The sequence below is a fragment of the Brachionichthys hirsutus genome, chromosome 2, assembly GCF_040956055.1.
Source record: "Brachionichthys hirsutus isolate HB-005 chromosome 2, CSIRO-AGI_Bhir_v1, whole genome shotgun sequence".
Lineage (NCBI taxonomy): Eukaryota > Metazoa > Chordata > Actinopteri > Lophiiformes > Brachionichthyidae > Brachionichthys > Brachionichthys hirsutus.
The window spans coordinates 16,802,121-16,866,504 of record NC_090898.1 but is presented as its reverse complement, the minus strand read 5'-3'; the positions used below and the strand labels follow the sequence as shown (position 1 = coordinate 16,866,504).

Here is a 64,384-nt window from a genome sequence, read left to right as displayed (position 1 = left end):
TGGTTCGTCTCCGTCTTCCAGGATCGTCCATCGAGCGCCGGCGCCGGCGCCGCCCGTTGTAAATCATTCTGAAAGCCTGTCACTCATTTCCATTAAGCGCCCCCCCCCCCCTGTCTCCTCCCCCAGCCACGCTGGGTATCGGTTCCGTTCCGCTGCTTGCCCCCCCCGCCCCCCCCTTGTTTTTTATAAATTAACCACTCCCTCCGATGCACTGAATAAACGGCCCGGCGCCGCCCGGCTGAAGGAGGACTCCTGTGGAACCGGGTTCTGAGCAGCGTGGCGTTTGGGTCTTAGGATCTGAACAGAACCCCGTCTGAAGCAGGACGCGTGGCGTGGATCCGACAGCGCCGGTCGTCTTTAACCACGGCTCAACAGAAATAATCCGGTCCGGTTCTGAGGAGCCCGATCCGCCCAAATCAACTTTCAACACATTGTTCTCGGGACGGGCTGCCAGAACGGCACCAGCCGGATCCACGACTCTGGATTCTCAGTAAACAGCGGAACCGGATCGCTTTGGGGACGAGGGAGGGAGCGGCGCCGGGTTTGGCTCCGCCCCCTTTATGAAGCGGCTTTTAGTCCCACTAGAACCCGACAGCACCGGGCGTCGGATCCGTCAACTATTAATGGAGGAAAGAAAAGACTGGATCTCATCCAGAACCGAATGAAAGATCCACACGGCTGGCCTGTCGGAACCCTCGGGCCTGGACCTCGATCGGGCCTGGACCCCGATCGGGCCTGGACCTCGATCGGGCCTGGACCTCGATCGGGCCTGGACCTCGATCGGGCCTGGACCTCGATCGGGCCCGGTGTTCGGAGGTCATGCAGAGTTAATAATGCGCCTCCTGGTCTCAGGACGGGCCCGGACTCTGCCGGGACCGCCTCGGGACCGCCTCCGTCCTCATCGGATCGGGAGCCGTGCGTTAAAAGTTTCCGTGTTTGTAACAGAATGTTGGTTGTGAAAACATCTTTGATTAATTGCCGTAATTATTGTGATCATTTTTGCCCCAGTGAGCGGCCAGATGGCGAGATGTGGCGCCGTGTTGGCGATCCGGTCCTATTAGTCTGGCTGCGGGTCCATCCGGACACGGCGTGCTGCTCCGGGTCCGAACTGGCTGGAGGCGGATTGTTCTCTTTGCTTGCCGCTGACCTTGGGCTGGAGGCGGATTGTTCTCTTTGCTCGCCGCTGACCTTTGGCTGGAGGCGGATTGTTCTCTTTGCTCGCCGCTGACCTTGGGCTGGAGGCGGATTGTTCTCTTTGCTTGCCGCTGACCTTGGGCTGGAGGCGGATTGTTCTCTTTGCTCGCCGCTGACCTTTGGCTGGAGGCGGATTGTTCTCTTTGCTCGCCGCTGACCTTGGGCTGGAGGCGGATTGTTCTCTTTGCTCGCCGCTGACCTTTGGCTGGAGGCGGATTGTTCTCTTTGCTCGCCGCTGACCTTGGGCTGGAGGCGGATTGTTCTCTTTGCTCGCCGCTGACCTTTGGCTGGAGGCGGATTGTTCTCTTTGCTCGCCGCTGACCTTGGGCTGGAGGCGGATTGTTCTCTTTGGTTGCCGCTGACCTTGGGCTGGAGGCGGATTGTTCTCTTTGCTCGCCGCTGACCTTGGGCTGGAGGCGTTTACTGACCTCTGACCTCAGGATGTCGTCCTCTGATCTCACCGTTCGTCAGAGATCAAAGTCGAGTTCTATTGACGACTAACGACTTTTACTGACGGCCGCTGAACAATTTACAAGGATGAATAATCAAAATGTTACAGGTGGAGGAGGCGGAGCTTACAGGAGCCCCCTCTCTGCCCAGCAGGCCTCCCTCCCTCCTTTCCTCCTCCTCCCTCCCTCCCCTTTCTCCTCCCTCCTTTCTTCTCCCTCCCTTTCCTCCCTCCTTTCTCCTCCCTCCCTCTCCTCCCTCCCTCCTTTCTCCTCCCTCCTTTCCTCCTCCCTCCCTCCTCCCTCCTTTCCTCCTCCCTCCTTTCCTCCTCCCTCCTTTCCTCCTCCCTCCCTTTCCTCCTCCCCCCTTTCCTCCTCCCTCCCTCCTCTCCTCCTCCCTCCCTCCCCTTTCTCCTCCCTCCTTTCTCCTCCCTCCCTCTCCTCCCTCCCTCCTTTCTTCTCCCTCCTTTCCTCCTCCCTCCTTTCCTCCTCCCTCCCTCCTTTCTCCTCTCTCCTTTCCTCCTCCCTCTCCTCCCCCCTTTCCTCCTCCCTCCTTTCCTCCTCCCTTTCCTCCTCCCTCTCCTCCTCCCTCCCTCCCCTTTCTCCTCCCTCCTTTCTTCTCCCTCCTTTCCTCCTCCCTCCTTTCCTCCTCCCTCCCTCCTTTCTCCTCCCCCCTTTCCTCCTCCCTCCCTCCTTTCTCCTCCCTCCTTTCCTCCTCCCTCCCTCCTTTCTCCTCCACATGGCATAAATCTGGGAGATGAAAATGTCATGACGCAGGTTCATTTTGCAAAGAGGTTTTGATTGCCATGCTCGTGTAATTGATTGTTCCGGGGGGGGGGAGGGGGGGGCTAGAAATGTCACAACATTCCTGCTTGGGTTGGTCCCGCCCCTCCCGCCAATCAATGACAAGTAAAAACAGATATTGATTTGCGAGCAGGAAAAACTGTAGCTTGAGACGAGAAGAGAGGGAAAACGACCCAAGCTCCTGCTGTTACCACGGCGACGATGGAGCCCCTATTGCCCCGCCCATCAGCTAACGGCGTCAGCAGCTGACCTTCCAACGTAGGAACGACGAGGAGGAGGCGGCTCGGTACCGACGCTAATTCCTTCAGCAGCAGCGACCCGACTCGTGGACCCGGCAGTGGTTCTGTCCCGTTACCCGACCCGTGGACGCATCAGTGGTTCTGTCCCCCGACCCGTGGACCCGGCAGTGGTTCTGTCCCGTTACCCGACCCATGGACGCAGCATTGGTTCTGTCCCCCGACCCGTGGACCCGGCAGTGGTTCTGTCACGTTACCCGACCCGTGGACCCGGCAGTGGTTCTGTCCCGTTACCCGACCCGTGGACGCAGCAGTGGTTCTGTCCCCCGACCCGTGGACCCGGCAGTGGTTCTGTCCCGTTACCCGACCCGTGGACGCAGCAGTGGTTCTGTCCCGTTACCCGACCCGTGGACGCAGCAGTGGTTCTGTCCCCCGACCCGTGGACCCGGCAGTGGTTCTGTCCCGTTACCCGACCCGTGGACGCAGCAGTGGTTCTGTCCCCCGACCCGTGGACCCGGCAGTGGTTCTGTCCCGTTACCCGACCCGTGGACGCAGCATTGGTTCTGTCCCGTTACCCGACCCATGGACGCAGCATTGGTTCTGTCCCGTTACCCGACCCGTGGACGCAGCAGTGGTTCTGTGTCTGCTGTAATGGATGAAGGTTCTGAACCCTTCAGCTCCTGATTTAAGACGGGCCCTTCAGGTTTTTGGACCTTTGCATGTCTCTGTCTGAAGACATAAATTCGTGCGGACGCAGATCGGACGCTTTACGACGTTTACGATGTTTACGGCGTTTACGGCGTTTATGGCGTGCTAACTCTCCGACTCGTCTCGCTCGGCCTCAGACATTGGAGGAACGTGTTGATCTTTCGGTTTGGACCAGGATGGATCAGCGCCGATGATTCGCTGCTGCTTCCACCTTCTCGTCGACTGCATGCTTACCTGGCTGGTTTACGTCGGATGTTCTTCCTGGTTTACGTCGGATGTCCTTTCTGGTTTACGTCGGATGTCCTTTCTGGTTTACGTCGGATGTCCTTTCTGGTTTACGTCGGATGCCCTTCCTGCCCCCTCCCCCCCCTGCTTTTATCCGGATGGAGGGAGACGCTGCCCGATGCTTCGCTTATTCTCTCGTCCCGACCGGCGCCGGGGAATAGAGCTGGAATCATGTTTGATCCAGTTCATATCAGTAAACATCAATAATTCACACCTTCATCGATCCATTCAGCCAATCACTGGGGGTTGTCTCCTCAGGCCTGTTTGTGTTGCAACGATTATCAAACGACTACCGGAACCTGTTTCAGCAAAGAAACATCTCGACGTTCTCTTATTTAGAGTTTCAATAATTACGGAAATCACTGAATTGATTTTCTAGAGGGGGCGGGACGAGGATTGGTTGTTGTTGATGTTGTTGTTTGTGTTCAGAGCTAGTTTAGAGGTAGTTAAGCTAGTTCAGAGCTAGTTTAGAGGTAGTTCAGAGCTAGTTTAGAGGTAGTTAAGCTAGTTCAGAGCTAGTTCAGAGCTAGTTCAGAGCTAGTTTAGAGGTAGTTAAGCTAGTTCAGAGCTAGTTTAGAGGTAGTTAAGCTAGTTCAGAGCTAGTTCAGAGATAGTTCAGAGCTAGTTTAGAGGTAGTTAAGCTAGTTCAGAGCTAGTTTAGAGGTAGTTAAGCTAGTTCAGAGCTAGTTCAGAGATAGTTCAGAGCTAGTTTAGAGGTAGTTAAGCTAGTTCAGAGCTAGTTTAGAGGTAGTTAAGCTAGTTCAGAGCTAGTTAAGCTAGTTCAGAGCTAGTTCAGAGCTAGTTTAGAGATAGTTCAGAGCTAGTTTAGCGGTAGTTAAGCTAGTTCAGAGCTAGTTTAGAGGTAGTTAAGAGCCTTCCTCTCCAGTCCGGCTCTTCTACTCAGAGACACGATAATCTCACAAATCCTGTCGGTGAAATTTAAGATGCATAAATTATGCAAGAAATAGCTTTTACACGATGCCGCATGCGAGAGATGTCTATTAAAATATGAGCGGACTGGAAAAGGCCGCGTGCCCTCTCTGGTGTGCGTCCTTTGAAGAGAGGACAGCCAGGAGCCGTCATGGCCGCCGGTGTTCTCCTTCACTGTGAATGCTACATACCGTAAAGGACTATAAATAAAACATACCTCTATGCTCTTGACAACTCTCTCCCCCGGCATCAAGGGTGTTTCGGAGCCCATCACACATCTCGGTCGGCCAATCACAGCGGGCCTCCTGCGCTGGATCAAGGCTCCCGAGTGCGAGTGTCTGCGTCGGCCATTCTTGGTCCCATTCTCCGTGTTTGTGTTGAAAGTCCGAATCCCATCTCCATCCATTAGCTGGCTGGAAGTTCACCTCCAGGCTTTCTCTTGAGGCACTTGTGAAATATTGATTAAAAAAAAAAGCGTTTTATTTTCAGACGGTAGAGAAGTGAAGAGGCTCTACGGGCGGCCCGGTGCGGGACTCCTGAGTGCTCGTCTTCAGCCGTACCCACACGGAGTGCCCTCTATTCCGAGAAGATATGAACCATGCGAGCAGCATAAGTGCCTGGACCGGGCTGTTATGTCCCATTCATATTTAACTCGCTCCCAAAATGCACATTTTCCAGCAAGACTGAGGCGGAAAATGTCTCCGATATGTGACGGGAGTGCCGAACGGCGTTTACTGCAGGACGCTTCGGCTGCGATCTCGTGGCCGGGCTGTTGGATGGTTGGTTTTAAATGTTCAGGACGAGTTATTGTCAGAAAGGACGCTTTCGGTGCGGAGTCGTAGCTTCAGCCAGCGGCATGATGGGAAATGCGTCAATTAGAAATACTGTTGTTTAATTATCTGTTAATGGAAGCGATGATGCGAGCTGGCAGGATGAACAGGTGAATAATGAACGAATAAATTACTGTTTACGAGACTGTCAGGGAAAATATCGTCATGTGACAGATTGTCGGGTTTTTTCTCCAGCATTCCTGATTTATCACCGATAATTGAACCAGATTTACCACCAGCCGGATCAACCGTCATCAGTGTTCATATTTACAACATCTTTTTTAATTTAGCTCGTAATTTGATGTTTTCTTCAGTATTTATCGGAGCCTTTTAATTGATCTGAAACAGAAGGCATCGCTCACTTACCCAAAGAATCCGTTTCCTTTTGTCACTCGGCGATCGTTGTAAACGTGTCCGGCCTTCGCGCGGGTCCGAGTCGATGGCGTGAGTCACACGGCGCCGTTACACCAGCAGCGGTTTGTTAGTGAGGACGTTACGTCCGGCTGTCCTCGCCGGCCTCCCAAGGCGCAAACAGCCAATCATGTCGCCTTAAACGGCTCGGCCGAGTTTGTGCTCGGCGCCGCGGGTCGGCAGAGTCCGTCTTTAAGTTCATTCATGACGTTTGTCTTTCTTCTCCAGTGTACTTGCCTGACGAAGACGGCGCTCTTCGGGGTCCCCTCGCTGAGGAAGACGGAGAGAATGAGGCTCAAACCGAGGAAGAGCGCTCAGAGAAGACCAGCCCCGGAGTCTCCGAGGACCGGGAGCTCGACAACAAGAGCACCAACACCGACAGCAACCAGAACTCTCCCGGCAGCGTCCTGTCCAACCAGGAGGCGGAGCTGGAGTCACGCCTTAGCGACGGCAGCGACAGACTCTCGGACTTCAAGAACGCCTCGCCGCCAGAGAGCCGGAGAGAAGACGAGAGGCGCGGCTCCAGGCAGGGAGAGGAGGCGGCCGGCAGCTTGGAGAAGATGAGGGCGGCCTACGCAAACTTCCTGTCCGACTCCTACTGGACGGGCTTAGGCACGGACCTGAAAGTGGGCAAGACCACCAGCAGGGCAAACTGTGACAGCACCAACGGGAGCGCCAGGAATGAGTTCGACTGGCACCAGGACGCCCTCTCCAAGACCCTGCAGCAGACCGCCCCCCCGAAGCCCGCGCCCAAGCCCAACCTCTTTAGCTCTGTCCATCTGTACCGGCAAACCCCCAGGCCCTGCGGCTCGGTGTTCACCGGGGCCAGCCGCTTCCGCTGTAAGGACTGCAGCGCCGCCTACGACACCCTGGTGGCGCTCACGGTCCACATGAACAAGAGCGGACACTACCGGGACAACAACCACGGCAAGCAGAGTCACTCCGCGGCGTCCTCCTCCAAATCCAGGAAACGAACTTTGCAAGACGCGGACGGCAAGGAGGACGTGCAGAAAGTCCTGAAGTGCATGTTCTGTGGCCACGCCTTCGACTCGCTGCAGGACCTGAGCGTGCACATGATCAAAACCAAGCATTACCAGAAAGTGCCTTTGAAGGAGCCAATTATCACTCACAATCTGCCGCCGCCCGCAAAGAAGCGGACCTTTGAGACGGCGAGACCCTGCTCCCCGGACTCCACCACGGGCGTGGCCGGCTACGCCGACGCGCAGCGGGCGGCGACCGCGCACAATAACCGCTACGGCTATCAGAACGGGGCGAGCTACACGTGGCAGTTTGAAACGTGCAAGTCTCAGATTCTGAAGTGCATGGAGTGTGGAAGCTCCCACGACACCCTCCAGCAGCTGACCACGCACATGATGGTCACCGGTCATTTCATCAAGGTCACGACCTCGGCCTCCAAAAAGGGGAAACAGTTGGCGCTCGATCCGCTGGCCATGGAGAAGATCCAGGTGTTAGCCGAGCCTGCCGAAGGGGACAAGGTATCCCAGAAAAGCGCTCCTCCCGGGAGCAGCGACAAGGAACGCCAGGAAGGGCCGCCGGACAAAATGGACGACGCTGAGGCTGAAGACGAGCAGAAGGCCGGCGCCGGCCCGCCGGAGTACCCCTATCTCCGCGAGGAGGATCTAGAACAGGACTCGGGGGGAGGAGGGGACATTCTGAAGTCTTTGGCCAACACGGTGGCCTCGGCCATCACTAAAGCTCAAACGGGGACTCCCACCTGGAGCGCCTATCCCAGCATTCACGCCGCCTATCAGCTCTCCGGCATCATCGACAACACGCCCCCCCCCTCTCAGGTAAAGCCGACGTTCAACCACAAGCTGAGACCCATCGCCCCGAAGGGGAGGTTCTACCCCGGCGCCGCGGGAGCCGGGTCTCCTCAGGGGCGGAGTCGGAATGTGGACATCAAAAAAGAAATGGTTGCCATTAGCGATGGCAAAGAAAGTCAGAACGCAAAGTTTGATCTGGTGGAGAATGATGATGAGGATTCCTCTTCCTCTTCAAAGCTTGATGGCGACTGTCTGACTGAAGGGAATGAAGCCATCAAAGGGAAGTCCAGCCCGGATTTCTCCGACCGAGGAAAGACGGCGAGCCCCTCCACGGCCGACGGCCCAGCGGCGCTGGGCTTAAACCCGCTTAGCGCTCTGCAGTCCGTCCTGAACAATCACCTGGGCAAAGCAAATAGGCCCAATAGTTCAGGTGTGGCTAAACCGTCTATTTATGCTAGCGTGAGACGAAGCGGCGAGAAGCCGGCGTTGCTGCTCGGAGGCGCTTTGAGGAGTCGGCCCGGTAAGACCTTCGTGTTCATGAGCAACGGCCAACCGATGGACCTGACCAAATCTAACCACAAGCAGCGCTCCGGCCGCGCCCCCCCGGCCAGCCCGAGACCTCAGAAGCACGCCCTGTCTGACATCGCAGACATGGTCAAAGTTCTCCCCAAAGCCGCAACGCCAAACGGGGTCCCGCCGACGAGCCTGCAGCCGGACGCGTCCGCCGAGGTCTACGCCGTCCACAAGCGCAAAGGCCGCCAGTCGAACTGGAACCCTCGCCACCTCCTCGTCCTGCAGGCGCAGTTCGCCTCCAGCCTCTTCCAGACCTCCGAGGGGAAGTACCTGCTCGCCGACCTCGGCCCTCAGGAGCGGACGCACATCTCCAAGTTCACTGGGTTGTCCATGACCACCATCAGCCACTGGTTGGCCAACGTCAAATACCAACTGAGGAAGACCGGGGGGACCAAATTCCTGAAGAACATGGACGCGGGCCGCCCGGTCTTCTACTGCAACGACTGCGCCTCCCAGTTCCGGTCGCCGGCCGCTTTCATATCCCACCTGGAATCCCACCTGGGCTTCCAGATCAAAGACATGTGCAGAATGCCAGTGGAGCACCAGAAGCTGGACGAGCCGGAGCCGTCCCAGGCGGCCGCGGACGAGGACGCCGACGCCGACGCCGACGCCAGGTTCAAATGTAAGCTCTGCTGCCGGACATTCGCCAGTAACCACGCGGTGAAACTCCATTTGAGTAAAACGCACAGCAAATCCCCCGACAGCCATTCCCAGTACGTGGAGATGGACGAGTAGCCCCCCCCCCCCCCCGTTTCTCCATCGCCATGGCGTTTAAAACATTTCACACACGGGTTAGCAGATTGGTTTGCCCCGCCCCCGCCCCCGCCCCCCCGCCATCTTCCTGCTTGAAGAAACGCTGATGTCTGCATGCGACTGACTATTTATTTGTATATGTCAAGTTTCAATTGTATTTCAAAAAGCAAAATAATGAAGTCATTGTAAAATAGAACCACCTGCAAAAACGTGCAGCTCCGCCCCCTAACACACCTGCGCACCTGTACAGTGTACGGCTCTGTAAAGATGTTTCGTGTTGCAACAGTAGAAGAGAGGAAAAGAAGCACTTTAATAAATGTTTCATCGGATCAGGATATTTCACATGTAAATATGTTTTAGAAGCAAAAGCGTTTCATGTTACCTGGAGAACCACGAGACAGACGCACCTGTGATACCTGCACCTTTTTTACTTATTCAAATAAAGAGTTAACATTTGATAGCAGCCTGAACATCGTTTCTATCCGCCTGTTTGTTTGTGAAGGAAGCGGCGTCTTTAAAGCCGGTCTAAAGATGAAACGTTATTCTTTAAAAACTGACGTCATGTGACCTTTCAGCGGCGATCGGATTTCCAAACCTTTAAAAATTCAACATTTCAAATCTCAATTAAATCTAAATGAAGTGTAAAATCAGAGCCAGTGGACAAGTCTCCCACTAATGTCCTCGCTGTCCTCCTGAAGTGTCCCACTAATGTCCTCGCTGTCCTCCTGAAGTGTCCCACTAATGTCCTCACTGTCCTCCTGAAGTGTCCCACTAATGTCCTCGCTGTCCTGAAGTCTCCCACTAATGTCCTCGCTGTCCTCCTGGAGTCTCCCACTAATGTCCTCGCTGTCCTCCTGAAGTCTCCCACTAATGTCCTCGCTGTCCTCCTGAAGTGTCCCACTAATGTCCTCGCTGTCCTCCTGGAGTCTCCCACTAATGTCCTCGCTGTCCTCCTGAAGTCTCCCACTAATGTCCTCGCTGTCCTCCTGAAGTGTCCCACTAATGTCCTCGCTGTCCTCCTGAAGTCTCCCACTAATGTCCTCGCTGTCCTCCTGAAGTCTCCCACTAATGTCCTCGCTGTCCTCCTGAAGTCTCCCACTAATGTCCTCGCTGTCCTCCTGAAGTCTCCCACTAATGTCCTCGCTGTCCTCCTGAAGTCTCCCACTAATGTCCTCGCTGTCCTCCTGAAGTGTCCCACTAATGTCCTCGCTGTCCTCCTGAAGTCTCCCACTAATGTCCTCGCTGTCCTTATGTCCTCCTGGTGAACTGTTCCGTGTCTGAGGTTCTTCTTTAGAGAACCTGTCCAGCAGCAGATCCTGTCCGTTCCACGTTTTCCGATCGACTCACGGATTCAGCATCGCGGCTCTAAAGTGCGTCGACGTTTCCAGCAAACATCCGAGCTAATTATCGGGGAAATATTCCCCAGTTATAAAGTCCGAGTGTCTCGTTTAACGTCGGCTGTAAATGCAACGGAAGGGGCGTCGCTCTGGGGGCTCTCAGCGGGTGAGGAGGGGGACAGTGTCCTCTCGACTCGCCTCCTCCTCAGACGCCGTTTCCTGTTGCTCCAAGATGCTATCGTAACAATTAAACAGATTTCCTCCAGCTCTATTATTTCAGGGCTATTAAAAATAATTGCCTTCTAAATTCATAAACATTTTATGCAATTCATCTTTTTCTTTTCCCCCCCAAGCAATCAAGTCTTCAATTACCTCCCCCCCATCAAAAGCCTGTTTTATGCCGGCCGGCTGACATTTGATGGTAAATGGGATTTGAACGCGGCGACACCGACCTGCCCCCTATTGTTGGGAACGAGCAGCCAATCACGTCGTCCATCAGACGCCTTAACGCCGTTAAACTATTCAGCCATAATTCCTGCCTGCATTTATAATTGCTGTCAAAGAGCGCACACCTCAGCGAGCAGATTAAAGCTGTAAATTATTTAGCGCCGTTACGACTTCGTCTCAGACGCGGCGCCACGCTTCGACCACGGAATTACCGGCTGGGGATTTTTCTTTTTTGAAAGAGGGGACGTAATACGCGTAAGACTCAACGTAAGCGATGGGAGTTCGGCTCGCTTCGATAGGTAGCGCCTCCGTGAGGGATTTACCGTTAGTGCGCCAAAGCACGTGATCTCACGGGAATCCTTTTTTCACCTGAAAGATGAGCCGCGTGACGATTCATCAAAACATTCAAGATGGCGACGGCGAGAAACACCGGGAGCGGAAAAGACGTATATTTGCGTGAAGCTGTACAAAAACAAGGATAAACCATCGAGTTGTCGTGGGCCCGTCAGTCTAAACAGAACCGTCACGGTATTTCCTGTATTTATTGATTCACAGCGATCGATATCCGACTTTCAGGACAAGGAGTCGACATGAAAAACTAAAATATTAAACCTCATTATCGAGGCATCTGGAATTGTTTTTCATGAATACTCAAATTTTGAAATGTGTTCTAATATATTGTTGTTAACTTATTCCGTCAGAATACGCGAAGTGGATAAAAGAATCGACTTTTATTGATTAGGTAAATGGCATGGTTCCGAGTAGGAATCCCTGAGGAACTAACTAGTGACGCTGGTTTAGCAGGTAATTAGGTGAAGTAAACCCATGAGCTGCTTTGATGGTTTATATGTTTGCATATTGAGACGGTTAATCAGCGTATCTATAACGTGTCACGGCTAATTACAGAACACGGCTTTCTGTAATTACGCAAACTGATCACGACGGAATGAGACGGAGTAAATGTAGAATCTGCTGGACAGCATCGAAGCTAATTTCACTCGTCTCAATACAGATAAATATCAAAAAGACCAAATCGATATATTTAATTTAAAAAAAATTATTTTCAGAATCTTAAAAAAAGACAATTCCGAAGTCGTAACGTCTCGCCGCCTGACCGGACCCTCCGATCGTTCTAATCGGCTCGCTGAGGAATCTGATTATGCACATAAGTACGCTGGCATCGCAGGCGCACTGAAATCCGACCTTGGTGAAATTGACGCCGGCTAGCATTTGCAAATCCTTCGTGAATCTGTCATTAAACATGCTATCAAACGCTGATGAGTGTTGGCGCGCTGCTCGCGGTGGCGTGGCCGCCCTGATGCTGATGCGCCGTAATGGGGACGATGTGCATCAGGATTCTCCTGCTTGGATTCACACAAAACATTTCCACTGACTTTGCTTCGCCGGACGAGCTCGGATTCTGTGCATCATCCGTTCGGTAAACCGACGAGGGGGAGGCCGGGCTCAAAATGTTCATCACACAGCGGCGGGGAAATGGCGGGCTCGTGTGTTTAATGAAGGGCTTTAGAACTTATAGCTGTAATGACCCACATCTGAACCCCCCCTTCTCCCATCGGTCCCTCCCTGAAGTCCTCAGGTTGTTACGTCTCTTTGAGAAATGTCCCAGCCAGAGAATCACGACGGCGTCCTTGTACCTGCAGAAGATCGAGGATATGAAAGGACAAATATTTGGAACATAAAGGCGGTGAAAAACGATGCACCTCTTCTTTTTGATAAATAATAAGCTATAAAACATTCTATCTAATGAGTCCTGTCCCCTGAGAGCGTTACGAGACAGAGGAATGCGTGTCTGTCCACTGTCCTGCATACCTCATGTCTCCAGATAGCCCACAGTCCTCCACCTTAATGGCGTTGCTTCAAATATGCTAATTAGGCCAAAATAAGTGATGAATGGAATACATTTGATCAATCAATAGGCCTACGCCCCTGGTGCTGCGTATTCATTGTACATCATTAATATGATGCTGACGTCATTTATCAAATATCAGTTGCTCATTTCTATCTTATTAATCACCCAAAAGCTGCAGGCTGATGAAACGCGTCTAGATTCAGGCGCTCTAAACTTCTACCACACGTTTGGCTGTTTCTTTCTTTCTCTCTCATTGTTTTTGTCCTTTAGATAATCAATAATAATTGCTTCTTAATAGTCACAAATAATCACGACTTTCTGTCTTGGTAAAGGATTATTGATTATCTTCACTACTTCTGCTGTTGAGGTTTTATCTGCTCATTGCGTTCAAATTAACCCATATTGGATCAATAAAACACCAATAATAGGCAAATGTCATGCAGGCTTTGTAAACTTTAACATCATTTGAGTGAATGCTAAAAAACTGCATGAATTAAGGGCTACTAGTGTTAGCGATCTGTAGCAGCAGTAAAGGGCTACTAGTGTTAGCGATCTGTAGCAGCAGTAAAGGGCTACTAGTGTTAGCCATCTGTAGCAGCAGTAAAGGGCTACTAGTGTTAGCGATCTGTAGCAGCAGTAAAGGGCTACTAGTGTTAGCCATCTGTAGCAGCAGTAAAGGGCTACTAGTGTTAGCCATCTGTAGCAGCAGTAAAGGGCTACTAGTGTTAGCCATCTGTAGCAGCAGTAAAGGGCTACTAGTGTTAGCAATCTGTAGCAGCATTAAAGGGCTACTAGTGTTAGCAATCTGTAGCAGCATTAAAGGGCTACTAGTGTTAGCAATCTGTAGCAGCAGTAAAGGGCTACTAGTGTTAGCAATCTGTAGCAGCATTAAAGGGCTACTAGTGTTGTCTGTAGCAGCAGTAAAGGGCTACTAGTGTTAGCAATCTGTAGCAGCAGTAAAGGGCTACTAGTGTTAGCCATCTGTAGCAGCAGTAAAGGGCTACTAGTGTTAGCAATCTGTAGCAGCAGTAAAGGGCTACTAGTGTTAGCAATCTGTAGCAGCAGTAAAGGGCTACTAGCATTAGCGATCTCTGCTGAGTAATAAGATTGACTTCCACGCAGCTGATGTCACAAAGTGTACGCTTGTAGACCCGCCTCTTTGAATCACAGGCAAAATAAATATAAATTTTTAGGAACATTAAGACAAACAATCACATTTTAGACTTAAATTTATGAATGCAATTAAAACGTTTCAAAAATAACCAGCTTGGTGTGGTCATGTGACCAGCGTGTTGGTGTCATGGGTTGAATTAGCGTAGCGTAGCCTCCTAGTCTCCAGGTCGTGTTCCTTCGATGGTATCCGACCTCATCCAACCTCCGTGCTTCGTGAAGCATCATAGGACGAAACGTTAATTAATAATTGATTCTACACGTGAACAAAAGATCAATGAATGAACCGGGTCTCCGTCTGTAAGGAACGGCGCCGTCGGCCGAGGCCGGTCCTCCCGGTGTCCGGTGTGGAGGCTTTGGGAGAGAGAAGCCGGCGGTTCATCGGCGCATCCTTCATGTTTGTCACGCCGCCCGCCTGAAGGCAGCGCGCTAGCTCAAACCGAAGCTGACAGCTACCAAATATGAAAGCAACAAATCACGCGTTTTTATTGGACTTAATCTCCGGCCTCGCCTCTTGCAGACGTCAGCACAATCACGGACGCCGCCGTCTCTCAGAGCCGGACGGCAGAGACGGGGACGCCCCTCGGCCTATTAGGAGGATTTAACACGGCGGGGAAAACATGCGCAAGAGATGAGATCCGGAAACATGCGTCCGGATCCCCGACAGGAGAGGCAGGCGGCGGTTTGCCTCGCTGGATTCTTCAGGGGGGAGACGCTTTTATTATTTAGCATCTGATCTTGTAGCAGGAAGTAGCATAGCTGGAATGGAGAGAAGAGTAGCACCGCCACAGAAAGGAAAAGAAAAGGAAACGCAGAGAGGATGAATTCAGCAAAGATCCAAATAAAATGTCCAAAAACCCTGATGCTATGATTCACTAGCGTGCTAACAACGGACGCTAGATTAGCTGTTGCTAACACACCTGGATTTGTGTCTAAGGTGTGAGTTGTTAGGATGCATTGTGGGTAATGCAGTCCCCAGACTTTCACATATGAAACATAATTTCTGGTTTGAGCTCTGCTGTGGGAGCATGATGCTACGCTAGAGAGCATTTAGCGCTCATGCTAAGGAACCGTTGTATCTGTAGGTGTGTGTGTGGAAGATTAAAATTATGAACCTGGACTTCACAGCTGTGGAGTTTTCCCCAAATAGGCATGGCAAGATGGCGAGTCTTGAATATTCAATGAGGCAAACGATTGTTGTCCAATTTTAAAGCAAACAAACTTTATTGATGTCGGGTCCGTTATCGGTCGCACGAGGAAGAGTTTGAGTTCACTACGGTGTCTAGCAGCGAGGAAGAGCGCTGGCAGCGGCGTCCCCGAACGCAACGAAAGACATGAGTATTATTAGTAGTATTAGTAGTATTATTAGTAGGAAGACTAGCTGGTGCTGGTATTAGCTAATGGGATCCTTCAAAGGATCCCATTAGCTAATACCAGCACCAGCAAATAGCGGTAATAAATAAACGTGTTTATTTATTACCGCTATTTGCACAGAAGCAGACACAAACTAGCATTAGCGTTAGCATTTATCAGGAGTCGTGTTTCTGTCTTTGGTCTTTTGACTCCCTCTATGTTCACCAGCTAGTCGCTAGCGTCGTTTGCTATGCGGAACGCCGCGGGTGAAATTTGTCACGGACATTTGCACGACAACGGAATCTGTTGTTAATATAAATATATTGATCGCAGCAGCTTTAATCAACGGATGAGACGCCACGCTTTTCACCGATGTGTTGCTTTGCCAGGAAACTCGGGAAAACGATGACTCGCAGCTGCGTTTTCAGATCTGCAGAACGGCTCCGCGGCGCCACGGAGGAGCGGCGCAACATCTGTTTGCTCATTTGTGTGTCAAACGCACAACATCAGCGATGACGGATCTCAGGATGATGCATCTCGCCGCGGCTGGCGTCGAGCATCGCGCTGATTGGTCCAAGGGGAAATTACAGTTCCAGATAAAGCGACACGTTTGTCGCTGATTGGCCCAGATGGGGACATTTTGGGGACATTTTGGGGACAGCGTGATTTCCATTTGTCTTAGGACGAATCTTTTTAAGGTCATTGAATCATTTTAAAACGCTTTGTTAACAGACGACCGGCGCCGGGACGGCTGAGGGTCCGTCGGTTCTGCCGCGGCGGCGAGACGAGAGTTTTCCTCTCGACTGTTCGCACCTGGCTGTTATGACATCACTTCCTGCCCTGCAGCCAGAAGCGGCCCGTCTGATGGTTTCTGCAGCCTGATGTAACAAAGGCTGGACCCTGATCCGGACCCAGACCCAGACCCAGACCTGGACACGGACCTCGGACACGGACCCAGACCCGGACACGGACCTCAGACCCGGACCCAGACCCGGCCCCAGACCCGGCCCCAGACCCGGACCCGGACACGGACACGGACCTCAGACCCAGACCCAGACCCGGACCCAGACCCGGACCCGGACACGGACACGGACCTCAGACCCAGACCCAGACCCGGACCCAGACCCGGACCCAGACCCGGACCCGGACCCGGACCCAGACCCGGACCCGGACTCAGACCCGGACCCCGACCCGGACACGGACCCGGACCTCAGACCGCATTAGCAGGAAACTTGAGCGAAGCACAGCAAAGACTTATTTATGTTCCCTCGTCTGTCAGTCAGCCTGAGTGGGCGTGGCCAGGAGGGGGTTGGTTGGTTGATGGATGGGGGGGGGGGCACGGAGCTCGCCAGCTCTCGCCCTCTGCTGCTGTCATCCGTTGCCCCGCAGCAGGCCAGCGCTGGTTGGCGTTTTGCTCACTTGTAATCCGTCTGTGTCTGGCCGCCTCCTCCCGGGTCACCTGTCACTCACTTTGACGCCAATCGGCATCGACGGCGGCAGATTCCAAGCGGCTGTCAGCCGGTAAACACAGGGGGGGCCCACGGCCCCCCAGCCATGAGACAACCGAAGCCTCGCCGCCCAAAATACACCCAATGTCGTCTAGTGGCGGGATGTGGCGGGATGCGAGACGACGTCGTCCTGCGAGTCGCTTCCCGGCCGCCGCCGGGGAGACGCCGTTTTGGTATCTGTCTCCAGTTAAAGGAGACGGATTAGCCGTCACGGCGGGACCAGGCGGCGCCGGGCCGGGATCCATCATGGCGGACCGTCGGAGGCCGCGAGTTCATTCTCCGGCCATGGAATGCGTCCATTCGTCACCTGTGATGGAGCGATTCGGGAACATGACGCCTTCATCGGCGGTCCAGATCAGACGCAGGATTGATGCCGTTTAGCTCCTCCTCTTCTCGTAGGAGAAGGGTTAGGGTTAGGCCCGGGACAGATCCCGCCTCCGGCCTCACCTCCAGAACCGTCCGGCTATTGGGACAAGTCAGGTGGCGTCGCCGGAAAAGGGGGCGGGCTCTCCTCCAGGTGCATCTGGGAGATGGATGCAGACAATCGTTCCGACATTCACACTCCCACCAGCTCCTCCCACCAGCTCCTCCCACCAGCTCCTCCCACCAGCTCCTCCCACAGCGTTCCCGTCTCATTGAAGAAGGATTTCACTTCCTTTGATGAAGATATCTTTCCATCCGTCCATCCGTCATCCGTCCATCCATCCGTCCATCCATCCGTCCATCCGTCCGCATCAGGATGGGGCGAAGAGGCGGAGCTTGTGACACATAAAGGCTTAAACTAGTCTAATCAGACTAGCAATCCCTGAATTAATGAAGGCGTCATGTTGCCTAGCAACCCTCCATTTTTCGGATGCCGACACCGGTGACATTTCATCTCATATTCAAAGAGCGGCGAGGCCCTCAATGAGATGCGTAATTAACATATTCTAATTGTGCTGAGCCCGGTGACGGTTGTGACAGAGCTCACTTTCCGTTTCTAATTCATGCTAATTTAATCTGTTCCTTTCCGCCGACTCGACCTTTCCTGATTGAGTTTCACCGCAAAGAATTTCGTGATGGATTGATTTATCAACCTCGCCGAAAAGTCCCGCCCTTCAGCCCCCCCCCCCCCGGAGACAAAACCAAGCAGGCTTTAACATGGACGGAAGCCCGGTGACGCATCGAGGCCGGGATCCGGAGGAGCAGAAGATGGCAGCCTTCCATCCTGACTCCGCCCACTCCGCTGCTGAACGCCGCGTTAATCGTGAAGATTCAACAGCAGCTTTAGCGAGCGTTCACCGGCCTGATCCGGTCTCGGTCCTGATCCGGTCTCTGTCCTGATCCGGTCTCTGTCCTGATCCGGTCTCGGCCCTGATCCGGTCTCTGTCCTGATCCGGTTTCGGTCCTGATCCGGTCTCTGTCCTGATCCGGTTTCGGTCTTGATCCGGTCTCGGCCCTGATCCGGTCTCGGCCCTGATCCGGTCTCGGCCCTGATCCGGTCTCGGCCCTGATCCAGCCCTGATCTGGTCTCGGTCCTGATCCGGTCTTGGTCCTGATCCGGTCTCGGCCCTGATCCGGTCTCGGCCCTGATCCGGTCTCGGCCCTGATCCAGCCCTGATCTGGTCTCGGTCCTGATCCGGTCTTGGTCCTGATCCGGTCTCGGCCCTGATCCGGTCTCTGTCCTGATCCGGTCTCGGCCCTGATCCGGTCTCAGCCCTGATCCAGCCCTGATCCGGTCTCGGTCCTGATCCGGTCTCGGCCCTGATCCAGTCTCGGCCCTGATCCGGTCTCTGTCCTGATCCGGTCTCGGCCCTGATCCGGTCTCAGCCCTGATCCAGCCCTGATCCGGTCTCGGTCCTGATCCGGTCTCTGTCCTGATCCGGTCCTCATCCGGTCCTGATCCGGTCTCGGCCCTGATCCGGTCTCTGTCCTGATCCGGTTTCGGTCCTGATCCGGTCTCGGTCCTGATCCGGTCTCTGTCCTGATCCGGTCCTGATCCGGTCCTGATCCGGTCCTGATCCGGTCTCGGCCCTGATCCGGTCTCTGTCCTGATCCGGTTTCGGTCCTGATCCGGTCTCGGCCCTGATCCGGTCTCTGTCCTGATCCGGTCTCGGCCCTGATCCGGTCTCGGCCCTGATCCAGCCCTGATCCGGTCTCGGTCCTGATCCGGTCTCGGCCCTGATCCGGTCTCTGTCTTGATCCGGTCTCGGTCCTGATGAGGGGCTTATGCAGCGCTCAGCGCGGTGGCCCCGCCCTCATCTGCAGGGCTGCTGCTGTGATTGGCTAACGACCCGCGGCTCCGGGGAGAGCTGCCATCTTGTAATTTGGTTATCAGGCATGAAGGAGAGAATTCCAAGTGCCAGGAAATGTGAGGCAGAATAAATGGTTCACGCCGCGGGTCGCCCGGGGTGACGGTTCTTATTGAATGTACACGAGGGGGGGGCGGCCCGTTGGGGGGGGGGGCTGTGACGTCGGCGGCTGACGCGTCCTGAACGCAGCCTCGCGCTCTGAAGCCGCCCGGCCCTTATTTGTTTTGATGCTCTGTTTTGGGATGGGGAGTCGTCTCCATGGAGACGGAGCTGTCATGCCCCCCCCCCCCCCCCCGACGCTGGCAGCGGCCCCCGGGCAAAATGAAAACGAGTAAGTGGCATAGATAAATCATGGCAGCGAGCGGCTTAATGGAGGTCCCACCGGGGGGCGGGGCAGGGCGAGGGGGCGGGATCAGTGGAGAGGGTTGCTGTTGTTTACTCACAACAGAATTAAAGCAACGCCCCTATTGTTGCTGTGTCCTAATTATTCATGGCCGGTCGGGTTACGGGGGCGTGGCCTGTGCCATCCTCTCCCGTGTGGACCGGGGGCTGCCACGGTGTGGGGGCGGGGCCAGAGCGGGGCTGTTGTCTCCGGTGTCAACAGGGACTGTCCTCCATTTGTAGACGTCCACTCGTCCCATCTCGTCCCTGCACTGAGGAGCATCATTAGGGGGACCTGTCAATGCCCCCCCCCCCCCCCCGCCTGTTATCCGGGTGCTATAAATACTCTGCATCCGTCCGGCTTGGATTTACCTTCACGCCATCCGTCCTGCTGCCGGTAAGGCTGGGTCGAAGATCTCGTCAATCGGTTGTGTCTTTTAAATCTTCACCTGATGATGGCGCACCTGTACCTTTGATCCCGTCTGTTTCTTTATTGTCCTCTCTGACAACCCCAAATGGGCGGCGGCATTCAAGCAGGTAAATTATGCTGGATGCGGAGAGGACTCGTGTTCCCCCCGGGTTCCCGTTGTAGCTGATCAAACGGACCTGTGGGGGCCCAGACCGTCATTGGGCGGGGCGGGGCGGGGCGGGGCGGGGCCGCACCGACCATCGCTACCACAGCTCATGGCCAAATTGTCTGGCGTTTGGAAGCCTCACGACGTCCGGCCCCGACTCCCCCGTCGCTGGGGGTGTGCAGGTGAGGTGGGCGGGGGCTGGACGCCACCGAACCGTAACCCAGACAAGGTGAGAGCTTCTCCTCGCTAAATCGGTGATTACATTGGTCGGTTAAAAGAAAGGGGCGGAGCGGCGATTCAATCATGTTTCTACGTAGTGCCCCCCCCACGGCCTTTGAAGCCGGGGGGGGCACCACACGCCAACTGCCCCAGAGAATTGGCCCGTGAAGCACCATTAGCGAGCTGCAGCCTTTCAGACGGCGGATGGTGTCGGATTACAGCGAGTCGGATCCGCCTCGCTGTAATCCGACACCATCCGACTCGCCAGACGACCTGAAGCGGCTCCCAGCTTCACGGCAGGAGCCAAGACGGAATTTCATATTTAGCTTTGACACCTTTGACAATCGGAGGGAAGAGGATCAACCTTCAGAACCTTCAGAACCTTCAGAACCTTCAAGCATTCATGAACCTTAGATCAGCTGCATTTTTTAAAGTCGCCTCGCTCATCCGAATCAACATTTCAAAGTGTTGGAGGAGCCCCCCCCCTGACTGTGGTGGCAGATCACAGGGGGGGGGGGGGCAGATCGGCCCGGCTCATTCTCATTGTTCAGAAACCGGGCTGGAAGGGAAGACGCCCTTAAAAGGCTTAAACGCAACCTTTCATCTCCGGAAAACAGAAAACAGCCAGAAAACGGGCTCGGATCAGGTCGGATCAGGAAAACAAGGACGGGTCAGTAGAAACGGTTTGAGAGGAGAGAAGAAGCTGGAGTGGCTCGAGAGGAAACCGGACCTGGACCGGATCAGCACAGGTCGGATCAGCACAGGTCGGATCAGCTCAGGTTGGATCAGCACAGGATCGGATCAGCACAGGATCGGATCAGCACAGGTCGGATCAGCTCAGGGTCAGATCAGCACAGGTCGGATCAGCACTGGGTCGGATCAGCACAGGTCGGATCAGCACAGGTCGGATCAGCACAGGTCGGATCAGCTCAGGGTCGGATCAGCACAGGTCGGATCAGCACTGGGTCGGATCAGCACAGGTCGGATCAGCTCAGGGTCAGATCAGCACAGGTCGGATCAGCACTGGGTCGGCGCTGCACAAAAGTAAAACAGACGCAGAATCCGTCGGCTTCCCTTTTCCTCTCCCACCACGTTTTAATTTTCATCAAGCGAGGCTGGATGGGCCGTAGTTCAGACGATGAGATGTGATGATCTAAAACAATACAGGAAATAAAGAGCGGGAGGGGGCGGAGCTCCTTCATTGGACAGATTTAATTACGCTGACGAGGCAGACGATCCAGCGAGCTGTGAAATGAACCCTTGATTACCGATCAAGCTCGAGCAGCCGTGGAAAAGGACCGACCGCTATCTGGAGGTACGTATTCCAGATAGCGCTTAGTGCCGGATTGGCTAGGTAGCGTTAGCGCAGTGACGAAGAGGACCGGTAGCTGAACACTTAGCAGCTGGCTTGCGTCACACGAACCTTCCTCCTCCTGCAGGGAAATGGAAGACGAGAGGAAACAATGACAAACGCAGAAACGGCTCGATGCAACCTGCCGGTACCGGAGAGGTCCAGTCTCTATTCGGAGCAGAAACAAAGATTGATTCTGCGTGTCTATGTTAGCGTGACAAAACGCGCCAACCAGAGGAGCGAAACGAGAGCGTCGTCGGTTTAACACGAATTAAACGCCGATGATTCATTCTGCACAACATCATCCGATGGGGGTGGGGGGGGTCAGACCTGATGTTCGACGGGCAAAAGCACGGCCCGACGGGGCGAACGGCGTAATTAGCTGTAAATAATGAACAGGAAACGGAGACTCGTTTGTGCTTTAAATTATCCTATTAGCATTAGTCATAGTCCCGAAAACCGAACAGCGGGGGTCCAATTACATCTTTGTCATATTAAAGCGCTTTCACAAAGTCTTTTTCAAATGATCCATAAGACCTCAGTTAGCGGCGAGGCTAACCGTTAGCTGCTGGCTCCTCTCTGAGGAGTGCTTGGTGGCGAGGCTAACCGTTAGCTGCTGCTTTCTCTCTGAGGAGCGCTTGGCGGTAAGGCTAACCGTTAGCTGCTTTGGCTGTAAGGCTAACCGTTAGCTGCTACCTCCTCTCTGAGGAGCTCTTGGCTGTAAGGCTAACCGTTAGCTGCTGGCTCCTCTCTGAGGAGCGCTTGGCGGTAAGGCTAACCGTTAGCTGCTACCTCCTCTCTGATTAGCGCTTGGCGTTAAGGCTAACCGTTAGCTGCTTTGGCTGTAAGGCTAACCGTTAGCTGCTGCTTCCTCTCCGAGGAGCGCTTGGCGGTAAGGCTAACCGTTAGCTGCTGCTTCCTCTCTGAGGAGCTCTTGGCTGTAAGGCTAACCGTTAGCTGCTGCTTCCTCTCTGAGGAGCTCTTGGCGGTAAGGCTAACCGTTAGCTGCTACCTCCTCTCTGCATGACAGCATGCATAGAATAAAATATGTGCCCTGTCTTGTACATTTCATTCTTGGCTTGAACGGACAAGGGAGGCGGACAGAGGAGAAATAAAGCGCCGTAACGAATCTGAAGGGCGTGACTCCTTGTGATCAGACGCTCCGGCGAACCCTTCGGACCGCTGATGGCTCCGCGGCCGAGGGGAGGACGAGGCGGGATTGACGAGCACACATAAATTCTAATTATTACCAATGTATGCGATCCTGCAAATGGCTGTCCTCGCCGTGGAGGACAACCCCCCCGTCTCAAAATGTCCCCTCAGACTTCTCACGCCTCTAAAGCTGAGCGGGAACGAAAGCAACGGGTCGAAGGAAGGCGAGAAGACCGGCTACCGGGAAGAGGAAGGCGCGGCGATCAATTAATCCCGGCAGTAATTGGAGGAGTGTGTACGTAAAGCGGGAACGCCGTAATGAATGTCATCCATCGCGCACGTTTCCTCGCTGGCCGGAGAACCCCCCCCCCCCCCCCCCCTCATCCTCCGGATCTCTGCTTAGCCATGCAGATCCGGCTGACAGCCCGGTACGTCTCTGTCCCCCTAATTGGACAGAATAGAGTTGTTTATGGACATCGCAGACATTTAGGACTCAGTTGGGGGCTGCTCAAAAATCATTAGCAAACGGCCCCCGTTACCGGACTGTCAGCTCCACTCCACCGGCGTCAAGGCGGCGCCATAAAGATGTTTATCTCCGTCAACGACGGGAGCGCCGGAACATTCAGACATGTTATGAAATGAGAGTCTCCGCCTCCCAGCAGCTTGTTAGATCCCTCCCGCCGCCGCCGCCGCCGCCGCCGCCTCGTGTGAGCGAGGCGATGCTTTTTTGCTAATTGGAAAAACACCGTCTGTACAATGTGCAGCGGCGGATATTTACACACCTCAGAGGAACGTGGCGATGGCTCAGGCCGTGTTCTGATGGTTCTGAGGTTGAAAGACGCTGTGATCAATACTTTCTCAGGTGATCGACACAGGTAGCAGGGTCCATTTAGGGGCGGGCACCTTGCCCCGCCAGGAGGAAGTCCATTTCAGGCACTTTCCTGATGATGTCATCATAGATGTTCTGTAATCTAAAATGTGTGATTAACTCGGTTCTGCAGCGTTTTATGGACCCAACAGTGGATCAATGAATCAGAAATGACATGTGACGCATTGATTGGACAGAGAGCTGCTTCCCTAACCCTGAAACGTCCCCGCGGCTCCAAACACGAGCTGCAGGTTCGACTCCGACCTGCACGGGGCCCCCGCTGGGGGGCCCCGCCCTGCCCGGGTCCAGCAGCTAGCGGCGCATTAACGGCGAGCCGTTCCGGCGGCAGCCCCGCGTCAGGATGCAAACGTGCCGGCCGATTGATCGGAGCGACCACAGAAGAAGACTCAGGAAAACAGACACGCGTGATCCGGAAGGTTCGGCGTTTTCCGTCCCCTCTCTCTTCACCCCGAGCCGATCGATGGCGAGCCGCTCGTCCCGCCGCCCTCCTCCAGAACTTATCGCTTCCCGGGTGACATTGAACTCCCGATGCCCCGGCCGCCGAGACGCGTCTCTGAACTCACACAATTACTCTTCATCCCCACCAACAATTTAGTAATGAAGTATTGATTTCCAGATTCCTCTCTTCTGGATGATATGAGATTGTGTTTGATAAACTGTGCGCGGCCTCTAATCTGCGGCGTCCCTTTTCCCGCTGTCGGTAAAACAAAGTGCCACTGGAGCGATAATGACCGGGGAACATCGATGGACTCGTTTCATCAATTTGTAACACTTGACAATGAAGAAGGGCGGCCATTGCTCAAGCTGCAATGTCAAAGTTTATTGCTCTGGGCTCGCTCGTATTGGGAGCCAGACGTCTTCTAATTTATGACCCCCAGCGTGCCGGTTCCGTTAACGGAAAGGTTTGTATTCCGGGGCGTGTTGGCGCCGCACCTGGGTTTGAGTTTCAGGGCCAACGGGGGAGGCGACGAGACTCTGACTGTTTGAGATGCAAGGAGCCGCCGTTAAGGACGGGATGCTAACGCTCCGGTGCTAGCATCCCGGAAGCAACGACGGAATGTCCTCAGAGCACCAAACGCACCGTTAAAAATACAGATCTGTGAAGGCCTCATTTTATTTTGGTGTTTCATCCCTAAAACAATGTCTGAAGCTCCATGGCGTTAGCCTTCCTCATCAATAAAGGGTGCCAGTTAAGCCTGGCATAATGAAGTATGGCGGGGAGCGCATGGCGGGTAACGCGTGGCGGGTAACGCGTGGCGGGGAACGCGTGGCGGGTAACGCATGGCGGGGAGCGCATGGCGGGTAACGCGTGGCGGGTAACGCGTGGCGGGGAACGCGTGGCGGGGAGCGCATGGCGGGTAACGCATGGCGGGTAACGCATGGCGGGGAACGCATGGCGGGTAACGCATGGCGGGTAACGCATGGCGGGTAACGCATGGCGGGGAACGCATGGCGGGTAACGCATGGCGGGGAGCGCATGGCGGGTAACGCGTGGCGGGTAACGCGTGGCGGGTAACGCGTGGCGGGGAACGCATGGCGGGTAGCGCGTGGCGGGGAACGCGTGGCGGGGAACGCGTGGCGGGTAACGCGTGGCGGGTAACGCGTGGCGGGTAACGCGTGGCGGGGAACGCGTGGCGGGGAACGCGTGGCGGGTAACGCGTGGCGGGTAACGCGTGGCGGGTAACGCGTGGCGGGTAACGCGTGGCGGGTAACGCGTGGCGGGTAACGCGTGGCGGGTAGCGCGTGGCGGGGAGCGCATGGCGGGGAGCGCATGGCGGGGGCGCATGGCGGGGAGCGCATGGCGGGTAACGCATGGCGGGGAGCGCATGGCGGGGAGCGCATGGCGGGTAACGCATGGCGGGTAACGTATGGCGGGGAGCGCATGGCGGGTAACGCATGGCGGGTAACGCGTGGCGGGTAACGCGTGGCGGGGAGCGCATGGCGGGGAGCGCATGGCGGGGAGCGCATGGCGGGTAACGCATGGCGGGTAACGCATGGCGGGTAACGCGTGGCGGGTAACGCGTGGCGGGTAACGCGTGGCGGGGAGCGCGTGGCGGGGAATTTTAATCCAGCATGTTTTTATTCTTATTACTATTCATGCATTATTTCCGGAGGTAAAAGGGAAACTGTTAAAACACAACTTCCTCCATGGAGGTAAATATCTGCTGATTAATTATTCATTTATGTGTTTATTTATTAAACAATGCGTTTAAAAGTATAAATATTTAAGTATGTTTATGCTACATTATTGAGTATTCAGTGGCAAATGTACACGAAACATTGATATTAGTAACATTGATATTAGTTTGCTTTAATTAGTGATGATTTTATTCCTATATTTCATTGATGATGTTTGAGCGGCTTATAAACACCAAAATCAGGAGTTTGTATTTATATCTGGTTATAAAGGTTAGCATTAACCCTTTATAATGCGCTCTTATCAACACGTGACTGAGATATTTATCAGCGTGTAATGAAGTATTTGAACTGGTTTTAAATCTCTGATTCTCTACTTCCTGCTTCCTGCTTCCGTCACCGTCGTTATTTATTCTTTCTCTACTTCCTGGACAGCGTCGTTATTTCCAACGAATCCGTCTCATCAGGAATAAATATTCCACCTGGTCGGAGCGCCGGGAACGCCAGCAGATACTCCGGCGGCACTGGGCGGAAGCAGCTACCGTTCGGGTGAGGGGCTCCAAAGGCACCTGAGGGGAAATGTCATGGCTGCCATCCCAGAATGCAACGCTGATGCCTGCTTGCCATCTGCTCCCCATGAGCACCGAACATCCAAAGAGAAGCGCCTCAGTCCGGCCCCTAACATCTCGGACCGAGGTCGGTGAGTGGACCCCGGGGGGGGGGGGGGGGGGGGGGCACCCGGTCGCTGTTACACTTCCTGTAAATAACCCCTCCATGCCTTTGGTTTTATCATTCCCTGCAAATGATGCCCCCCCCCAGAGTCGACGAGAAATAGCATTATTTTATGGCGTGGAAAAAAGAGGAGATAAAAAGTGGAGCCGGGGAGAGAGAAAAGGGAGGCGGGGCTAAAAAGGTCCTTCAGGGAACACGGTGTAAATGAAGTTCCAGGGATGAGACGGGCGAGCAATGAGGCGTGGATGAGGATGTACGCCGCACATCATCGGATGGAGACGCGGGAAAACGGCTTCATTGAGGTGTCAGTCCTCGTCCATCAATCAATCATCCGAGAGAAACAATAACGCGGCGGCGGCGGCGGCGGCGCCTTTTATGGGGCTTCCTCATGGGGGTCGGAAGCAGCACTTAAGTGTCGTTCTGACACCTGCAGAAAAACAGAAGCTTATTTCACACGCAGGGGGAGCAGATCGGAGGGGGGGGGCTCGGTATACCCCGTCCACCCGGGGGGGGGGGGTATCGCCACCAGATTTCACGCCACGCGTCCGGAACGCCATCGCTGCCGCCGTATGTTGCGTTCACAGTTCTTTTTACTTTCTTTAAATGTCGCGTCGGTCGGTCGGTCTGGACGCACACCTGGTGCAGGTGTTGCTTTCTTCGATGTCGCCCGGCGCCGCTGCGATTCTCCACGTCTGCTTCTGAGCGCTGCTGCTAACGGTTGATGGATGATGATGTCATAGTGATGTCACAGCGGCAGGACTCGGATACGGTTCGATGGGGATCACCTTTACCTGCCGTGCTAATGTGCTACCAGCCCTTTGATGCTATCAGCTAAATGCTAACATTAGCATTGATTGAAGTCCAGATATGAACTCTACATTGTGCCGCTTCAGGCTGGAGAACGCCGCTAACGCTAGCCGGCCTGCTGATGGAGCGGCGTGGGGTTCTGTTTTGGCGTCACGGTTACCTGCTACGAGAGCGGCTCGATGCTCGGCGCCATCCCAACGCAAAAAGCAAACGACAACGACAACAAGCGAGTAACGGTCGAACCGTCGCCTCGGCTGAACGGGCGCCGTTTGATCTCCCCAAACCGGGTCCCTGACGGCGCGTCGGCAGCACGAAACATGACACGTCATCCATTATTCCGTTGATGCGGCGTGCTCGCCCCCCCCCCCATATGGCCCGTTGTCTCCAGACGCCCAGATCCCTCTCCTCGGGCCAGCGGCTGTTTTTGTGGGATCCGTTTCGTGGCTCCTCTTCCTCAGAGGGACGGCGTGACGATGACGATGATGAGCAATCACAGCCAGAACAGCCTCAGATCCTGACCGGATCCGCCGGCCCGGCCCGGCCCGGCCGCTAATCCATGCAAGCAGACAATCTGGAGGCAACAATTACGAGTGATGAAAGGAGTGAAACTAAAGGGGGGGGGTGGGGGCTGATGGGGTGGGGGGGGGGGGGGAATGCAAGGCGGCGCTGCAGACCAGAAAAGTGAGTGTCCCCCCAGCAGAACGTGATGAAGAGGAAGAAGAAGAAGAATCCTTTAATGCCCGTGCATGCAACACACACACACACACACACACACACACACACACACACACACACGCACACACACACACACACAATGAAACGGTGGGAGGACGAGGATCCGGAGCCCGACGACCGCCGGTGGCGTTTAGCCCGAAGGATCCGTCCAGCAGTGACGCACGCCGTCGTGGGACGAAGACGCCAGACGTGGAGAAGTAAGAAAACAATCAATCAATACAATCAATACAATCAATACAATCAATACAATCAATAACACAAACATGGAATGAAAATGTTTCCTTCATGATTTCAGCTTCTTTCACAGCAGCAGCCGTTTGTCCCCACGGACAAAGACGTAAAGGACGTCCCGGTCAGGAGACATGTCTTTATGTCCCTGCGTTAAAGAGAAGCGTGCAGGAGACTAAAAGCATCATCACTCTGGGGGGGGGGGGGGGGGGTGGTGCTTCTCGCCCCCACTTTGCCTCAGTGTGGGGCAATCTGAGCGTGATGCTAAGTGAAATGCTCATTTGCATTTGTGATTACCGAGGCCCGTCGGCGACGTGCGCTAATGTGAGCTAATGCAATAGATTACCCAGCGCAGGCCCGGGGGGGGGGGGGGGGCAAGCAGATGTGGTCTCCTCAAAGAGACGGAGGCGGGGCTCCGAGTCCAAGCGGTCGCCTCAAAGACGAGGGCGGGGCTCCGAGTCCAAGCGGTCTCCTCAAAGAGATGGAGGCGGGGCTCCGAGTCCAAGCGGTCTCCTCAAAGAGACGGAGGCGGGGCTCCGACCGTTTGTTGTGTGCACGTTCATCGGCACGGCGACCGGTTTGCGTGACTCGTGGGTCGATTCAACAACCGTGAGTTCACGTCTGCGGCTGCAGAAGCTGAGATGAGACCACGCTTCAGGCCACGCCCTTATCGGCCTTTGACAGCCTGTGTGACCAATCAGTGTCTGACGTCCTTCCTGGAGGGCGGGCCTTCTCGGTGCTAATGCTAACCCAATAGCACCGACTCCACCTGCTCACGAGTCCCGACCTGCACGCTGCAGGCCCGCCCACAGGAAGCGTTCAGGCCCAACGCCTACCAGCTTCACTTTGTAAACGCCGCCATCTAGTGGCCGCATCGAGTCAGTGACGCTGAAAACGGGTTTCAAGCGGCCCCTGTTTATTCCAAGACTCCCGCAATGATTCCATGAATTCAGATTCGACCCTTCCAGATGTTTGACCGCTGTTCTAATTCAACTGGGAGAACTCCAGACTGGAACCGAACCAGATCGGATTTAAAAAGGTTTTCGTCATCAAATCCGAACACCCAGAATGCACCTCTTCTAGATCTGTGATGTCTATTAACTGTAAATCTGAACCCGAATCAGTTTTCATTCCTCCTCCAAATCTGCAGCCCGATGGTTGGTTTCCGTGGCAACAGACGACGCTCCAGAACGTTTGGCTTCCCACTTTATTGAAACGTGTCGCACAAATCTCCAACAGAACAGGATGTGGAAATACATCAAAGGAAATAACTTAAACATTTCTCAGTGGCAAAAATATGAGAATCACCCGAGGCGTAACCCGAGCCGTAACCCGAGCCGTAACCCGAGCCGTAACCCGAGCCGTAACCCGAGCCGTTCACATTTCATCGTTATGGCTGTTTTTTTATTATAACACGGTCATACTGGGTCAAACCGGTTCCGACGAACAGCTGGGACCACTTGCTGCCACTTCGGTCCGATCGGTGCGACCATCGGACACGCACGTCTTACTGAGGCGTGAGAACGGCGCCCTGAACCCGGGCTCGCGGGCCGGTAACAGAACGTCCGGTACAGCCGGTGAAACGTGGCGTCAGGTCAGACCTGGACTCTCCGAACCGGGTCACACTGGCCAAAGGTTCTGGTGAAGGTGCTGCTCGCCAGCCTTTTTCCTCGGTGCCCCCTCAGGTACGTTTGGGAATGAGGCCGGGGGGGCCCTCGTCGGTATGGGTTGGTACAGCGCCGGTCTGCCCCCTGAGAAAAGACCTTTCATGTTAGCTCGCCAACAAGCAGGCAGAAAGTGGACCGGGCTAACCCCCGACTTACCGGGCTTTGGGTCGCCCGGCCCTCGGTGATACAGGGACGCCAGGGCGCTGGTCGTGTAGGGGCGCAGGAAGCCCATCATGCCCCAGCCATCGCCCAACCCCCCCAGGTGACCCAAGCTCTCGGACGGACCCGCCCCTTGTGGCGTGGCTTTCGCGTTCCTCCCTGAGATAAGCAGACTGCCGGTTCCGTTCCCCATCGGACCTCCCAAGACGGGCTTCTCGCCGCCGTCGGCGGGCGCTTTATACTTTAACCTCCTTCTCAAAGGCTCGCCAAAATCCATCCGGGGAGTCGACCAAAGTGGGAGGACAGGTACAGGCGGGCGGCGTCCGGCCGCCAGAGGACGCCGCCCGCCGGCGGGTAGCGTCTCTCCACTGGGGGGCCCAGTCGGTCCATGACATGACTTCCTGTGTTGGGTTTCCTCAACGGCTCATTGTGCTTGGGGGGGTACATTAATACCCCGCGGGGGCTCCCGGACATCTCCCGGGGCCGGGTTAACGGGAGCGCTGACCGGCGGAGGAGGCGGGGACCTGGTCCGGCGTGGGTGGCGCCGGGCAATCATCGGAAGCGGGGAGACATCCTTCCCATTCAGAGCGGGGGGGCAGCCCGTCAGCCGTCTCTGGGAGCCGTTGTGTGCGGGGGGGTCCGGCTTGGCTTTGTGGCTGATCTTGGCGTGGATCACCAGAACCTCCGGGTACATCGTCTCAAACGGGCAGAACAGGCAGGAAACGGGAAGAAGTACCGCGTCTGCCGGTTCTGCAACGGAGCGATGGCGAGATTTAACGGGCCCTCGGGGTTCTCCAGCCCCGCCTCCCATGTGCAGGTCGCCATCGTCCACCGTCACCCGGACCGGCGGGTCGCCAGGTTGCTGTCGGTGTCCTCTGGCGTTGCACCGGCGCATGCTCCTCCTCCAGGAACGCCCACTTTGCTTCCGTCACTGAGGGGGGCCACTGAGGGAACCGCTCTGCTGGGAATGTCCACAGAGGGGCGCTCCTTGTGCCGCCGGTCCAGGTGGTATTTCAGGGACGTCTTCTGGGCGGCGGCGTAGTCGCAGTACGCACACTTGAACGGTTTCTCACCTGGAAGGAACCGGTCAGCAGAAACAGATTAGAACCCGAGCCGGCCCTCGATCAATGCAAACCAGAGACCGGCTCGACACACCTGTGTGGGTCCTCAGGTGGACCGTCAGATAGTAGCTGGACCGGAAGGACTTACTGCAGTAGCTGCATTCTTTTGATCGGCTTTTTGATCGATCGGAACCTTCTTCACCTTCAAAACAGAAAGAAAGCACGTGTAATTACGCGAGCCACCAGCAGAGGGCGTCCTCGTTCCTGGATCACAGCAGATCAAAGAGGCGTGAGTTTTACCTAAAGCCAGGATTTCTGCTGATGACTCCTCCAGGCCTTCGTCCGGGCCTTCGTCCGGATGCTCCAGCCCCCCCTCAGCAGGAGCGGGACTGTCCCCCCCCCCTCGCTCACGCTTGTGGACCCTGGAGTGCAGAACTAACTGATGGTAGGTCCGGAAGGTTCTGTGACATTCCTCACAGGTGGTTGGCCTCTCCTTGTCCACCAGGGACCTCTGCTGCGGTTCTACCGCCGCGTGGGACCGGAGTTCTCGTCCCAGACCCGCTTTGCTGCTTTTGTCTCTCTGGTCTCCCGTTGGGCTCGTCCTTGTCCGAGCCACAGTCCTCGTTGTCGGTGCCGGTGCCGGTGCCGGCGTCTTTGCCCGTGCTGTGGTTGGCCGCCACCTTGCCCGTCGTGGCCAGCTGCCAGGCCTGGTAGGTGGTGACGGGATCCAGCTGGGCGATCCATTTTGATGGGGCGCGGCATAAGTCTCATACCGTGAAGAAATGTTTCCTGTGTAGCGGCCGAGCGGGTCGTGCCGTCCCGGTGCTCCCGGTCCCGCCCTCCTTTTGGCTCCGCCTCTCGATTGTGTACTTTGCTATGTTCCACTAGCGTGTCGCGGTCCGGGAAGAAGAACCCACAGACCATGCACATTTGGCACGCCGTGACCACGGGTTCCGGAGGCTGTCGGACGACGCCGTTGACCGTGGCCCGGCGCCTTGCTGGGTCCGGGTCTTGCTGGGCTTTGCCCTTCGGTCCTGGTTTTCCGTGCATCTTGACGTGGTTCTTGAGGAACCAGGACTCCCTGAAGCGCCGCCCACAGACGCTGCAGCCGTAGGTGAAGTGGTCCTTGTGCCTCCTCATGTGGGACTCCAGCTCGCCGGCGTCCCGGGCCACCTGACCACACACGACGCAGCTCTGGACCGCCTCTTTCTCAATGGGGGGTCTGCTGGCTGACGGGGGTCTCTCTCCTGGGATTCTGAACTCTGCTTCCACCCGCAGCACGGCCGGTTCTGAGAACGTGGTGGCGTGCTGGGTCAGCACGTGGGGTCCCAGCTGGTCCGGGCGAGTGAAGGTCAGGTCACAGAACATGCAAGACGACGGCCCGCTTCCAGAACAAGTGCTGCGTGGGGTCACGCTGGGGCCCGGTTCTGGGACGGCCCGGTTACTGCAGAGAGGACTGTCCACGCAGGACAGCAGCGACCGAGAGGACATCGCCCTCTGCTGGACACACACAATAATGGAGAACCTGCAATCAAAGGGAGAAACATCTATGAGCCCCCCCTGACCGTCGGACAGAACCAGGACCCCACAGGGGCCGTAAAGCCACCAGAACCTTTCAAAGCGCCAAAACAGGAAGTTCAACTTTTGAGCTGGTCGAGGTGGGGGGGGGGGGGGTCTGGGGGGCGTTGACCCCCCCCCTCTCAATAGAACAGTGATTGGCTGTCTGGTGACTTTGTTGTTGTGGCTCATTAGCATTTTCAGTTTCACGGGGGGGGGGGGGGGGGGGCATCCCATTACAATATACATAGATGGACCTGGGAGCTCCGCCCCCAACACCTACCTGTACCGGTCGGAACAGAAGGTGAGCATCACGTGTTTCTCCCCTTCATGACAAACGCGGATTATAAACAGCCTTCATTTATTTACCTGGGCCCGGTAAACCGAACCGAACCGAACCGCTTGCTGCTCGTTCACACCTGAGCTCGACCTGCAGGTACCGAACGCAGCTGGTTTCTCAATCAGCGACCCGGTCCCGGTCCCGGTCCCGGTTCCGTGCCTCACCGAACGAGCAGCTAACGCCAGATTGTCCCGTTTGATTACACCTCGGTCTCCAGGTGAGTTCTGGCTCGCGCGCGCGTAAACGTCGGCCACCGCTCGGGTTAACGTTCACCTGGGGGGGGGGGGGGGGGGGGTGTTATTACATCACTATACGAGCTTAATAAGCAGAGAACGAGGCTCCTTAATCAATAATCAATCACTCTGATTGATCCGGGTCCCGTTGATTCGTGACGTCATGTCACGTAAAGCAGCTTCACGCACAGCCGGAAACTCCGAGCCGGGTCACCGAACTCACACTTGGTTCGACCCAACTGCAGGAACTCACCGAACAGTACCGACCAACCGGGCTCCGGGTCACACCGGCACCGGCAGACGCGCGCCCGTGACGCGGCTGCCCGGCTCAGCTCATCAATTGTTTGAACGTGGATCGATCGGTTCTGCTCGGCGGCTCGTCTCTGCAGCTGTTGAGTTCCGAGGCGCGCTCCCAACGGCTCTCAAAGGAGAGATGGAGCGCGTGCACGACAACCTCAAAAAGCCCACAGGGCAGTCACGTGATCCCGAAGAGCAGCAGAGGCTGATCAATTAAAGCACGGAGTTGAGTTTGCGGGTCGGAACCGGCTCGGAACCGACTCGGACTGCTTCGTGTTAGATCACGTTGTGTGTTCGTTTAATAAACCACCGGGAGGGGGCGACACCGGGCCCTTCCGGTTTCACGTCAGACACCGAATCATCCAAGTGCTGGTTTCTTCACTCACTTCCGGTGTGAAGGAGAGAGCGAGATGGGGGGGGGGGGGGGGGGGGGGGCGGTCACTGATTGGATCAACTCGTCCTGCTCTGTGATCAATATTCACCTGAATGGTTCTTTACACGATCAGCTGATCGGCCTGATAGGAAGCCGATCAGCAGCCGCTCCCGGGTCGTCCCCGGGTCGTCCCCGGATCGTCCCCGGGTCGTCCCCGGATCGTCCCCGGATTGTCCCCGGGTCGTTCCCGGGTCGTCCCCGGGTCGTCCCCGGGTCGTCCCCGGATCGTCCCCGGGTCGTCCCCGGATCGTCCCCGGGTCGTCCCCGGGTCGTCCCCGGGTCGTCCCCGGGTCGTCCCCGGATCGTCCCCGGATCGTCCCCGGGTCGTCCCCGGGTCGTCCCCGGGTCGTTCCCGGGTCGTCCCCGGATCGTCCCCGGATCGTCCTCGGGTCGTTCCCGGGTCGTCCCCGGGTCGTCCCCGGGTCGTTCCCGGGTCGTCCCCGAGGCCTTTGCTGCTGTTGGTATTGATCCTATTGATTCTTTATTGTCCTCTAACTCTTTAATGTTGTTTATTTACCTGCAGTAAACAACATTGAACAACACAGCTGTTTCCTGTTATCGGTTCTGTTGTTTATCCTCATCATTATTGTTCTGTTGATCAGTATTGATCAGGTATTTATTTATTGATCAGCCACCAGCGCTGACAGGACTCTAAAGACGCACAGATACCTTTGAACCGATTGACCCTTAAACCATATTAAGATATCACACAAGCAGCGATGATGTCATCACAAGCAGCGATGATGTCATCACAAGCAGCGATGACGTCATCACATGCAGCGGTGACGTCATCACATGCAGCGATGACGTCATCACATGCAGCGGTGACATCATACAAGCAGCGATGTTGTCATCACATGCAGCGATGATGTCATCACAAGCAGCGATGATGTCATCACAAGCAGCGGTGACGTCATACAAGCAGCGGTGACGTCATCACATGCGGCGGTGACGTCATCACATGCAGCGATGACGTCATCACATGCAGCGATGATGTCATCACAAGCAGCGGTGACGTCATACAAGCAGCGGTGACGTCATACAAGCAGCGGTGACGTCATCACATGCAGCGATGATGTCATCGCTCTGTGCCGGGTGGCCTGAAGAAGCGCTCACTGACATCAGAGCAGATCAAAGGTAAACGGCTTTATTGTCTTACAGACGGAAACATACATGTTGGCGTTACACACAAACACACGTCAAACATGACCGAAGAAAAGCCGCCGTCCGTCGGATGAAGGTTTCCAGCGGCTCCCCGGACTGTGTTCCCCCCCCCTGCCCCCCCCCCCCGCATGCTGTTAGATACTTTAGTGAAGTGAAACATTTATACGTGCAGCTTGTTAAGTACCGTGCTGCTCTGATCTACTGCTCTGGTCTGCTGCTCTGCTCTGATCTACTGCTCTGCTCTGATCTACTGCTCTGCTCTGATCTACTGCTCTGGTCTGATCTACTGCTCTGGTCTGATCTACTGCTCTGCTCTGATCTACTGCTCTGCTCTGATCTACTGCTCTGCTCTGATCTACTGCTCTGGTCTGATCTACTGCTCTGGTCTGCTGCTCTGCTCTGATCTACTGCTCTGGTCTGCTGCTCTGCTCTGGTCTTCTGCTCTGCTCTACTGCTCTGGTCTGATCTACTGCTTTGGTCTGCTGCTCTGGTCTGATCTACTGCTCTGGTCTGCTGCTCTGCTCTGATCTACTGCTCTGCTCTGATCTACTGCTCTGGTCTGCTGCTCCATGACGAGCCTTCACCGGTCACTTCCCGTGGCGTTTCTATCTGGGGAGGAGCTACTCTACCTGTCACGCTCTCTGTGTGGGGAGGAGCTACTCTACCTGTCACGCTCTCTGTGTGGGGAGGAGCTACTCTACCTGTCACGCTCTCTGTGTGGGGGAGGAGCTACTCTACCTGTCACGCTCTCTGTGTGGGGAGGAGCTACTCTACCTGTCACGCTCTCTGTGTGGGGAGGAGCTACTCTACCTGTCACGCTCTCTGTGTGGGGAGGAGCTACTCTACCTGTCACGCTCTCTGTGTGGGGGAGGAGCTACTCTACCTGTCACGCTCTCTGTGTGGGGGAGGAGCTACTCTACCTGTCACGCTCTCTGTGTGGGGGAGGAGCTACTCTACCTGTCACGCTTTCTGCTGCTCACCTGCTTTTAGCGCTTTCATCTAACTTCTAGACAATATCAAAAAACAGAGTTAAAGTACTTCAAAGGGGGATGAAGAGGAGACGATAGGGACAGTGAAGGAGGGACAGGGCGTCTGTACAGGGAGAACCTCCGGGCCGGTCCTCGGGTTCATTTGGCCTTCTCGCCCGCTGGGGGCCCCGCGGTGACGGGCTCCGTTTGGACCCCAGCGTCTGTCGAGCTCCGCCTCTGGCCCTGAAAGAGAAGACCACAAACCTGACCTCGTGTCTCAGCGCAGAGATTTACCTGCTTTTAAGTCTTTGTATGGACAGTTTCTAACTTCAAGCCCCTCCCACAAACACCAAGTGTTTAACCTGTCACATGAGGCGCTGCTGCCACCCAGTGGACAGGTCGGGAAGGAGCCGGAGGAGCTCACCAGCGTTTGAAAGAATTTCTTTACGGAATTTTTCTTCTCCAGTCTCTTGGGCGCGGGGGCGTCTCCAGCTTGGGGGGGCACAGAATCGGGTTTGTGGACCGCCACCTGGTCCGGGGACTTGGCGGCGGCTTTGGGCTCCTCCTTGGCTTTGGGGGTTTGGGCTGCCTCCGCTGCTGCAGCCGGCGGGGGGGCTGGCTTGTTGGGATCCGCCACCTGAAAATAACTTGCTCATCAGTCCACAGGTGTTGAACAGTCTGGATTCTGGAGGTCACATGATCTAACAGGTCGCCGTTAACCTGCAGCAGTTTACACCTGACATCTTTTACGACTTCTCATCCTCACTTTAGGCTTGAAGAGAGACAGAAAGGCGGACTTGGGGGGCGTTCTCTTCTCCTCCTGAACCGGCGGTGGAGGATCGGGCTTCGGAGCGGCCTCCAAGGTTCTGGCTTTAGACGGATCCACTTTCTGTTGTCAGAGAAGAGGAGAATAAAGAACACAAGGTGAGGTTTAATCGCTGAGGAATGGTGGGCGGCGGCTGCCACCTGAGACCAGGAGGAAGAAGAATCAGAGGGAATCATGCAGATTGAAGAAGGTAAGAACCGCATCCCTGGAAGGACAGAAACCCAAACGGTCAGGAGGGACAGGAAAGATCAGGTTTGTCTCCCCCTGGAGGTAAACGGAAGTAAAACCCAAAATGTTCTATTTCATCTGACTTAATGGCTGATTTCTGAGTTAGGCGTTAATGCTAAGCTAAGCTAAGCTAACAGATAGCTCATGCTGAGAGTCCCTTTATGTGTGGCTGAGCGTCTTCTACCAGCTACAAAGAACAGATCTGAGATGCTGCGTTCACACCAAACGGGCGTTTTCACGCGTTAGCCGAGGCGATGGCGTCGGTGCATTTGGGCCGACGTCATGTCAGCGGCGCCGGAACCAAACGGAACCAAACGGAGCACTTCCTGCTTCCTGTTGGTTTACCTGCTCTTCTACCATTGGCTGATCCGCCTCCTGAGCTGCAGCTGGTTCCTCACTCTGAGCAGAAGCAGATGGATCAGAACTTAAAATAAACCGAACCCAAAAGGCTCGGATGCTTATTCTTCCTCTCCCTGAAAGAGACGAACCCGAGCCTGCTTTGATTTACCTGGACGTCTACACCTGGTGCTGACCCGTCAGCTGCTGTCACCTGGAGAGCAAAGTTTTTATTCTGAAGACGTAAAGTCGCTGTGATTTGCTGAACTCAGCAGGTCTGTTGTGAAAGAGACGTTTTTACTGACGGGATGTTAGCGCTGGAATAAACGACAGTCCCTGAACGCATCGGGCGGCCTCCTCCTTTTCGGCAGGACAGTGAAGGCGTCTCTTAAATAATGAAGAGTTTAACATTCTAAACGTGACTTAATGTTAGCGTGAGAAGACAAACGTCTCAAAGCTGCACGTTGTGTTTACGTCAACGGCGTCAGAAGAACCGGGCCCAGACATGGGAGGTGACCCGGCCCATTCACCTTTGGGCGGAACAGTTTGTTCAGAGTGTTTTTGGCTGATTTTGCTTTGGTGGACTCGGGTTCCGGAGCAGCAGCTTTCGGTTCATCTTTTGCCGTCAGTTTTGCGGGTTTGACAGCAAGCTCTGCTTTGACTTCTATTTTTGGCGGTTCTGGAGGCGGCGGCGGCGGGACGGACATCCCTCTGGGCGCGGCCGGCGGCTCGGACACCTGTGCGACCTGTCCAAGAGAGCGCAGAAACGTTTCAAGGTGCCGATGTTAGAACAGGTACGAGAAGATCTAAAAGGGGAACCGGTTTGCGTTTAGCGTGGTTTACCTGAACTCGTCAGCGTCCGGAAATTACACGCTTTATAAAACAGAACGATCAAATCCGGAAATTACACGCTTTATAAAACAGAACGATCAAATCCGGAAATTACACGCTTTATAAAACAGAACGATCAAATCCGGAAATTACACGCTTTATACAACAGAACGATCAAATCCGGAAATTACACGCTTTATACAACAGAACGATCAAATCCGGAAATTACACGCTTTATACAACAGAACGATCAAATCCGGAAATTACACGCTTTATAAAACAGAACGATCAAATGAAAATAGTGGAAGTTCTCACAGAGGTTGCCGCCGCCGGTTGTTTCTCCTTCTGGGACTAGTAGGCAACAGAAACAGGAAGCAGTTAGAGATCGAGTTCACCTGAAGCAGGAAGTAACCGGCTTCTCCGATCGGTCTCACCTGATCTTTTGCAGCGGCCGGAGCAGCAGCTTCCTTTTTGCTGGTTTTGGTTGAAGTCACCTGTGAAGGGAAGGAAAACGAACTCCAGTAACCTGAACGCAGATAAGATCGATCATGTTGTGGTTTTTACCCGGGAGGTTCTGTTTGTCTGTTCGTGAGCCGGATGGATTCATAAAAATGGCTCTAATTTAGATCCAGAGCGATCCGGATACAAACATCTGGATTTTCCCATTTACCAAACAAATGGTTGGACGAGGCGCCTGCAGCCACCGGGGAAGGCTCCTTTACGAACATCCCAGTCATAAAGGGGTCCGATATGAACCACCATGAAACATGTCTTCTGGTTCTGATCCAGATCGCCGTGTGGATCCAGTTCTCCCGGTGCGATTCTAGCTATGTTTGACTGAGCAGAGACGAGTCCACAGAGGGCGCTGTCCTCGCTCCGTCCTCACAAGCCTCAACGCCCGACCGGACAGGCGTCCCTTGTGAGCTCACGCCGAGGCTGGAACAATAAGCCGCCACATTCCGTACGTCCAAAGACCTGTTAGCGTTAGCCGCGGCGGTTTTACCTCCTTAAAACGGCGAAAGAGGAAGTACAACGGCGGCTTGTTGCACGTTCTCCAGCAGCCTTGAGATAAATGTAAATGACACGGAAAAGCCACGAAACACGTCTTCACGCCAGCGTGGGAGACGGAGCAGACGGAGTACTGGAATAAAAACGCAGTCCGGGCATGGCGCCCCACTCCGGGTCACGGGCCGGCACACTTACTAGCGTTTTGAAGAAGTTCATAACTGGATTCTCTTCTGGGACGCTCTCTTGGTTCTCCTCGGGTTCTGCGGGTGGTTCCGGCTCCACAGTCCCGGTTTGTGGCTCGGCTAGAGATTGCTCGGCTCGCTTTGGGCTAGCTGCGTCCTACACACCATCACAGAGAGTCGCCTTTGACGATATGCAAGCAGCGAGATGGGAGCACAATTCCTAGCGTGCCTCTGCCTACGCGCAGCGACAATCAGCCTTTGATTCACGCGTGCCCCCCCCCCCCCCCCCCCTCAGTGGTACTCAACAATGTGTGCCGGTTGTGCCCTTCAGCGAGGGCCTCGCCGTGTCTTGGTGGCGAGTGTACTGGAAGTATAATCCCACAGTGTGGTTCTGGTTCTGGAACACGAAACCCGTCCGAGCCTAAAGAGTCAGGAATAAGTCGCTTCCTTTCAGAGCAGGAGACTTTCACTTTATTCATCAGAACTTTATAATAAACGAAGCAGAGGTCACGTGACTCGTGTTGTTAACGGCAGTAATGCTGCCCCGCCCCTTTAGTCACGTGAACGGTAACGGTAATGCCGGATCCCGGCGACGACACGTTCACGTCCTCCAGCCGGTACGCCGAGTCTTCAACGACCGACACGCAGGCCGAGTGCAGCCGGACCCGCAAGTCCTTCATGTCTGAGCTGCCCGTCTCCTCGGCCGGGACGTCCCGCGGTACGTCCCGCGGTACGTCCCGCGGTACCTCTGAGGACGGGAGGCCGCGTTCTTCTGTGAGTATTTCTCGTGCCGTGGCTTGAAGAAGGGCGTCGACACACGAAGAAGCGTTTTGAGAACCGTACGCAGACTCGATGTTTTCTTTGATCGTCTTTTCGTCGGCGTCTTTCTCCGAGGTCTTGTTGGTCACTTCTGCCTCTTCATCATCATCATCATCGTCGTCCTCTGCGCCGTGTTCTTGGACTGAAACACAGGACTCGTGGTCTGCAGTGGTTTCCGGTACCTCCTCCTCCGAGGTCAGGGCGTCCCGTTCAGCATCCACGGACCTTTCCACGGGCTCCGGTACGGAGTTCTGGTCAGCGGTGTCTGAAACATCCGCTGGATGAACACAGGCGTCCTCCGTTGCCTCGGCGATGACCGCTAGGAGTCCAGTCTGTCGCTCCACGACGCTCTTCTCTACGACTTCCTCCTGGACTAAAGCGCACGGCTCAAACTCGACCGTGACCTCTGGTGAAAGCTCCTCGGAGGTCATCGGGTGACCGTTTTGGAGGGCAGCGTCGGCAGGTCTCTCCACGTCTGACATTTGGCAGCCTTCGGCCCTCTGGTGCCGATCACCGGGAGCGTCTGCAGACGCTTCTGGTTCATCTTCATCTTCATCTTCAGGTGCTTGGAGGCTCACCAACGGTACCTGGGCCGTTTGGAGACTTGTACCCTCCACCCCAGGGTCCTCGGGAACAACAGGGCTGGATCCAGCATGGTCTCCCACAGCACCTGTATCGGGATCTTCCGAAGGCACGGGCTCGGACTCCGGTCGCGTGGCGTCTGCTTCCTTTTCCTTTGAGTCTTTCGTCTCTTCCTCACTCGACTCCTCCGGGGTGGGAGACGTCTCTCTTTCTTCTCCATAACGGGCCACAGATGTTGCAGCTCTCGCCCCTTCCTCCGATGGGAAGTCTCTGTCACATTCAGGATCCCGATCGGTGGCGGCACAAACTTCTTGGCAGAGCGCATCGATGGCCGTTTCTACGTCGGCATTATCTCTGACAGGGAAAGGGCGTGGCCGTGCTTCTCCCACGTCACCTCTGACTTCAGGAATGGACTCAAGCATGATGTCATCTTCAGGAGACTTCAAGACGCCGTCCTCAAAGCTGATAGGCTGACTGGCAGGCTCCTCACTTCCTGGTACCTCCCCAGCAGCAGCAGAGGCCCGTTTTTGGGCTGATTCCACCTCAATGGAAATTTCTGTCACAACCAGGACGGAATATTCTACGGGCAGGTCCCGGTTTGCCATCGTAGGATCTGGCTCCTCCCAGACGACCTCTGAGGTTGCCCTCATCGCTATAGAAACTGGCTTTTCATCCAGGAAGGGAACGCCCTTTCGGGCATCAGGAAGCACGCCATTGGTCGCAGGTTCTGAGGTCGGCGCTGATTGGTCCGTCGCTCCTTCACCGTCGTCCTCGGTTTTTACTTCCTCTACGCTCAGCTCACAATTCTGGTCAAAAGATGATTCACAAACTCCGGCGAGAACTTCCTCGCTGCGATCCGCCGCCGCCTCGGGAAGGCCGGAGCGATGAAGGAGGATCCTTTCCGTGTCGTTTTCCTCTGCAGCCTTATCGATGGATGTGATTGGGTTAGATCCGGTAGCCACGGCTGACTCCATGAACGCGGCCCCCCCGGCCCCCCCGGCCCCCCCGGCAGCCTCGGGCTCGGGTTCAGTGGTTTCGTTTAGCGCGTTAGCAGCCGACGCCTCTTCGGCGTCTTCCTCGTCTTCGTCGCTTGCCTCATCTCCGCTCGGCTTGCGTGAGGTCACCGGAGCGGAGTCCATGAAATCCAACACGCCGGCGAACGCGGCCTCGACGCAGTCGATGACCACTCTGGGAAGGTTGGGATACACGGTCGGCGGCACGGCAGGAGGTCCGCCGGCCGGGGGCGTGTTCTGGTCGGGTCCGGTGCCGTCTTCCTCACGCCTCCTGTCACCAACTTCTACTCGCTCTGCTCTGAACGTTCTATTCTCGTACGCAACGTCTTCATCAGCGATGAGCTCCTCCGCCCGGCGGTCGGAAGGCGGTCCGTATGCTGCCCCCTGGTGGACAATCAGGGGTCCACTCCGGGGAAAGGCTTCCCCGGTGGCTGCAGGCTCCTCTTCCAACCGCCCCTCAGTACTCATGGTAGCATCATCATCATCATCTTCGTCGTCGTCGTCTCCGGTTTGCGTTGAGATGTCTGCTCCGCTCCCCGTGTCCGTTTGCGTTGACGTTTCAACGTGTCGGCGTGGGCGGGCGAGGGCGGCGGCTTCCTCTCCACTCGAGTCCTTGATCGTGAGAATCAACATTCATGTTTAGGCGACATCAGCCGCACAAACGGGACGGCGGTCCCGCAGGAAATACGCGGCTGTCCCGATGCGGGCCGGGCCGAGGAATGACACAAACTAGTATTAACCCTTTCTGCCATCGCCACCAACGGATCGTCTCCAAAGCTTCAAAGGGACGGTCTCTTTCTCGGTGACTACAATTTACCTTAAGACTTAATAAAACAATCTTTACATTCACTTCTTATGCCTCTAACGTATCGGAGCGGGGCAGGAAAGAAACGGACCAATCGGGAACGTCTCGGGTGAGCCTCATGATGGCGACGACGAGGCGAGCTTCACTAATCCGCCTGCGAGGGGAAAGCCACGGCCTGCCCGGAATGCCCGGCCCGACGAGTCATTTGACTAGCAGGACTCGGGAACGCTTGGAAAACTGTCGACAGTTTGCATCTAGGAATGTCGGACTCGCCCACGCAAAGAGCATCTACAGCGTCCAGAAGCCCCGCCTCCCTGGGACCGATCTGTTCTAAGGCGGACGAATGCAGCGCGCCCTCTGGTGCATCGTGCGCTCCGCTCCGAGTCCGAGTCCGAGTCGGAGTCGGGATCCGGGGCTTGGTTCAGGCCGTATTTACTGCAGGGCTGTTCCCGTTTCCTTCCCGTTTCGGGTTCTTTGGTGTCGCTGATTTGACGACTTTGTGAGTACAGAAATGATTTAGTTAGTTTTTATCCTGTGTAATTACGGAGCAGATTAAGGAAGGTGATCACAGCTGATTCTCAGATTAGAGCAAAAACGAATCCCATGAAACGGCGTCCCGTGTTAATCCGGCTCCTCTGTCCTCCTCAGATATAGAGAATAAAGCGGATCAATACTAATACTTAAAACAGGAAACTCTTCTCAGATCGGAGGCTGGCCGTTGCTTTTGATGTCTGGTGGGATTTGTTGAGTCAGAATGTCTTGATGAGGGAATGTCTTGAGGGGCGGGACACTCACCGGCGCCGGCTCGGAGGCGGGAACGCTTACGTCGGTTTGGTCTTCGTTCGGCGTCTCCGGGTCTTTCGGGACGACGGATTCAAGGACTTCAGAGATAACCTGGGCGTCGACCGTCTGGCGGTCCGTTCCCGTTCCGATAACGACGTAACCGATGTCCGTCGAGTCTGTGGAATGGTGTCCCACGGGGGGGCCGCCATTTTTCTGGACCGCAGTTTCAATGTTAGCTGTAAAGGAGAAGACAACCAACCAAAAACGACATGATGTAAACATCCAAACAACGTAATCTAATATTCACCGATACACGGTTAATACGATCAATCATTTAATTATCTGACTTCTAAAGAACAGCCAGAACATTGATCTGTCCCATCAAATAAACGGATATGTTGGATACTTGGATAGTATGTATGTTCGAGTTTTGGCCCTGATACTAAGCCTTGAGGGACTCCAATGTCAACCACGAATGAAAAATGTACACAATTTATCCAGTAACCGGTCGTGCTCTTCCTGTTTATTCTAAAATGTTTGACTTTAATTTAAACCGATTCTCATCCATTTGTTTCCTTATAAATGTCCTTATTTTTGTCAATAATTCGTCTCTTCAGTAAACCTGAACGCTAAACTGACTGAGAACTCTTAAAACGCATCCCTCCACAAGGTGGAAGTAGAAGTACTGCGTGAGTATTTGTAGCTGTAGCTTTGTGTTGGCGTTCTGGAACGGTTCCGCTGCTGCTGGGAACGTTGGCAGAACCCTTTCATGCGTGGAGCGAACGCCATCTCCCGTGTCAACACGAGCGCTTAGGCAAACTCGGGCGCCGCCGAGAACCCGTCGGCGCTCCCGGCGCTGCAGAGGAACAAACCCGGACGGGTTCTGATGTGGACTCTTCTAAGCTGAGTCCACATCTCTAGTTGACATCGATTGACCGGAGACGGAGTCCGGCTGGGAGTCGCTGTGTTTGCAGAGCTTTGAGAGTCCAAAGGACGGGTCATGTGATCGGGTATCGATTTGGAAAGATCAGCTGGTTCTGACTCATCCCGCCGCTCGTGGCTCACCGTCGGTCTCCGTGGACGTGATGCCTTTCACCGATCCATTTTCATGAGTGTCGGGAATCTTCTCCGGCTAGAAGAAATGACGCGTCATGATAGTCAGCGATGACATCGGCGCCGTCAAGCAGAACCGGGTTCTGCTGGCGGCGGCGTCCTCTTACCTTGGCTAAATCTTTGATGGTGGAACTTTCGTTTCCCATTTTCAGCAGTCGATACCAACAGACGGGCTTTCCTGGAAGCTCAGGTTCACCTGGATGAGATAAAGAATGCTCAGGTGAGTTGTTGTTGCGTGATGATGCCCCCCCCCCCCCCCCCCCAGCGGTCTTACTGTATTTCTCTTGCAGTCCAGACGAGTTGGATCCTCCTGAAGAAAGATAAATATGGATCGTGTGAGAGCCGTTCCTGCGACGCTGTGTTTATAGCCTGTTGTTAGCAGGCTATTTAATGTGTGCTTTAAAGTGGGTGGGGCTGTTTGGAAGTCATCATCCAGTAGGAAGGCCGCCACCCGCCCAGCGGACTGTTTGGCGAAGGCACATGATGAGCTCAGGGTAATCTGTGTGAGAACGCCGCGCCGGCCTCCGAGCACGCCGGCGCTGGGATGCAACAGGATGCGCATTAGGATATCGGCCTGGAACGCTGACAAAGCAAGAACGCACGCGCACGTGCGTCCAAGCCCGCCCCCGGAACGCGTTCTTCAGGTGTTCCGCTTTGATGAGACGCTTCTCCCTCAAAGGAATCGTTAAAGAGCATCGAACTGATCGCCTGCTTTGATAGCGTTTGATTTAAAAAGCTTTATTAGCATGACAAAGTGCACGTGCTCGGTTTATCGGCTCGGCTCATCAATACAGGCGGCGAGCTTTGTAATGAAATCATCTTGATTGTCATCGAGCGTCCGTCAATACATCAATAAAACACATCAGAGATGACAGGCAAATGGGCCTTAAGCCGATCATCATCAATAAGAGCGGATTAAAACAAACTCCTGAACTCTCGTTTTATTTTATTCTTTAGAACCTCCAAGAACAAATCTGTGCGTAAATAACTGCCAAACAAAATGGTGTTTGAGGACCCAGATGAGCAGCAGCATTGAGTTTACGACGCCGAGGCTTGGAATCCACGAGGACAATGTCCCGTTGTGTCCCGTTGTGTCCCGTCGGCAGCACCAAGCGGGGGGGGGGGGGGACTCGCCCGTCTCGATTCTACTCGATTGATTTGATGCTAATCCTGCAGCTGCAACCCCCCCAAGCTAAATGTTTGTGCGTCAGGCCTGCAAAAAGGCCACAAATTTACCGACGAGCCTGAAAGTCAAAGGTTAAAGGTCAGTTTTGGTAGAACTTGAGAGTTTCTCAGGAAAGGTTTGCTCAGCAGAACACAACTCTTTGATGTGGTTCATTTCATTCGGTCCAATAACAACTCCTGGACTCAGTCTGAATTATAATCCTCAAACTACGGGGGTGAATTATGCAAATATTGATCCTGGGTGCAGTACTGTTTGTTGAAGACATATTTACATAGCTGCAGTTCCGGATTGATAAAATAACTATCTAAGACGGGCTGCGCATTTCTTCAGACCGCCTTGTTGACTCGCCTGGATGCTGCTTGCTAAACGAAGGCTCCCGTTTAAGGCCCTGCTTAAGGCTACGTAACATTAGCTGCTTAGCTTTAAAAGGAGCCGCTCGGCTAAATAAAAGACGCCATTAAAAGGACTAAAGAGACCAAAAGAACTTTGTCGTCGTGTTACTCGCGATTCACTTTACTGACTCATGAGTCACGATTCTTCGTCCCCACTGAGTCGTTCACTGACTCCTCCCTGATTATGCAAAATCATAAAGTCTATAGTTGTTGTTTGATATAATTTGGAGTTTGTAACAGTGGAGCTTATTATGTTTATATATTATGAGAAATAGGGGGGTTTAAATAACCCTGATTCTTCTTCCCACTCCCTTTCAGGCTGAATCGGCATATTATTTATTTGTTAAATGTGGCACGGGTTGTTTTGTTTGCTTTTTTTGTCATTGCCTGAAATAGATAACTAACAAAAAATAAATAACAACCCCCCCCCCCCCCCGCCGCTAGGTGGCGGTGACGTCCCTATGTACTGTCTGCTGTCCCTGGTTTAGTGCAGTCGAGGAAGCCAAGATGGCGGCCACCATGAAGGGACCTGTGGTAAGTTTACCGTAAAGAATGACTCTTATTGTGAAAGCACTCCGGTGCCGTTTCAACCGGAGATGTGAACGGAGGCGGGCGACGTGTTGTTGAGATAAAATCCGCGAGCAGTGAACACGGTGAGATGTAAGACCTCGATTAGGTTAGCGCATTTGGCTAACTGTTAGCCTGCTAGCTGGCTATCCGCCGAGCCGCTGTTAGCCTGCTAGCTGGCTGTCCGCCGAGCCGCTGTTAGCCTGCTAGCTGGCTGTCAGCCGAGCCGCTGTTAGCCTGCTGGCTGGCTATCAGCCGAGCCGCTGTTAGCCTGCTAGCTGGCTGTCGGCCGAGCCGCTGTTAGCCTGCTAGCTGGCTGTCGGCCGAGCCGCTGTTAGCCTGCTAGCTGGCTGTCCGCCGAGCCGCTGTTAGCCTGCTAGCTGGCTGTCAGCCGAGCCGCTGTTAGCCTGCTAGCTGGCTATCAGCCGAGCCGCTGTTAGCCTGCTAGCTGGCTTGTTGGCCTGTCACTGTTGTGTTTGCTAGCTAGACTAGTTTCACGATAACATGGTTATATTCTAATAGTTAACGGATTCTCGCTAGCTAGCTGTAGCTTATTAGCCGGGTTAGCGTTGGGCATGTTGGTTGGAATGTAAACAAACGCATGAAACGGGTTTTCTCTGCAGGCGGGCGAAGACGTTAACGTGACCTACGAGGACCAGCAGAAGATCAATGAATTTGCGCGGTTCACGAGCCGGACGACGGAGCTCAAAAATGAAATAGAGGCTAAGAAAGTAAGCGTCACAATGAAGATGCTGATGTCATAGCTCACGCCCATACGTCACAAGTTTACCTGTTTGTTGGGCAGTAGTAGTAGCACTCAAGTACTTTCAGACCGTTTGGGTGTGAATATATCGACGATAAAAGTTCTTATTCACCATCATTGGAAGCTTCCAGTTCATGTTGACTAAATTACATCTCAAGTTTAGCGTCATTCACAAACTGGAACATTTTAAAATGGACTCTCTGCTTGCATTGCCACAGAAAGCGCTGCAGAACTTACAGGACGCCGGCGACGAGCTGATGATGGTCGACGACGACTCGCAGTTGATCCCGTATCAAATCGGAGACGTGTTTGTCAGTCACACCCAGGAAGAGACTCAGGAGATGCTGGAGGCTGCAAAGGTGAGCGCTCCCGATCACGATCACGATCCCGTTCTCGTTCTCACCTGAGCTGGAGGCGTCAGACTCTCATTAAGTTTAAGGCCTGCGTCGGAAAATTCATCATGTGATCGCTGTAAAAGGTCACGAGCAGTTCTCTTCCTGATCAGCGGTGCCGGAGGAGGGCTGATCTAAGGACGGGATCAGGTCGTATCCCGGCCCGTCTGAGGCGCGGCGTCCTGGTTGGAGAGAACTCATTGTTTGTGTAGCCAAAATGATGTCAGTTTGTTCTTGTACAAATTGCTGCCGCTGGTTTGAAGAGATAACGAAGGTGAAGCCGGTAAAACCTGCTCGAACACGAGGTGCTCATTGATTATTGATGGCCTGCGTTGTTCCTGAACAAGGAAGGCGTCGCGTTTCTGTGCGTTTCGCTACATTTTTCAGCTCGCGTGTTCCGAGAATGATCTGCTGACGGCGCCTCCGCCCGGTGGCTGCAGGTCATCCAGACATCTTCACATCAGAACTATTTTGTTCTTGTTTAAAGATGAGTGTTGCCTCTGCGGCATTAGCATGAAGCTACAGGCAGTTAGCATCACTTAGCACAGAGACTAAATGATGAGACGGCTAGCCTGCTAGCGCTCCGTTAGCTTTGACTAGCATGTGTTTCGCTGAATGAAGCGTCTCCGAAGACAACGCGGCTACAGACTGAATGGGAATCTGGTTTAAACCGGAATGGATTCTGACTTTAACGTGTGTGAACGTTGTTCCCGTCTCCTCCCCTCAGGAAGCTCTGGAGCAGGAGGTGAAAGGCTTTGAGGAGCGGGTGTCGGCCATCCAGCGGCTGTTGAGCAACCTGAAGGTCCAGCTCTACGCTAAGTTCGGAAACAACATCAACCTGGACGATTGATGGGAGCTGAGCGGGGGATGGGCTCTCCCTCCACCGCGGACCATCCTGTAGCGTTAGCTTAGCAGCGGCTCCGCCCGAGTCCCGGTTCTCACAGATAACATTTGTAAATTATTCTGGTTTGTTCTTAAATGAGTTTTTTGTTGTTTTTGTTTTGTGGATGAAACTAAAGTTAAAAACGGGAACATCTGTGGAATTCACTCCCATGAAAGTCTCATTAAACGACGTCTGCTTTAAACGGCCCTGTTCCTGTGCCGTCTGTGATTCACTGCGACGGCGTGAGGAGGAGGGGCGATGAGGAGGGGGTGAGGCGATGGCGTGAGGAGGAGAGGCGATGGCGTGAGGAGGAGAGGCGATGGCGAGGAGGGGAGGCGATGGCGTGAGGAGGGGGTGAGGCGATGGCGTGAGGAGGGGGTGAGGCGATGGCGTGGGGAGGGGGTGAGGCGATGGCGTGAGGAGGGGGTGAGGCGATGGCGTGAGGAGGGGGTGAGGCGATGGCGTGGGGAGGGGGTGAGGCGATGGCGATGGCGTGAGGAGGGGGTGAGGCGATGGCGTGAGGAGGGGGTGAGGCGATGGCGTGGGGAGGGGGTGAGGCGATGGCGTGAGGAGGGGGTGAGGCGATGGCGTGGGGAGGGGGTGAGGCGATGGCGTGAGGAGGGGGTGAGGCGATGGCGTGGGGAGGGGGTGAGGCGATGGCGTGAGGAGGGGGTGAGGCGATGGCGTGAGGAGGGGGTGAGGCGATGGCGTGAGGAGGGGGTGAGGCGATGGCGTGGGGAGGGGGTGAGGCGATGGCGATGGCGTGAGGAGGGGGTGAGGCGATGGCGTGGGGAGGGGGTGGCGGCTGACGGCGTTTAAAGCTGATTTATTCTGACATGATTAATAATTCTCTCCAAATTGATGCAGAAACTCTTTTCCTCCCTTCTTTGAATAGCAGTTTAATTTGCATATTCAAATAGGAATCTCTGGGCTTCATTTGCATTCTCAAACTGCTCTCACCTTGTTAGAAGACGAGAGTGGCGTTCTTACGGATAGTGCATTCTGGGATCTGAATATCACTTTAATCGACTCTGCATTCGGGATACAGTCCATCATGAAAGCCTCGGAGTAGGACAGGAAGCAGTTAACTCCTAAATGAACGGGGGGGGGGGGGCAACATCCTGTTTGGTCGTAGACGGTCCAACCAAAATCCCTCTGCAGGAGCAACAGGTGGAGGCAAGCGTCTTTGATCACAGCTGCAGTCTCGTTTCCACGGTGATTCTGTGATCGTCCTCTGAAACGGGACCGGATGGAGAAGCTGGTTTGAGCAGAAACCAGTCACCCGAACCCCCCCTAGGGACCCCCCCCCGTGTGTTTGTTCTGCCATCGTTGTAGTTCCTGTTTTTTCTCAGTCTCTTCCTATTTCTTTCCGTCTTGACGGATCATCAAATGAATTCATTATTTGCACTTGAATGATCGATCAATCTAAGATATTTTCAAACATTGAGCGTTGGAGAGAAGTCGATTATCTGTCGTTCTCCCGTCCACCGAGGAACACGAAGTCCTTTAGAAGCAGGAGAACTTTCTTTAGAGAAGTCGGATCCCTGCCTCGGAGGAAGGCAGGGTGGAACATCGGGGCGGGGCATCAGGGCGGGGCATCAGGGCGGGGCATCGGGGCGGGGCATCAGATATAACATAACACAACACCGTTAGACTGGGCTGAAAAGCACAACAGGAAGTGAACCTTTGACCTTCCTTCCACTTCCTGTCAGCCAGAGCTTGACAGGAAGTGGATCCAATGAAAACCTGGAGATGAGAGTGAACCGGGTGGAGGAAGTGGATCCTCCTGTGGACGACCTACCTGTGAGATGCTAGCATAGCTTCCGTGGCTAATAGCACCAAAGGAGGCGGAACTGCATCCGGAAATGAGGTGAGCAGCTCTGAGCAGGCCGTGTGGGGGGAGACGAGATGATGATGATGATGATGATGATGATGATGATGATGACGATGCAGATTCACGGTGGGGGCCGTTACCTGCGAGCCACAGGTAGATTTGAGCTCGTAGGCTTTGAATCTTCTGCAGTTGGTAACGTTTTTGGATTTAACCACTGAAAGCAGCCGACAGAACCACGGCAGGTACCGGCACCGATGGAAGGGAGGCCCCGCCCATCTGCGCCTCCTTCCATTGAGTGATTGGTCAATTATTCGAAGCGAAGAAAGATAAATATGTTTTTCTATAAAGGCGGAATATTGGACGACAACGAGACCCAAGCGGGACGCGAATGAGGACCCGGGGACATGAGGGTTCTGAGCCCGCTCGCAGCACAGCCTCATTATCATTCGCCAATAGAGGAGGTATATTTAAAACAAGATGGACGACCCGCTCCGGGTGTTTGCTGGGCTCCGCCTCCAGGACAAGAGGGCCGCTGGGATTTGGTCCGGGGAATAATTGGACACGACTCCGACCAACAAACTGATCTCAGCTGCCGTAATTAGGAGAAATACGGGGCAATCAATTCGTGCACGTTACCCACCCGGCGCCGAGTCCACCAAGTAGACCCCGGGGGGGGGGGGGGGCACGGTTCAGGACAATGAACCAAGAAACTCAGAGTTCAGTCACACCAAGAGATTTGCATATCATAAAATAAGAATAAGAATGACTGCAAGTTTTAAAAAAATCATTTGAAAGTGTGTGTGTAGGTGTGCGTGTGTGTGTGTGCGTGTGTGTAGGTGTGCGTGTGGGTGTGCGTGTGGGTGTGCGTGTGTGTGTGCGTGTTGGGGTGGCGTTTGCTGAGTCAGCAGGACCGGATTCGGACCGTCGCTCCAAACTGAAATCCCTTCACACACACACACACACACACACACCTGCACACGCACATGCACACCGACACACACACACACACAGGTCCGGTAAACGGGTTCATCTGGGGGTTCAGCCTGAAACCATCCCTGGTGCTCCTTCAAGCAGGATCGCCATGGCAACCATGCTGCTCACCGGATCATCAGCTCAGATTGTCCCACTGAGTGTTGATAGTCTGACAGAGAGCATTGTGGGATGCTCCCAGACTGATGATGTGGTGATTCTTAGGAACGCCGCGGCCCGACCTTCCGCCCGCCCACACGGGCGGAAGGTCGCCACACTTTGACCTCTGGGTTCCCTCGGCTGGCTCGGGACCCGAGCAGGGACCTCGCCGTTCACACAGGGCCGAAGCGTGTTTGTTCTACAGACGCTGCGTTGTGATTGGCTGGCGTTAACCTCCCCGAGTGATGCGATCACAGGTGGGCAGCAAAGTGCAGGTGTGAAAGCTCCCAGGATGCAATCATGGGCTATATTTGACCACGGGCGTGTCCGGGGCCACGTTGAAGGACCGCCTGCTTTCATTTGAGTCACTTTAATGCAAACGATGTTTGTTCTAATCTGCGTGTTCAGCAGTTAACGTGCTTGTAGCTTCAGCGCTAGCTCAGCTGCAGCGTCTTCCCTTTGTGGTAAATATTTCCAATTCTAGAAATCCAGTCGGCTCCAGATTAATTTTAGAAACCCAAAAAATACTAAAATAATGTTTCATGTTTCTGCCAGCAGGAAAATTAGCATGCGTGTTTTAGCTGGATATGGCTAATTTAGCTTCCTATTTTTGCATGTTTTAGCTGGATATGGCTAATTTAGCTTCATCTTTTTGCATGTTTTAGTTGGATACGGCTAATTTAGCTTCCTATTTTTGCATGTTTTAGCTGGAAACGGCTAATTAGGTTTGTATTTTTGCAGGCTTTAATTTTTCTTGCTCCACAAATGCTTGTTGGAAGTATTAGTCTTTAGCTGCTAATTAGCCACCAGTTGCTAACCGTGTCTGACTTTCGAGCCTGGTTTTAGCTAGCTGCTATGTTAGCCTCAGAAAGGCTCTCTCTGCTACTCCTCATCCAATCACAGCTTGTCATCTTCTCCTTCGGCCAATCATTGGGAAGCTGTGGAGCATTAAAATGTCTCCCTCATTTCAGTGCCTGCAGGATTTGCACCTCCACCTCCTCCTCACCTTTAGCCTCACCTGTCATTCCCATCCACCTCTCCTGAATGACCGGCGATGGAGGTCAATGAGACCTGACCTCCCAGACCTGAAGGAAACTGCAGTCGAGTCGAGTTCATCGTGCTTTTTATTGCGGCCTAAACCTAAAACACAGGACTGTGGATGCTAACCCATTAGCACGTTGCTACCAGAGTAGAGAACATCCTAATCCAGGCAAGAATTACGTTTCAGAATATACTGACGGGTAAATCGAACGATAATTCATCAGAAGCGAAGTCGGAGGAGGCAGGATGGATCCAAACACAGACGATAATGCGACGACGAGCCGCCGGACCCCCCCCCTCCGTTCACTTCCTGCTGCGTCCCTTTGGAATCCGTTTCTCGTTTTGTGCAGCCGTTTTTAGCATTTCGCTACCTTCTCGCGGCGCCGCTACGCGCTGGCTGAGGTCTTTGTGCTTCTCCTTCGTGTGTTCCTGTGCTTCGTGTCGTTTTCCATCCCTTTGTCATTGATCTCGGGGGTCGATTTGGGGTCATTTGGAATCTTTTAACGGTTGTTCCGTGTCGTGCGGCGCCTCCTTTTGTCTCTTGTTGGTTCCTTTCCACGCCTTCCATCCAGGCCTCTGATCTTACTCCCGTCTTTGAATCCATATTCATGTGTTCCATCAAGCGGCTTCCACAAACATCGGCGAGCCACGCTGCTCCGGAACGCAGCAGAACGACTTCACAATGCGACACGTTGGCGATGAGGAGCACGCGATGTGCTTGAACGCAACACGAAAGACAAAATACGAAACATATTCCGTCACGTCAGGGTTTGAGGAGTACTGAGCTGACGGGAACATCGAGCAGTGATTGGGAACGTCTCCATCCGGACGGAATGCCCGACACCTCTCGGTTCCGATCCATTTCATCCGGCAGACGTTTGTAGACGACACGGCGACGACACACGATGAAGAAGTCTCTGAGCTCAAAGTCTTTCTCCTGTTTCACAGAGGGAACACGAGGAAGCCAGAAAAGGTGGAGTACTGCCACCCGCCCACCAGGTTCCCCTTCTCCAGCTTCAGGTACACTTTGTCCTCCGTCTCCAGGTAGAGCAGGACGCCGTTGGTCGCCGCCTCCCGCGTTACGTCTTTGTCGCCGGCGAAGGCAGAGATCACCGGTTTCCCGTTCAGCATCAGGTTGACCTGCACGGAAAGAACGATGAGCGACGATAGAAGCTAAGCGCTAACAAGCCGTTAGCCCTCAGGTAACCAGGGGGCGGGGCTAGGCTGGTATTTTCTACTTTCTTCATATATTTCTCATTTAAATTTGAGACGTTATCGACTGTGTTTTTCTTTTTAGTGAGATATGATTATAAACCCTTTGTTTGTTTGTTTTAGTCCTTAAATAATAATAATAATAAATAAACAGTTAATCCGTTCGATTCAAACCAACAAATGTAGCACCCCAAAAAGACGAGAGTAAGATTCTAACATTTACAAAATATACAAACAGAATATTTAAACAGTGATATTTAATATTTAAATTTGTGACCCAAATAAAGCTGCTTTATAAAATTCCTTTTAAAGATAAATAAGGATAAACTGCGTTTATCATCTTGACGTGTTTACGTCTCTTTTCTTATCCGTCTTTATCCGGTAAATGTTTGGGGGGAGGTGCAGGTGAGGTACGATGATGCTGTGGATGGTTTCTGTCCCACCCTGGAGAAGACCTCCGGGCCCGGCTCGGTGTGAAACGGACCGGTACCTGTATGGTCTGGCTCTGGTACACCTTAATGACGTGGAAGTTGAAACTGTAGATTCCTTTTCTCGGGGACAGAAACACGGATTCAAAGGTGAAGCGGTTCCCGATGTTCACCAGAACCTGTGAGAGAGGACAGGTGTCCTTCAGGTGTCCTTCAGGTGTCCTTCAAGTGGGCTCGACTGTTTCTCTTTGGGGCTTTCCTCACATCACTATTAATGTTTGCGCAGCGGTTAGTGCATTTCTCACAAACATCAGAAACTCCCTTTTGGTAGAGCTGCGTACAAACGTTAATATAAGAGCACAGATTGTACCTGAACAGGTAGGTCGTTCTGGTTCCAGATGGAACCAATAGTTCTGATCTGATCTGAGAACAGCATCAAAGCCAGGAGGATATTACACAAACATGACCCTTCTCCTCAGCGGAGCCCAAATAATCAAAACATCAATCAACCAATCAATCAATCAACCAATCAATCAATCAATCAACCAACCAACCAACCAATCAACCAACCAATCAACCAACCAACCAACCAATCAACCAACCAACCAATCAAACGATGGAGGACGATGAGCAGCTTCTGAGACTGATCTAGTCGCTTCTTAAAAAGCATTTCTGTTAACCCCCCCCCCGGAAAGGTTCGGACCTGGTCGAAGTAGATGATCCGGGTCTTGTTGCTCATCTCGGACGGCTCGTGGTTGTTGCTCCGGAGCGCGGAGAACGCCGCCTTGGAGCTGGCGGCGCGCGGAGAGGACGCGGCGGTCCAGTCCGCGCTCGGGTTCGAGTCGCAGACTACGAGACACTTCCCCTCCAGGACGACCGGCTCCGAGTCGTTCCGGGCTCTGGACACCCCCGAGAAGAGAGTCCAGCCGAGCATGAGCATCAGGGACGTCATGTCTGTCTCCTGGACCGCGCGTTTCCGCGTCCCTCCGCCGCTGTCCCTCCGCTGCTGTCCCGCCGCTGCTGTCCCGCCGCCGCTGTCCCGCTGCTGTCCCTCCGCTGCTGTCCCTCCGCTGCTGTCCCGCTGCTGTCCCTCCGCTGCTGTCCCGCTGCTGTCCCGCCGCAGACGCGTCTCTCACTGAGTCCACCGCTGTTCCATATCCGAGCAAGCGCAAACGAGCACGTCTACAAAGAGCTGGAAATCACCGCCCGCTGCCTCCGCGCCGGGGGGGGGCACCGTGTGGATCGGGTCCGGTCTGGGGGCGACGCAGACGACGGATCGCCCTCGCTCCCACTCCGAGGAACGCGTCTGACCGCAGTGATGCGCTGCGCGTGTGCGCGCCCAGACATCCACTTTACGCACGCGTGAAGCTCCGACGTTCTGATTAAAGTCCCTGCGCTCTGTGAAGGTAAATGTCCACTGCTGTCCTCCCAGGGGACAGGACGCGGAGGACTCTGGACACGAAGACACCGAAAGTGCATCCGTTAAAAAGAAGGCAAGGAAACGGGATTTGGGATTATTGCGGGATTAGATGGGATTATAGTCCGTGTCTGCTGGAGAGGGACCGTTAAACCAGAGTTCTACAGGTCGCTGTAGAACCCTCCGTCCGGCGGGGGCTCACCGGGTCTCCAGGAACAGAACCCGACCCGTGAGTGTAATGAGCTCGTTCCCAAAAGAACAGTAAATGTACTTTCACTAATGAAACATAAATCCAACGTCTGATGCAGCAGAACGGGCCGGAGGAGGACGCCGTCCTCCATCCTGGTCAGGAGGACGCCGTCCTCCATCAGAGGACAGATTGTAGCAGTCTGAATCAACAACATCTTTATTTCCTGATGGAGGCGGAGCAACAAGCTGAAAACACAATGTTATGCATCAGATGTCCTGTAGGACGTCACGTAAGACGTCCTCGCCGCGTCTCCAGAGTCCCGCGGGTCGCTCGGGTGTCCCTGTCCGATCCCTCAGTCAACACGGAGATGGACAGTTTGACTTCTGACAGACTCCCCCTCCAGCCCCCCCCCCCCCCCCCATTAATTAGCATGTTTCTGCAATGAATCAGATCCAGAGTAGCATCAGGACAGGAAACGCAGATCTCTGCTGATGCATGTAGGCCGACGCCCAAACCGGCGTTCCGGTGAGGTTAGCTCGTCCAACGAGCGCCGCCGCCGCGGCTGCAGCGGTTATCAATACGCCGTCGCCGTCGCCGTCGCCATCGCTACCGCATCATCTCAGCACGGACCCTCTGGAAGTCGTGGACGAACCCACAGATCAGCCCAAAGAGCTCCTGAGAGTCCTGGTCCGCCGGCTCCCCGAACTTAACCTTGGCAAGAGGAAACGCAGGATGAGCATCTTCCCGTGCACGGCCGTGCACGCCGGCGCCGGGCCGTGCACGGCCGTGCTCACTTCATAATGACTTCATGTGCTGCTTCGGCATGCATCCCCATCCTAACGCTGCGGAATGAGTACTCGCACCCCGAGGGGTTAAGGGTCGCGGCGGCTAAGTGTGCTAACGGGCTCGTTGCATGCCGCCGGCGGCGTGGGCTGGAGATCAGGCCGGCTGCTGCCCTCCATTTAAAATCAACCTTCCAGACTACAAAACAAGCAAAGCTTCACCTGTCCTATCACGTCCCTACTGGGGGCGGGGCTTAGCCAAGCTTTCAGACAGACGCTAGCGACGAACCCGAGTCGAGGACGAAGTCGGGAAGTTATTTGTGATAAAGCGGAGAAGTGGAAGAAAATGGATGGAAGGATGGATGGATGGATGGGAAGGATGGATGGATGGATGGAAGGATGGATGGAAGGAAGGAAGGATGGAAGGATGGATGGAAGGATGGATGGAAGGATGGATGGATGGATGGAAGGATGGATGGAAGGATGGATGGAAGGATGGATGGAAGGATGGAAGGATGGATGGATGGATGGAAGGATGGATGGAAGGATGGATGGAAGGATGGATGGATGGATGGAAGGATGGAAGGATGGATGGATGGATGGAAGGATGGATGGAAGGATGGATGGATGGAAGGATGGATGGAAGGATGGATGGATGGAAGCATGGATGGATGGATGGATGGATGGATGGAAGCATGGATGGATGGAAGCATGGATGGAAGGATGGATGGATGGATGGAAGGATGGAAGGATGGATGGATGGATGGAAGGATGGATGGAAGGAAGGATGGATGGAAGGATGGATGGATGGATGGATGGAAGCATGGATGGAAGGATGGATGGAAGGATGGATGGATGGTTTTGCTGAAGGCGACTTCATGGAGATGATGAATTCTGACTCCTTTAAATCTTAATTTCGATGTTTTCATGGATCGCTCTTCGTCCTGTTCTTCACGCCGCCGGTATCGTCGATCGGGTTCTTCCTTAACAAATAAAGGAACGAGACGAGACACAAAAATGTTCAGCAGCAGGAGCTTTGATGTTTTTAACCTTTAGCTTTGAGCTCTTCCGCTGAAGTCCAATAAATCCCGGCTGATTCGCGGCGACAGAGAAACTTCCGACGGACGGAAAAGAGGCTTTTGGGGAAACGTGAGGAAACATAAAAACGCTCCCGCTTTAAAAAACACGCAAAACAACAAACAAACACACAAAATCAGCTGACCCGAACCCGAACGAGCTGCTTCTGATTAATAAATTAGCATATTCAAGGGCATCGTTAAGAATTCTCCTCCCCTACGACACGACGAGGACGCCCGGCAAGAAAGACGGAACCTTGGAGCCGTCCTTCCAGATGTGTCCCAGTGCAGACACAAAGACCGTCCGTCCACCGCGCAGCGGGACAGTCCATCCCGGAGGACGCACTAAAGACAGGAGGATTACCAGGACGGTGGCGTAGCCCTTCTTCATCTCCTCACACGTCTTCGTCAGCGCAGAGAGGTCCGTGTTGAATTTCTCAAGGACCGTCTGGAGCATTGGGAAAAGCACAAGGGACATCTGGTCGGTCCAATCACTGATCAAAGATCTAAGAGGACAGGGCCACTCTGGACATGTGGACTCGGGTCAGATCAAGGTCGGCCTGAAGGCCCTGAAGACGTTAACGTGTTCCAGTGGTGGACCAGTCCAGAACCTGGGAAGGAATTCTGAGACAGGGACAACTTCGAGCTGGGACGACGTCCCGTAAAAAGCAGCCGACCAAAGACGATAAATAACAAGATCACACCTTCAAAGACAAGAAGACACGTTTCCGGCTTCACCTTCAGGTCCTTGGAGAATTTGGGATGTTCGGAGTTTCCCTTCTTGGATTTCTTTGAATACTCGACGACTTTCTGGAGCTCGTTCTTCAGGACTGAAAACACACATCAGCCGTTTCACCGAATCAATGAAGCGCGTATCCATGACGACGTAAATTAAGAGCATACATCACAGCACATTTCAAAACTTGTTTGAGTATTCATGAAATGAAAATCAGATGACTTGACGCGGTTTACATTTTAACAAAGTTTTTCATGTCGTCTCCTCGTCCTGAATGTCGGAGTTCGATCTCTGTGGATCAATAAATACAGGAAACACTACGAAGGTTCTGTTCAGACTTACGGACCGCCTCGTCTGAACGCTGGGTCAGAACCTTCGGCTGAATTAAGTTTGGAATAATAATAATAAAATGTTTTATTTGACATGATAAATTAAAAGCCAAATTCTGTCCTCCAGATGCGTGTGTGTCGTATTTCGGGTGATGGCGCCCTGTTAGTGCGGCCGGCGGCTGCTTCCGTCATCAACATTTAGCCGCTGATTCCCAGACATGAAGTAAATCCCCATTTCCGTACTGCCGGGATCCCTGGAACGCCGAGCAGGCTTCCCCTCGGTCGGCGTTCCAGGGATCCCGGCGGTAAAACGTGACGTACTCACCGTCGACCTCGGCGGTCAGGCCTTTGATGGAAGCTAGCCAACAGAGAGAGAGAGCACACGCGGTCGTCACCGGACGGCTCTCGCCTCAAAAGCAACACACACAATTTCCTTTTTACATTTTTCCACTTTGATCAAATCTTGGTCAGGAATTACCTCCTGGGACGGTTTCAAATTCCGCCAGCTCCTGGGTAAAAGTGGCTAACCACGCTTCCTGCAACATGATCTGCTCCACGAGGGCGTGCAGCAAGGTGTACTTGGTGTCCCTCCCACGGAGCTGGGAGAGCTGGGGAGGGACAGGTGACAGCGTGAGCAGCAGCGCTAACGCAACCCCCCCGCCGTGCAGAACAAGGTCTCGCCCAGCGGCGGTAAGGGAAACGGCTGCCGGTACAGCAGGTTGTGAGCTAGAACCAGAACTAGCTAGCAATGTTAGCGTATACGTAGCTTCATGCAGGTACAGCAGGTTGTAAGCTAGAACCAGCACTAGCTAGCATTGTTAGCATATATGTAGCTTCATTTGAGCGCTGGAACAAATTACACAAATGAGTTTTACTGAATTTGGGGGCTCTTTGGGTAAATGAGGCGCCGGTTGTGATTGGCTGCTGCCCCGCCCGGAACGCTTCCTGGTTAATTAAACAATAAAATACAATAATTTACATCGGATGGTTCTGCTAAACAGTCCGATGGACTCAGCGACACAGGAAGTGGAACGCAGTTTACCGCTGCGGGACGGCGAGGCCTCGGCTTCATTAAGGAAGCGGAGGACGCGTCACCTCGGCGCCGGGGGCCCGGCCCTTAAACTGTCCCAGCTGAGGTTAAACTAAAAACAAACACTTAAAGCGGTACGTTTGGCAGCCCCCGAGCCCAAAATGAAATTTAAGCATTTGTGGCGTTTTGCTGCATCCGTGCTGCAAATGTGACGACACAAAAGAAACGGTCCGGTCCAGTTGCGTTTTGGCCGTTCGGCCTTTTCGGGGGTGAAAACCAAACTTTATAATATTTATCTTTTGGATGTCGCCGCCCAGATCTGAGCCTCGCTGTTCCAGGTCCAGGTTTTTGAACGCTCCTGAAGCTATCATGCTAACCTAAGCTAGGCTACCCATCTGCAGCTTTTTTTTAAAGATGGGAGAAGCAGGAAACAAGCTTCTCTTTGAACTCTGGGCGAGTCCGTTTCTAAGAGACTGAACCGCCAGCGACCTCGCTGTGTGCAACGTGTAGCATCTCCTGCAAGAGGAGGCAGCGACACCCCCCCGGGGGGGGGGGGCTGGATCAGAGGCCCTGCAGCGTAAATCAATGAGCCCCCTTATTAGCCCGGCGCCGCGTCGCAGCAGAGGAGGAGTCGAGGCGTACTTTGGCTAAGGAGGAGAGGCGGATTCCCTCGGCCTTTTCCTTGCCGGCGTTCCCGTTGAGGTAATTGCCGATGGCGAGCAGGTACTCCAGCACGGAAACAAACGACCTGCTGTTGCTCAGCTCGGTGCACATCCTGGTCTTCTGGTTAATCAGCTGGAAGACAAACACGAGGGACGCGGAGAGAAGTCATCGCATCCTGCTGTTGCTCTTCCTACGTCCTGTCGGCGTGGAAACGGGCGTTTACCTGCGGCAGCAACGGACTCGTCTCGTTTGTTTATTATGGGAAATAGAACATTACAGAACGAATTCCGCTGGAGAACCGAGGTTCCGCCGTATTTTATTTAGAGACTTTTGCTCATGTTTATGCATTTCTCTGTCCTGATTAATGACTCTCACCTGTTCCACCGAGGGCGGGGCTTATCCATCTATAAAACCAAAACCCTGAAGCAAACCCGGCCAGAACAAAACCGCTGAAAGGAAACCGCTAACTCGTCTTGACATTTGGGTTCCACACAAAGACAAATTCCTGCGACGGTACGTAAACGTACGCCGACCCGTTAAGACCTTGTTTTCTTGTCCTGACGACGACCTCGTGGGGCGGGCTTTAAAGGGTTAAGAGCCGCTGCTGTTTTAGTCATGACTTGAAAGAGTCGCTTTGTTGATTCAGCGTTTGTTAAATCCCATTAATTGTTGTTAATCCTGGGATTATAGCGGATGAAGAGGAAAACGAAGACGCGTTCGTTCTTTAAAGCAATCCCTCTTCCTTTGAAGTGACGTTTGCTCCTTTCATTTCAGTGTTTCTCTCTGAAGGCAGCAGAACTTTGCTGAATGAACTCGCATCCATCACTTATAAACCCAGAGTGGCTTTTTGCTCATTAAGCAGAACCGAGGCGAAGCGTGGACTTGATGCGGCCCGTCTTCCCGTCTCCGGCGCCGGCGCCGGTGAAGGCTTTCAGCCATTCTTCCCCAGATGCTCTTTTCATTTATCAGAAGCAGCCCCGTCTCTCAACATTAGCATTTGCGTTCTGTGCGCCCCCGACTCGGCCCGGACTCGCCCCCGACTCGCCCCCGACTCGGCCCGGACCCGGGTCCGACCGGACTCACCGGCTGCAGGTCGCTCATGGTCTCTGGAAGCTCCCTCAGCGTCAGCAGCAGGTCGAGCTGCGAGCTCAGGCAGGGGATGTTGCACATCTGTGTGGAGAGACACGAATATTCAGAGGCATTCATTAATTATTCAGACGGGGGCGTCGCCAGGCTGATTTCATAGAGAAGCTGAACGATTGGCCGAGGCGCCTGGTCAGACGGTACGCTTGTGTCAAATGTCCCAGCAGGCCACCGAAGGCGGATCCTGCTGTTCACCTGTCACCTGCAGGAGCGAGAGGCGGGACAGAGAGACTCGTACCTCCAACATGTACTGGTCCACGATGTGCAGGTCCGCCACAGGTCCCTTGTGGGACTTGTACATTTCGATGTCCTCCGGGGTGGGGACGTACCTGCAGGAGGGGACGACGACGCGTGTCAGATTTTAAACCCGGAACGTTGGCGTTCCTCCTAAACCAATCGGAGTCAGCCCAGAGATCACACCTGGGGGGGCGGCGTCCTGAGGGAGGGGCAGGAAGACTCCGCTACGTAGCATCAGCTGACTGAGGAAGACTCTGCTACGTAGCATCGGCTGACTGAGGATGATGCTACGTAGCATCGGCTGACTGAGAAAGACTCTGCTACGTAGCATCGGCTGACTGAGGATGATGCTACGTAGCATCGGCTGACTGAGAAAGACTCTGCTACGTAGCATCGGCTGACTGAGGAAGACTCTGCTACGTAGCATCGGCTGACTGAGGAAGACTCTGCTACGTAGCATCAGCTGACTGAGGAAGACTCTGCTACGTAGCATCAGCTGACTGAGGAAGACTCTGCTACGTAGCATCAGCTGACTGAGGAAGACTCTGCTACGTAGCATCAGCTGACTGAGGATGATGCTACGTAGCATCGGCTGACTGAGGAAGACTCTGCTACGTAGCATCAGCTGACTGAGGAAGACTCTGCTACGTAGCATCGGCTGACTGAGGAAGACTCTGCTACGTAGCATCGGCTGACTGAGGAAGACTCCGCTACGTAGCATCGGCTGACTGAGGAAGACTCCGCTACGTAGCATCGGCTGACTGAGGAAGACTCTGCTACGTAGCATCGGCTGACTGAGGAAGACTCTGCTACGTAGCATCGGCTGACTGAGGAAGACTCTGCTACGTAGCATCGGCTGACTGAGGAAGACTCTGCTACGTAGCATCGGCTGACTGAGGAAGACTCTGCTACGTAGCATCGGCTGATTGAGGAAGACTCTGCTACGTAGCATCGGCTGACTGAGGAAGACTCTGCTACGTAGCATCAGCTGACTGAGGAAGACTCTGCTACGTAGCATCAGCTGACTGAGGAAGACTCTGCTACGTAGCATCGGCTGACTGAGGAAGATGCTAGCCTGCCTGTTTCCAAAGGTCTAATCTCCTTCAGTAAACGACGGCTTCGACAGGAAGTCCCACCTCCTCAGGGTGGCGATTTGCTCGTCAGACAGGCCGCCGTCGCCCTCGCTAACGATGAACAGCTTGTCCTTCAGCTCTCGCGGCTCCACCGGCAAACTTCTGAGGAAAATATCTGGAAGAACAACAGGAAGAAATGAGGGAGAAATGAGGAAGAAATGAGGAAGAAATGAGGAAGAAAGGAAAACGTCTGCATCATTCGGGAGCTCTTAAAAGCGTTCATCGGCCGGGACCGCGTCTTCTCCCCTCTCTTTGTGATGCTGCCCCCTGCTGGTCGTAGGAAGTAAAGCTCTCAGAACCGTGTTCAGCTACTCACTGAAGTTGTGAGCGATCTTCTCGTTCAGCATGATGTTCTGACCCGACTCGGGGACGCTGGCGGGCCCCGCCCGGTTCCTCACGGCGAACTGCTCAAACAAGCGAAGCGTGTCGATTTCAACGCTCCTGCTGCTCTCCTGCCTCCAGAACGACGTTTCCATCTGAAGAAACGGAGTCGGGAAAATGAGGCTGCGAGAAAACGGCGGTGGAACCGGGTCGCCCCAACGGGGGGGGGGCGGGGTCACCTTGTCGGATCCCAGCACATCCCAGTGGAAAGGCTTGGTCCGTGTCTTTGCTGAGTGCTTCTTCTTGAGGGGTAAAGGTGGGGGCGGAGCCGGGGGCGCCGGCGGAGCGGGGATCCCCGGAGGCGACGGCGGCCTCCCACCTGCCGAGCCGGACCCAGGGGGGGGAGCCTCCGGGACCGTGGGCGGAGTCTGAGGAGGTGGTGCAGCTTTCCCGATGCGACATTTGGGAAGAGGTGCTGAGGGACGACTTTGACTCGTGCCACCAGCTGATAGGAGAGCTCCTCCTCCTCCTCCGGAGGCGGGGTCTGGAACTTCATAATCGACCAGTGGAAAACCGGGAATCGTGTCGCTGACGCCAAGGCCTCCGTTGGTCTCCCGCTCGGCGTTGGCGTTCTCCGCCTCGTCGGCGATGCTGATGTTTCGGAGACTCTCTCTTTCCGGGAGCGTGTCTGCGACCTTTGACCTCCGCCGCCACTTTGAACACTGATTCTCAATCGCCTCCACCCAGGCGTCTCGCTCCTTTGAGAGCGCCACGGTGGAGGTCGTCTGATCCGGTACCGTCACCCGGAACCTGCAACAAATGGGCAGGATGTATTCATGACATCATCATCATCATCCTCATCCTCATCAGAACCAGCTCCTCGGCCCAGGGACCCGCTCACTGGTACTGGTCCTTGTAGGTGACCAGCGTGAAGGCGTCCTGGCTGGGAGCGTTCTGGACG

At 54.3% G+C, this 64,384-nt stretch overlaps 5 protein-coding genes across 5 annotated transcripts in view; 2 read left to right on the top strand and 3 right to left on the bottom strand.

Moving 5' to 3' along the window:
* The first annotated feature begins 4,824 nt into the window (after window positions 1-4,824).
* On the top strand, window positions 4,825-8,936 carry LOC137899165 (teashirt homolog 2). Its single transcript, XM_068743188.1, has 2 exons — window positions 4,825-4,945; window positions 6,073-8,936. The coding sequence occupies exons 1-2, from the start codon at window positions 4,825-4,827 to the stop codon at window positions 8,934-8,936; spliced, it is 2,985 nt and encodes a 994-aa protein (XP_068599289.1).
* Window positions 8,937-9,601: 665 nt separating this feature from the next.
* Window positions 9,602-32,513, bottom strand: znf217 (zinc finger protein 217). The gene is given in 9 exon segments (XM_068743177.1): window positions 9,602-10,296; window positions 29,959-30,240; window positions 30,243-30,393; window positions 30,467-30,711; window positions 30,810-31,034; window positions 31,117-31,224; window positions 31,323-31,608; window positions 31,610-31,778; window positions 31,780-32,513. Coding segments are annotated over 9 exon segments (2,895 nt in total).
* A 12,228-nt stretch (window positions 32,514-44,741) lies between these two features.
* On the top strand, window positions 44,742-48,925 carry pfdn4 (prefoldin subunit 4). The gene is made up of 5 exons (XM_068749279.1): window positions 44,742-44,760; window positions 46,563-46,652; window positions 47,309-47,416; window positions 47,667-47,807; window positions 48,568-48,925. The coding sequence occupies exons 2-5, from the start codon at window positions 46,626-46,628 to the stop codon at window positions 48,688-48,690; spliced, it is 399 nt and encodes a 132-aa protein (XP_068605380.1). The 5' UTR covers window positions 44,742-44,760; window positions 46,563-46,625; the 3' UTR covers window positions 48,691-48,925.
* Window positions 48,926-53,668: 4,743 nt separating this feature from the next.
* On the bottom strand, window positions 53,669-55,318 carry cbln4 (cerebellin 4 precursor). The gene is made up of 3 exons (XM_068743165.1): window positions 55,070-55,318; window positions 54,429-54,545; window positions 53,669-53,866 (listed from the first exon to the last, which is right to left on the bottom strand). Exons 1-3 carry the CDS (start codon window positions 55,316-55,318, stop codon window positions 53,669-53,671), a joined length of 564 nt encoding a protein of 187 aa, XP_068599266.1.
* Window positions 55,319-56,407: 1,089 nt separating this feature from the next.
* LOC137899135 (uncharacterized) overlaps window positions 56,408-64,384 on the bottom strand; it is an 11,085-nt gene continuing 3,108 nt past the window's right edge. Inside the window, exons 6-17 of the mRNA XM_068743154.1 lie at window positions 64,325-64,384; window positions 63,663-64,233; window positions 63,419-63,578; window positions 63,106-63,217; window positions 61,971-62,061; window positions 61,673-61,759; window positions 60,569-60,721; window positions 59,375-59,504; window positions 59,222-59,254; window positions 58,570-58,661; window positions 58,196-58,279; window positions 56,408-56,684 (exon numbers count right to left, since the gene is read on the bottom strand). The exon at window positions 64,325-64,384 is cut by the window's right edge and continues 129 nt beyond it. Of these exons, the coding sequence (XP_068599255.1) occupies window positions 56,580-56,684; window positions 58,196-58,279; window positions 58,570-58,661; window positions 59,222-59,254; window positions 59,375-59,504; window positions 60,569-60,721; window positions 61,673-61,759; window positions 61,971-62,061; window positions 63,106-63,217; window positions 63,419-63,578; window positions 63,663-64,233; window positions 64,325-64,384 (1,678 nt within the window). The 3' untranslated portion in view covers window positions 56,408-56,579. The remainder of the gene's footprint in view (window positions 56,685-58,195; window positions 58,280-58,569; window positions 58,662-59,221; window positions 59,255-59,374; window positions 59,505-60,568; window positions 60,722-61,672; window positions 61,760-61,970; window positions 62,062-63,105; window positions 63,218-63,418; window positions 63,579-63,662; window positions 64,234-64,324) is intronic.

Coding starts and splice junctions, on each gene's coding strand:
- LOC137899165 (XM_068743188.1), top strand. CDS start 4,825: ATGCTCTTGACAACTCTCTCCCCCGGCATCAAGGGTGTTTCGGAGCCC. Junction 4,946..6,072: donor TCCCGAGTGCGAGTGTCTGC/GTCGGCCATTCT, acceptor TTTCTTCTCCAG/TGTACTTGCCTGACGAAGAC.
- pfdn4 (XM_068749279.1), top strand. CDS start 46,626: ATGGCGGCCACCATGAAGGGACCTGTG. Junction 46,653..47,308: donor CCACCATGAAGGGACCTGTG/GTAAGTTTACCG, acceptor TTTTCTCTGCAG/GCGGGCGAAGACGTTAACGT. Junction 47,808..48,567: donor AGATGCTGGAGGCTGCAAAG/GTGAGCGCTCCC, acceptor TCCTCCCCTCAG/GAAGCTCTGGAGCAGGAGGT.
- cbln4 (XM_068743165.1), bottom strand. CDS start 55,318: ATGACGTCCCTGATGCTCATGCTCGGCTGGACTCTCTTCTCGGGGGTG. Junction 54,546..55,069: donor GGATCATCTACTTCGACCAG/GTCCGAACCTTT, acceptor CCTCTCTCACAG/GTTCTGGTGAACATCGGGAA. Junction 53,867..54,428: donor ACCAGAGCCAGACCATACAG/GTACCGGTCCGT, acceptor CTTTCCGTGCAG/GTCAACCTGATGCTGAACGG.